This window comes from Triticum aestivum, chromosome 3A (assembly GCF_018294505.1).
Source record: "Triticum aestivum cultivar Chinese Spring chromosome 3A, IWGSC CS RefSeq v2.1, whole genome shotgun sequence".
Taxonomy (NCBI): Eukaryota; Viridiplantae; Streptophyta; class Magnoliopsida; order Poales; family Poaceae; genus Triticum; species Triticum aestivum.
This window is the reverse complement of record NC_057800.1, coordinates 410,187,169-410,259,257: the sequence shown is the minus strand read 5'-3', so window position 1 is coordinate 410,259,257 and position 72,089 is coordinate 410,187,169.

Below are 72,089 nucleotides of genomic sequence, written 5' to 3'. Positions count from 1 at the left end.
CTTCTTGACGATCTTTTTATCGATCTTGATCGTGTTTTTTCATCTAACACGCAGTACTAGTACTAGTAGTACAACTTTCTGGGTGATCTTGCATGTGATTTTTGTGTGCCAAATGACGGTTCTAAATTCCTCTTTTGACCAAAACATGCGAGAGGTTGACACTGATTTCTTATATATTACTTTCAACTACTCCCTTTGTCCCAAATTTCTTGTCTTAGATTTGTCTAGATACGGATGTATCTAATACTAAAATTTGACTTGATACATCTGTATCTAGACAAACTAAGACAAGAATTTTGGGACGGAGGGAGTACTTTATCAACATCAATGCTACCTTTTAAGAGGGTATATTTGCCTCAGTAACTTGTGTTATGGATATTGCATGTAATCCCTCTGCTCTCATGCCTTTGAAGACATGTTTTAGTGTCTTTGTTCACTCATTTCTGTGTGTATATATAGTCATATATGGAGTATAATATCGAAAATCATCTTATATTTCTGAATGGAGGTAGTAATAAAATATGGTTTCAGTTTGAATTAGAACCAGGTCCACGGTGGAGATGAAGTTCTCAAGGTCATGCCGTGTGAACAGGAAGACCTGATGATGAGTTCTACTGCTGAACTATCTAGCTGTTGTGTCCTTGTCACCACGTGTCCTGAACTAGTGTTTTCCTATAGCATTGTTGTCAGGCGTATTCTCGAGGCTGTACTTGACCACAACAATTGAAGGAAATATGCCCTAGAGGCAATAATAAAGTTATTATTTATTTCCTTATATCATGATAAATGTTTATTATTCATGCTAGAATTGTATTAATCGGAAACATAATACATGTGTGAATACATAGACAAACAGAGTGTCACTAGTATGCCTCTACTTGACTAGCTCGTTAATCAAAGATGGTTATGTTTCCTAACCATGGACAAAGAGTTGTTATTTGATTAACGGGATCACATCATTACATGAATGATCTGATTGACATGACCCATTCCATTAGCTTAGCACCTGATCGTTTAGTATGTTGCTATTGCTTTCTTCATGACTTATACATGTTCCTATGACTATGAGATTATGCAACTCCCGTTTGCCAGAGGAACACTTTGTGTGCTACCAAATGTCACAACGTAAATGGGTGATTATAAAGGTGCTCTACAGGTGTCTCCAAAGGTACATGTTGGGTTGGCGTATTTCAAGATTAGGATTTGTCACTCCGAATGTCGGAGAGGTATCTCTGGGCCGTCTCGGTAATGCACATCACATAAGCCTTGCAAGCATTACAACTAATGAGTTAGTTGCAAGATAATGTATTACAAAACGAGTAAAGAGACTTGCCGGTAACGAGATTGAACTAGGTATTGAGATACCGATGATCGAATCTCGGGCAAATAATATACCTATGACAAAGGGAACAACGTATGTTGTTATGCGGTCTGACCGATAAAGATCTTCGTAGAATATGTGGGAGCCAATATGAGCATCCAGGTTCCGCTATTGGTTATTGACCGGAGACGTGTCTCGGTCATGTCTACATTGTTCTCGAACCCGTAGTGTCCGCACGCTTAAGGTTTTGATGACAGTTATATTATGAGTTTATGCATTTTGATGTACCGAAGTTTGTTCGGAGTCCTGGATGTGATCACAGACATGACGAGGAGTCTCGAAATGGTTGAGACATAAAGATTGATATATTGGAAGCCTATATTTGGATATCGGAAGTGTTCCGGGTGAAATCGGGATTTTACCGGAGTACCGGGAGGTTACCGGAACCCCCCGGGAGGTATATGGGCCTTAGTGGGCCTTAGTGGAAGAGAGGAGAGGTGGCCAGGGCTGGGCCGCGCGCCCCTCCCCCCTAGTCCGAATAGGACAAGGAGAGGGGGGCGGCGCCCCCCTTCCTTCTCTCTCTCCTCTTTCCCCCTTCCCGAATCCTATTCCAACTAGGAAAGGGGGGAATCCTACTCCCGGTGGGAGTAGGACTCCTCCTGGCGCGCCCTCCTCCTGGCTGGCAGCACCCCCCCTTGATCCATTATATACGGAGGCAGGGGGACCCCATAGACACAAGTTGATCCACGTGATCATATTCTTAGCCGTGTGCGGTGCCCCCTTCCACCATAATCCTCGATAATATTGTAGCGGTGCTTAGACGAAGCCCTGCGACGGTAGAACATCAAGATCGTCACCACGCCGTCGTGCTGACGGAACTCTTCCCCGACACTTTGCTGGATCGGAGTCCGGGGATCGTCATCGAGCTGAACATTTGCTAAAACTCGGAGGTGCCATAGTTTCGGTGCTTGATCGGTCGGGCCGTGAAGATGTACGACTACATCAACCGCGTTGTGCTAATGCCTCCGCTGTCGTTCTACAAGGGTACGTAGATCACACTCTCCCCTCTCATTGCTATGCATCACCATGATCTTGCATGTGCGTAGGAAATTTTTTGAAATTACTACATTCCCCAACAGTGGCATCCGAGCCTAGGTTTTATGTGTTGATGTTATATGCACGAGTAGAACACAAGTGAGTTGTGGGCGATATAAGTCATACTGCCTACCAGCATGTCATACTTTGGTTCGGCGGTATTGTTGAACGAAGCGACCCGGACCGACATTACGCGTACGCTTACGCGAGACCGGTTCTCCCGACGTGCTTTGCACATAGGTAGCTTGCGGGTGATAGTTTCTCCAACTTTAGTTGAACCGAGTGTGGCTACGCCCGGTCCTTGCGAAGGTTAAAACAACACCAACTTGACAAACTATCGTTGTGGTTTTGATGCGTAGGTAAGATTGGTCCTTGCTTAAGCCCGTAGCAGCCACGTAAAACTTGCAACAACAAAGTAGAGGACGTCTAACTTGTTTTTGCAGGGCATGTTGTGATGTGATATGGTCAAGACATGATGCTAAATTTTATTGTATGAGATGATCATGTTTTGTAACCGAGTTATCGGCAACTGGCAGGAGCCATATGGTTGTCGTTTTATTGTATGCAATGCAATCGCGCTGTAATGCTTTACTTTATCACTAAGCGGTAGCGATAGTCGTGGAAGCATAAGATTGGCGAGACGACAACGATGCTACGATGGAGATCAAGGTGTCGCGCCGGTGACGATGGTGATCACGACGGTGCTTCGAAGATGGAGTCACAAGCACAAGATGATGATGGCCATATCATATCACTTATATTGATTGCATGTGATGTTTATCTTTTATGCATCTTATCTTGCTTTGATTGACGGTAGCATTATAAGATGATCTCTCACTAATTATCAAGAAGTGTTCTCCCTGAGTATGCACCGTTGCGAAAGTTCTTCGTGCTGAGACACCACGTGATGATCGGGTGTGATAGGCTCTATGTTCAAATACAACGGGTGCAAAACAGTTGCGCACGCGGAATACTCAGGTTATACTTGACGAGCCAAGCATATACAGATATGGCCTCGGAACATGGAGACCGAAAGGTCGAGCATGAATCATATAGTAGATATGATCAACATAGTGATGTTCACCAATGAAACTACTCCATCTCACGTGATGATCGGACATGGTTTAGTTGATTTGGATCATGTAATCACTTAGAGGATTAGAGGGATGTCTATCTAAGTGGGAGTCCTTTAAGTAATATGATTAATTGAACCTAAATTTATCATGAAACTTAGTACCTGATAGTATCTTGCTTGTTTATGCTTGATTGTAGATAGATGGCCCGTGTTGTTGTTCCGTTGAATTTTAATGCGTTCCTTGAGAAAGAAAAGTTGAAAGATGATGGTAGCAATTACACGGACTGGGTCCGTAACTTGAGGATTATCCTCATTGCTGCACAGAAGAATTACGTCCTGGAAGCACTGCTGGGTGCCAGGCCTGCTGCTGGAGCAACACCAGATGTTATGAACGTCTGGCAGAGCAAAGCTGATGACTACTCGATAGTTCAGTGTGCCATGCTTTATGGCTTAGAATCGGGACTTCAACGACGTTTTGAACGTCATGGAGCATATGAGATGTTCCAGGAGTTGAAGTTAATGTTTCAAGCAAATGCCCGGATTGAGAGATATGAAGTCTCCAATAAGTCCTATAGCTGCAAGATGGAGGAGAACAGTTCTGTTAGTGAGCATATACTCAAAATGTCTGGGTATAATAATCACTTGATTCAATTGGGAGTTAATCTTCCAGATGATTGCATCATTGACAGAATTCTCCAATCACTGCCACCAAGCTACAAGAGCTTCATGATGAACTATAATATGCAAGGGATGAATAAGACTATTCCCGAGCTCTTCGCAATGCTAAAAGCTGCGGAGGTAGAAATCAAGAAGGAGCATCAAGTGTTGATGGTCAACAACACCACTAGTTTCAAGAAAAAGGGCAAAGGGAAGAAGAAGGGGAACTTCAAAAAGAACAGCAAGCAAGTTGCTACTCAAGAGAAGAAACCCAAACCTGGACCTAAGCCTGAAACTGAGTGCTTCTACTGCAAGCAGACTGGTCACTGGAAGCGGAACTGCCCCAAGTATTTGGCGGATAAGAAGGATGGCAAGGTGAACAAAGGTATATGTGATATACATGTTATTGATGTGTACCTTACTAATGCTCGCAGTAGCACCTGGGTATTTGATACTGGTTCTGTTGCTAATATTTGCAACTCGAAACAGGGACTACGGATTAAGCGAAGATTGGCTAAGGACGAGGTGACGATGCGCGAGGGAAATGGTTCCAAAGTCGATGTGATCGCAGTCGGCACGCTACCTCTACATCTACCTTCGGGATTAATATTAGACCTAAATAATTTTTATTTGGTGCCAGCGTTAAGCATGAACATTATATTTGGATCTTGTTTGATGCGAGACGGTTATTCATTTAAATCTGAGAATAATGGTTGTTCTATTTATATGAGTAATATCTTTTATGGTCATGCACCCTTAAAGAGTGGTCTATTCTTATTAAATCTCGATAGTAGTGACACACATATTCATAGTGTTGAAGCCAAAAGATGCAGAGTTGATAATGATAGTGCAACTTATTTGTGGCACTGCCGTTTAGGTCATATCGGTATAAAGCGCATGAAGAAACTCCATACTGATGGGCTTTTGGAACCACTTGATTATGAATCACTTGGTACTTGCGAACCGTGCCTTATGGGTAAGATGACAAAAACACCGTTCTCCGGTACTATGGAGAGAGCAACATATTTATTGGAAATCATACATACAGATGTATGTGGTCCGATGAATGTTGAGGCTCGTGGCGGATATCGTTATTTTCTCACCTTCACAGATGACTTAAGCAGATATGGGTATATCTACTTAATGAAACATAAGTCTGAAACGTTTGAAAAGTTCAAAGAATTTTAGAGTGAAGTTGAAAATCATCGTAACAAGAAAATAAAATTCCTATGATCTGATCGTGGAGGAGAATATTTGAGTTACGAGTTTGGTGTACATTTGAAACAATGTGGAATAGTTTCACAACTCACGCCACCCGGAACACCACAGCGTAATGGTGTGTGCGAACGTCGTAATCGTATCTTACTAGATATGGTGCGATCTATGATGTCTCTTACTGATTTACCGCTATCGTTTTGGGGATATGCTCTAGAGACGGCCGCATTCACGTTAAATAGGGCACCATCAAAATCCGTTGAGACGACGCCTTATGAACTATGGTTTGGCAAGAAACCAAAGTTGTCGTTTCTAAAAGTTTGGGGCTGTGATGCTTATGTGAAAAAGCTTCAACCTGATAAGCTCGAACCCAAATCAGAGAAATGTGTCTTCATAGGATATCCAAAGGAAACTATTGGATACACCTTCTATCACAGATCCGAAGGCAAGACTTTTGTTGCTAAATTCGGAAACTTTCTGGAGAAGGAGTTTCTCTCGAAAGAAGTGAGTGGGAGGAAAGTAGAACTTGACGAGGTAACTGTACCTACTCCCTTATTGGAAAGTAGTACATCACAGAAACCTGTTTCTGTGACACCTACACCAATTAGTGAGGAAGCTAATGATGATGATCATGAAACTTCAGAACAAGATACTACTGAACCTCGTAGATCAACCAGAGTGAGATCCGTGCCAGAGTGGTACAGTAATCCTGTTCTGGAAGTCATGCTACTAGATCATGATGAACCTACGAACTATGAAGAAGCGATGGTGAGCCTAGATTTTGCAAAATGGCTTGAAGCCATGAAATCTGAGATGGGATCCATGTATGAGAACAAAGTATGGACTTTGGTTGACTTGCCCAATGATCGGCAAGAAATTGAGAATAAATGGATCTTCAAGAAGAAGACTGACGCTGACGGTAATATTACTGTCTACAAAGCTCGACTTGTCGCAAAAGGTTTTCGGCAAGTTCAAGGGATTGACTACGATGAGACCTTCTCACCCGTAGCGATGCTTAAGTCTATCCGAATCATGTTAGCAATTGCCACATTTTATGATTATGAAATTTGGCAGATGGATGTCAAAACTGCATTCCTGAATGGATTTCTGGAAGAAGAGTTGTATATGATGCAACCAAAAGGTTTTGTCGATCCGAAGGGAGCTAACAAAGTGTGCAAGCTCCAGCGATCCATTTATGGACTGGTGCAAGCCTCTTGGAGTTGGAATAAACACTTTGATAGTGTGATAAAAGCATTTGGTTTTATACAGACTTTTGGAGAAGCCTATATTTACAAGAAAGTGAGTGGGAGCTCTGTAGCATTTATGATATTATATGTGGATGACATATTACTAATTGGAAATGATATAGAATTTCTGGATAGCATAAAGGGATACTTGAATAAGAGTTTTTCAATGAAAGACCTCGGGGAAGCTGCTTACATATTAGGCATTAAGATCTATAGAGATAGATCAAGACGCTTAATTGGACTTTCACAAAGCACATACCTTGACAAAGTTTTGAAAAAGTTCAAAATGGATCAAGCAAAGAAAGGATTCTTGCCTGTGTTACAAGGTGTGAAATTGAGTAAGACTCAATCCCCGACCAATGCAGAAGATAGAGAGAAAATGAAAGATGTTCCCTATGCTTCAGCCATAGGCTCTATCATGTATGCAATGCTGTGTACCAGACCTGATGTGTGTCTTGCTATAAGTCTAGCAGGGAGGTACCAAAGTAATCCAGGAGTGGATCACTGGACAGCGGTCAAGAACATCCTGAAATACCTGAAAAGGACTAAGGATATGTTTCTCATATATGGAGGTGACAAAGAGCTCATCGTAAAAGGTTACGTTGATGCAAGCTTTGACACTGATCCGGACGATTCTAAATCGCAAACCGGATACGTGTTTACATTAAACGGTGGAGCTGTCAGTTGGTGCAGTTCTAAACAAAGCGTTGTGGCGGGATCTACATGTGAAGCGGAGTACATAGCTGCTTCGGAAGCAGCAAATGAAGGAGTCTGGATGAAGGAGTTCATATCCGATCTAGGTGTCATACCTAGTGCATCGGGTCCAATGAAAATCTTTTGTGACAATACTGGTGCAATTGCCTTGGCAAAGGAATCCAGATTTCACAAGAGAACCAAGCACATCAAGAGACGCTTCAATTCCATCCGGGATCTAGTCCAGGTGGGAGACATAGAGATTTGCAAGATACATACGGATCTGAATGTAGCAGACCCGTTGACTAAGCCTCTTCCATGAGCAAAACATGATCAGCACAAAGGCTCCATGGGTGTTAGAATCATTACTGTGTAATCTAGATTATTGACTCTAGTGCAAGTGGGAGACTGAAGGAAATATGCCCTAGAGGCAATAATAAAGTTATTATTTATTTCCTTATATCATGATAAATGTTTATTATTCATGCTAGAATTGTATTAACCGGAAACATAATACATGTGTGAATACATAGACAAACAGAGTGTCACTAGTATGCCTCTACTTGACTAGCTCGTTAATCAAAGATGGTTATGTTTCCTAACCATGGACAAATATTTGTTATTTGATTAACGGGATCACATCATTAGGTGAATGATCTGATTGACATGACCCATTCCATTAGCTTAGCACCCGATCGTTTAGTATGTTGCTATTGCTTTCTTCATGACTTATACATGTTCCTATGACTATGAGATTATGCAACTCCCGTTTGCCGGAGGAACACTTTGTGTGCTACCAAACGTCACAACGTAACTGGGTGATTATAAAGGTGCTCTACAGGTGTCTCCAAAGGTACATGTTGGGTTGGCGTATTTCGAGATTAGGATTTGTCACTCCGATTGTCGGAGAGGTATCTCTGGGCCCTCTCGGTAATGCACATCACATAAGCCTTGCAAGCATTACAACTAATGAGTTAGTTGCAAGATGATGTATTATGAAACGAGTAAAGAGACTTGTCGGTAACGAGATTGAACTAGGTATTGAGATACCGACGATCGAATCTCGGGCAAGTAACATACCGATGACAAAGGGAACAACATATGTTGTTATGCGGTCTGACCGATAAAGATCTTCGTAGAATATGTGGGAGCCAATATGAGCATCCAGGTTCCGCTATTGGTTATTGACCGGAGACGTGTCTCGGTCATGTCTACATTGTTCTCGAACCCGTAGGGTCCGCACGCTTAAGGTTTTGATGACAGTTATATTATGAGTTTATGCATTTTGATGTACCGAAGTTTGTTCGGAGTCCTGGATGTGATCACGGACATGACGAGGAGTCTCGAAATGGTCAAGACATAAAGATTGATATATTGGAAGCCTATATTTGGATATCGGAAGTGTTCCGAGTGAAATCGGGATTTTACCGGAGTACCGGGAGGTTACCGGAACCCCCCGGGAGGTATATGGGCCTTAGTGGGCCTTAGTGGAAGAGAGGAGAGGTGGCCAGGGCTGGGCCGCGCGCCCCTCCCCCCTAGTCCGAATAGGACAAGGAGAGGGGGGTGGCGCCCCCCATTCCTTCTCTCTCTCCTCTTTCCCCATTCCCGAATCCTATTCCAACTAGGAAAGGGGGGGAATCCTACTCTTGGTGGGAGTAGGACTCCTCCTGGCGCGCCCTCCTCCTAGCCGACCGCACCCTCCCCTTGATCCTTTATATACGGAGGCAGGGGGACCCCATAGACACAAGTTGATCCACATGATCATATTCTTAGCCGTGTGCGATGCCCCCTTCCACCATAATCCTCGATAATATTGTAGCGGTGCTTAGGCGAAGCCCTGCGACGGTAGAACATCAAGATCGTCACCACACCGTCGTGCTGATGGAACTCTTCCCCGACACTTTTCTGGATCGGAGTCCGGGGATCGTCATCGAGCTGAACGTGTGCTAAAACTCGGAGGTGCCGTAGTTTCGGTGCTTGATCGGTCGGGCCGTGAAGACGTACGACTACATCAACCGCGTTGTGCTAATGCTTCCGCTGTCGGTCTACAAGGGTACATAGATCACACTCTCCCCTCTCGTTGCTATGCATCACCATGATCTTGCATGTGCGTAGGAATTTTTTTGAAATTACTACGTTCCCCAACAACAATTTCCTGGCTGTGGCTTCGATTACGAAGGGTGTGGTTCTTGTAAAGCTTCCCAACAAATCTGATGCGGCCTGTCTTCATCATCATGTTTATGAGTGGAAAGACCACTGTTAGGTTCTCCAAGGTTGACAAGATGGTGATGGTGCATGTAGACATCTCACACGAAGTACATGGCCTAGTCAGTTATGCGGGGTTCATCCCGTAGGTCGGTGGCAAAAAATAGTCTGCAGAGTTTAGTTAGTGCAACTTTGCTTGTCTGTAGTAAGTACTATTGTTCAATACTTGATTTGTGTTTGTGGACCCTGTATTGTTTATTAGTACTGCCACTTTTGGTGTGTGGTCAGTCCTGAGAACGGTCTATGTTAATGTCTGTCCACTCAATTCAGTCTATATATTTTGAAGTATCCATATCATATTTTTTGTGAGGACGGTCTATCAATTATGGTTACACTCCAATATCTGTATGCATTGCAGGTTTTATCGCACCCACCAGGATTTCCAGCCCCATGGATGTTCGGTCCATACGATTTGTCACGACCTTTGGACTATCCTGCTTGTGGGAGTAGGCGGGGCCCCTGCATGCCACGCGTAGTTGAACGATCAATCTTCTATTTAGTACTTCAACATAGTGATTTCCTGGTAAGGATTCATCGTGTCACATAAAGTAAATCTTATTGATTTACTGTCTAAATCTTATTGATTTAATGTCATGTTTTCTTTCTTTTCCTGCAATTTTACGATGCAGGTTTTGCCATGTGACATTCATCACAGAATAAACCGTTTGGTTTGCTCTACGATGGCTATTTTTGCAGGTTTCACTTCTTATGTCGTGTCAGTAATGAAGGCACTGTCCATCACTTATACTACTGGAAAAAATTGGATCAGTCTGTTGTCTGAGTACAAGCTGAATCCCTATGATGAACTGCAGTTTGGTTTAACAAAAACGCCACAATTAGTCCTTCTCGCTTTTAAAAGAAATGAAGAAAAATACTGGATCACGGTCACGGATCCTAGTCAAGTTGGAAAGCTGATCATAGCAGACTAGACACGATCGCCGCTATGTCGCACAGATCGAGCACCGACAGTTGCTCTAGCACTGACAGCGGCAGCAGCTCAGTCTGATCCAGCTGAGGATTGGGCACCGACGGCGTTAGCGGATCAGTCTGATCTATCGGAGGATCGGGCATCGACACCGGCAACTGCTCCGACACCGGCACCAGCTCTACAAGGAGCACCATCTCCGGCAGCAGCAGCGGCTTCGGCACCTGCACCAACACTTGCACTTGCATCTGCTCCGGCTCGTGCAGTTGCACCGGCAACAGACTGGGCTGCAGTTCGCACTTCATATACCAAAGTCCTTACAAAAACCGACATGTCCACCTTCTTGGTAAGCATTGGCCGCCCAAGTGCTTCGTTCTTTTTTCTTTCCATGTTGTTTCACATGATTCACTGTGTTCATCTAACTGTTTGGGTATGTCTTCTTGTTTGCAAACAGAGAATTCCTAGAGCAACGAGGGAGTCGTTCAACAATCCGGGCGACCGCGGCCAAGTTTCTCTTACCATGCGCAGCCTTGGTGTGAATGAACCTGCTCAATATATTGTAAGTACAAAGGATGGTCGCATGATGATTGATGCTAAAGGATGGTCAACGTTTAAATCTAAATCATATCTTGCGGTAGGGGATGATGTCAAAATCGAACTTTCTCGGCAAGGAGAGCTGGTCCAAATCAACTTTGAAATTCTTCAGTAGCAGCACGCAACTGCCTAACTGATCTACCCTCCAAGAGATTTTGATGTCATAATCTAGCATGGTGAAACAAGTGTCCTGTGTGTATAAGTAGTACGATAGTATTATTTATCACATGGTATATCGTTGATAGAATTGCAACTCTGATTGCTGGTTAGGAACTGTCGTTCGATTTCATTCCAACAGCTGTCGTGCTTTATTCAATTTTGTGTATTCGTCTTGCGACAGCATCTAAAACCAGTGTCGTACCGATCGCTTGCAATATGAAAAGTGCTGAGGTAGAACACATGGGCCCCCAAACATGCAGGGTCGGCCTGCGACCCAAAGTCCATAACCTGGTTTCGAGAAGCACTAGCTTAGTGCAGAAGTGGCGTCCTCCGCCCGCTGTTGGTTGGGCGAAGATGAATGTTGATGATGCGTTATCTCTCAATGGTGAAAGGGGAGCCCTGGCAGTTGTGAGCCGGGATCATACAGGCTTCTTCCTTGGAGCATCGGCACTGGTGTGCGAAAGTGTTACTGATCCAGAGATCCTAGAGGCAATGGCATGTTGCGAGGGGCTATCTCTGGCTCTTGACTTAAACCTGCAACAAGTTCAGATTAGCACCGATTGGTCAGCAACAGTCAAGCATATTGGAGAGGCATACTTGGGGTCCAGCAAAGTTATAATGGACGAGATCAAGATGAAGAAGAATATGTTCCAAACCATGCAGATCATACATGAAAAATGCGAGTGTAATGTTGAAGCGCATGTGCTCGCAAAAGCTGCTACTTCTTTGCCCTGTGGACGTCATCTTTGGCTCACGGGAACCCCCGAAATTATTTGTATACCTATGACTATTAATCTTCAATAAAGAAGCTTTTATCCCTCAAAAAAAACATCTGAGTATTATATTCTCAGCTGAACCCCCATAATGCCCGTGCGTTGCAGAGGGAGTATTTTTCTCGGCAAGGTGAGCCTATGATATAAAAGATTTGTATATTTCTTTACAGAGGGAGTATCTCTCTGTCAAAATATATTTATGTGTAACTAGTTACTCCTGTCTTTCTACTTCCTTTCGCTGATATGTGGGGCAACCGGCAACGGGGTCCACATGCCATATGCACAAATTAGAGTGCACAACTTCACGGTAGACACACCCCAGTCGTAGCGCCACAGTAATGCCCAATGAGCCATCAAATCACAACCCCCCCTTTCCAGCTTTAGCAGTAAGTTGGACGGACGAAGCGGCAATATTTCACTGGGCCTGAATCCCTTTCTCCCTCGTCTGATTGTTCAGAGAAAACCCCCTCTCGGCGATTGCATAGGGTTTTCTCATGGAGAACCATGTACAAATTCTTCATCCATCCCCGATAAACCCAAGTCCCTTGGTCGCAGGTAATCCTAGGATGGCAGCCACCGCCGTTGATGCATTTTTCTTCCTATTGAATCTAGTGTGTTTCATTTGCAGTGCCCAAAGTGCGAGTACCCAACAGGTTTCTGCACCCTCGGCGAGACGCCACACTTGTTCCTTCTCATCCTAACACAACATTTTGAAACGCGCACAGTATGTTCCTAGAATCCTCTTTTCTATCTGGGAGGGTGGGGTTTCTTTGAACATGCTGTGTTCTCATATTATTTTTCCTGCAGTGTATTATTTGCTCTGCCAGAACACATGTACTCAAGATGCTCGGCCTTGCCATAACTGAATACACTAGTTTAATGGTCACAGTGAAGACAAGCCGTGGATATAAGTTCCAAGTTGGGTTCATGAACCAAGAAGATCGCTTCTTTTTTTATGGCCGAACTTGCATAAACTTTCTCAAGTGTTACGGACTGAAAGTTGGCACACGAATGTTGATGGAAATAGCAGAACCTGGTCTCATCTTCACTGCGATCTTCCACCCCAACGTCATTCCAATTGTTCATCCATGTTAGTTTTGTATCTGGTTCTTGCTTGTTGCCTCGATTACTTCTTAATCCACCTATTCCGTCTAACTAATCACAATTTAACTTTAGAAGTAGCAACGAATCTCTCAAGAAGATGGTACTTCTAACTAATATTTTCTTATAATTGGTGGCACATGTAGGTTTTTTCAGAGTAAAGCAGTCTGCTCATTTGTTACTCTGTAATAACTCGGCTGTTACTAATGGCACTGAAGTTGACTGGATCGACATCCACAAGTTCCTACACTTTATTGATCGTCTTGAGGTCCTTGTGGGGTGTTTCAATGGTGGAAGGCCATGTGGGATATGTGTGCCACTGCTGCACTCGTTGAACAGGTCCAACTGTGTCGAGAAACTTATGGTACGAGTTGTTTTCTGTTATATATGTTGTTCATAAACTATTTCTTATACACAGTTTTACAGCTGTGATCTTCTTGAAATAGGAACTGCCGAGTTCTATTGTTCCTATACAGATGCCTGACCATGGTCGGGTCAGACTTGCGCTTGGTCACAACATGATGTTTATGTCGACCTACTCAATTCCCCTTGGAGGTGAAAAGATACTTATTCATGGGTGGTCTCAAATAATGAAGGCCCGTCCATCTTGGAGAATAGGACAGAAGATTATGTTCATGCTTCTCCATGCCTCTAAAGCGAATATCCTGTTTATTGACCACGTTGCGAGATGAAGCCGCTTTCAGAAGGTTGTGGATGCGCGGGGTGGCGCCTGGGCCTTGTCCTGGGGCTTGGCGGCCTCACCCTTGGTTAACTGTAGGCGAAGTAGCACTATTCGAGGCGTGCTTTGTACGGTTGAACCTGTATAAGTACTCATACTGCTTTCAGCTTTGGTTGTTAAGTGCCCCTGCTGGTTTCAGTTAAGGTTGTTAAGTACTACAGTCTGTCGTGTTTCTTCAGTCCTGTCTTCATCCAACCGCCAAAACCAAACCAGCGCCAGCGGGGCCGCCTGCTTCCGCCTCCCATGGCTGGTTGTGCCTCAGCACACGCATCGCCGCCCCACCGTCTCCTAAATCGTTAACGCCGACGTCCTCCGCGCGCTTTGGTGCGCTCGCCGCGGCGCCGCCCTCTCGCATTGTCAACATGGTCAACAAACAACAGGAATCGGCAGAAGTACATGGAGAGGATGACAGTAGGGGCCCACCACGTCAGCGTATGGAAAAATAAAATGCTTCCTCCTAGTGTTTTCCTGACATTTGGCACCCACGACATTGGGAGCGTATATAGTCAATAGACAAGAGAAAAGCATAAGATTGGCTGACACCTGGGACGTAGCTACTCGAGCAGTATTTTTTTGTTTGGTATTGTTGAGGCGGAGCAGGGTTTGAACTAGGCTGTGGCCCGTCTAGCCCAGGCTTATATTTTATGTTCACCATGTGACCAGCCCAGCTATTTTTTCTTTGTGAAAATGAGCACAGTTTATTTTTTCTGAAGAATACCCAATCCAGGCCTACTTATTTTTCTATGCCCTGATGGGCTACAACTCTTTCAAGACGCCTGCAAATCTTTAAAGAAATATGAAATGGGTTGTAAATATAAAAACACATGACAAATTGGCAATTACTTTACAATTTCTGAATTTTATTACATTTTCAGATTCCTATTTCACTGGGCATTAACCTAATTTAAATATATCTTCAAAGTACTTTAAATCTGGCTAGACATTTCGGTATTAAAAATAGTTTGGAACCCACAGAAATATGCAAAATTGGCCCTGTCCAACCAAAAAACGACTGCAATAAATTGCATAAGAAGTTGCCATGAGCTATATATAAATTATTAAAAAAAGAGGGAGTGGTCTGACTTGTGGGCCTGTTTAGTTGACGCGTATGCAAGATTTTTTTAGTTATTATATACGTCAACAAACCATTCTAGCAAACGTAACCCTTGGACGTCAATCCAACGGCCGTCGTGTTTCTTCAATCTCTGATCTTCTTGCTCCAGCCGCCAAAGCAGCGCCGGCGGGACCGCCTACTCCCGCCTCCCGTGGCCGGCTATGCTGCCTCGCAGGCCTCAGCGCCCCCTACTACTCCCACCGCTGGCCAGGGCATCCCTCTACTCACCCACACCCCCTGTTATTCTGCGACGACGGCAGCCTCACACCGTAGCCGAACCGGTGAACGCTCGTACTCCTCTCCGCGTGGGCATCCACTGTCGCGTCTTCCCCGGCTCCGCGGCATCCCCTTCCTATGCCTCGCCGTCGTCCACCGCCATGGTGCTCTCGGCGCGGCGTGGTCAATGTGGTCAACGACCGACTTCCATTAGAACAGTACTGTACGTGGAGAGGCTGACAGCTCGCTCCACGGCAGCCGCAAGGAAGTGACTCCTTATTACGCGCAAAATAATTATTCCTCCACCTGACAGCAGGGAACCACCGGACGGGCCACCAGTATTTTGCGAAAAAATTGTTTCCCCCTGACTGCTGGGACCCAGCGGACGGGCCATCGTATTTTGCAAAAAAACGTTCCCCCCGCTGTCAGCTCGGACCCACCGGAAGTGCCTCCTTACTACACACAAAAAAATGAATGCTCCCCCGCCTAGCTGGGACCCACCATGGTGGGAGGCTAACTTGTGGGCCTACTAAGTTGACGGGGACGAAGGGCTTTGTCAACTTAGTCAATATGAACGATTCTAGCTCCAGTGACCGTACGATGTCCATCCAACGTCCGTAGTGCTTCTTCAACCTCTGGTCTTCTTGCTCCATCCGCCCAAAGCAGCGCCGGTTGTGCCGCATGCTCCTGCCTCCCGTGGCCGGCTGTGCTGCTGTAGAGGCCTCACCGCCCCTACTATTCCCATCGCTGTCCAGGACCTGCGGCAACGGCAGCCTCACACCGCAACCGAACCAGTGAACCCTCGTAGTCCTCTCCGCGTGGCCTTCCACTGCCGCGTCGTCCCCTTCCTAGGCCTCACCGTCGTCCACCGCCGTGGTGCTCTCCGCGTGGCGTGGTCAACGTGGTCAAGGAACGACTTCCATCGGAAGAGTACAGTATGTGGAGAGGTTGACAGCTGGGTCCACGGCCACAGAATAGTTTTTTTGTGATTTGCCAAGTAAGTCGCTTTGTCGGGCCTGTTGGGTTGCAAATCTTTCAAGACGAGGAGAGCTTTCATTCGGCTGGCCGAGAAAATGGCCCATCAGTAATGAGAAATGGGTTGTATATTTTTAAAACACATCAAACCGGCAATTAGTTTCAAATAACTTTTTTTTCAATTCAAGATTTTAAATTACATTAATTTTTATGCGTGGAGAATTTGTTGAATTTTATATTGATATACATTTATTTTAAAATCAGTTTGAATGTGAGTCGAAATTTCGGGATTAAAAACAATTCCGACTGCACCGAAATATGCAAAATTTCGTATAATTTTTTAACCGTTGCCACAGTATGGGCTGTAATGCTAACAAAAAGAATATGGGATCAAAAAAACTTAAGAATTAGCAAATGAGCTGTAAATTATTAGAAATAATGGCAGATGGGATGTATGTTGTTTTCCACAGATATGAGGCTTTCCTAAAAAAAAGGTTGACCCACAAGAACTGACTGTTGGATGTCCATCCAATGGCCGTCGTGCTTCTTCAATCTCTGCTCTTCCTGCTCCAGCCGCTCAAACAAGCACCGGCGGGACTGCCTGCTCCCTCCTCCTCGTGGCCGGCTGTGCTGCCACGTAGGCCTCACCGCCCGACCGTACTCCCATCGCTGGCCTAGCCATCCGTACTCACCCACACCTGCTGTTATTCTCCGGCGACGACAGACGAACCAGTAAACCCTCATACAATCGTACTCCCCTCTGCGTGGGAAACAACTGCCCAGTCTTTCCTGCCTCCGTGTCGTCAACTTCCTAGGCCTCGCCGTCGTCCACCGCCCTGGTGCTCTCGGCGCGGCGTGGTCAACATGGTCAAGGAACGACTTCGATCGGACATGGACTGTACGTGGAGAGGCTGACAGCTGGGTCCACGGCCGCAGCAAGGAAGTGCCTCCTTATTACCCGGAAAATAATGATTCCTCCACCTGACAGCTAGGACCCACCGGATGGGCCGCTGTATTTCGCAAAAAAAACGTTTCCCCCTGACTGCTGGGACCCACCAGCTACATCTTCGCACGCAAGGAAGTGCGTCCGGGCAAAAAAACGATTCGCCCCCTGACTGCTGGGACCCACCAGCTACATCTTCGCAGGCAAGGAAGTGCCTGACAGTCGGGACCCACCTGGTCGAAGCATACGTAGCGTTGTCATTCTGGTCGCGAACATGTACGTACATACTGGTCGATGTAGAGGCGTGCACGTGTCGTAGTAGAGGCGCGCACGTGTCGTAGTAGAGGTGCACACGTAGCATGTACACGTACGTACAGCGGCCAGGGTGCAAGAAAGAAAATACGGCCACATATGTGTACACACGGGCGGGGTCTCGAACGCCTACTCGCACATACGTACGGCGAGGGCTCGTTTACATGGCTGGGTCAGAACGGAGAAATAGTGTCGTCGTCGTGTTCATGGGGAGGCAACGGAATGTGTCGTGTTCATGGGGAGGCAACAGAATGCGTCGTGTTCATCAGGAGGGCTTGGACGGAACATGCGATGGAAACGAGGCCTGGCGTACTGCAGAACGGAAGAAACGGCCTTGTCTTCGACTGGCCATGTTCGAAACGGGATCCTGTTGATCGGGAGGGGTCTGGCTTATCGCAAAACGGAGGAAACAGACCTCCTACGGTCGAAACAGGGGTCCTGTTGATCGGGAGGGGTGTGGCGTACCACAAAACGGACGAAACGGACTTGTGTTGGAGCGCTACGGTCGAAAGGGGGTCTTGTTCATCGGGAGGGGTGTGGCGTACCGCAAAATGGGACTCCACGGGATTTTGTTCATCTCCATCGTCGACCCCCTCTAGCCTCCACGAGCTACTGTTCATCTACCGTCGACCTCCTCCAGCCTCCACCTGCGACTGTTCATCCACGGGCTCCTATTCATCCAGCCTCCACCGCGCGCTACTCCATCGACTACTGTTCAACCAGCCCTCTCCACGGCCTCCTGTTCAACCACCCCTCGACGATCTACTGTCCATCCTGCCCTCCACCATCTATTGTTCATCCTGCCCTCCACGGGGTGGTCCTGTTCATCCAGCCCTCCATGGGGTCCTGTTCATCCAGCCCCAACCGGCTTGATCGATTGGGGTCCTGTTCATCCAGAGGCAACACCACGGACCACGGGGTCCTCTTCATCCACCCCCACCGGGAACTGTTCATCCAACCCCCCCCCCCCCCCCCGCAACGCGCACTGTTCATCCAGAGGCAACATCGATCGGCTTCAGTTAGCAGCAGTAGCGAAGGAATCGCTCGATCGGGTTCAGTTAACAGCCATCGATCGATCGCTCGGGTTCAGTAACGCGTAGCCTGCAGTGCAATCGCTCAGGTTCAGTTAGAGCCCAACGCCTCGCTCGGGTTCAGTTAGAGCCAACGCCTCGCACACACGCGCGTACGTGTACGAGAGAAACGCGCATCGCTCGGCCCCCGACCTCCCACCGTAACCGGGAACTCCCCGAAATTTTCCTCCCTCTCGCTTCTACCACGGTTTTTTCCGTCATGGACGACCCAAAGAATGTCATGCAACTGCGTCTCCGGCCCGCCCAGGATGAAAAGCCCATTTTCTGTCATGATTTTTTGTCATAGAAGTAGGAGCCCACCACATCTATGATGATACCGGGTTTTGTCACAATTATCGTCATAGAAGTGTCATATGTATGACAGAGAAAAATTTCGTTCGGCCCAAAATGTCACGGATGTGTCTTTTTTTGTAGTGTTAGCTTCAAATGAATCGAATCGAGCTGGGTTTTCTGCTCGATAATCTTAACGATCTTAACGAGCCAAGCCTTAATGAGCACGAGCTTAACAAGTACGAGCTTAACGAGCCAAGAAGCTTGTTAAACCAACCCTACTTTCTGGTGCAACAGCAAGCGTTGGAGGATTTGAGAGCCAAACAGAAGAAAGCTAATAAGCTTGCTAAGCTTATTGCCAGCATGGTGGATACCTGGGATAACATTTCTTGAGCTCTTCTGAAGTTCTTTCAGTTATGGACTTGTTTTGCTGCTGTGTTTATTTGCATTGGTGGCCAATTTAGATGACCGGTGTATGTAATATGCTGCTTTGTTCCCTATATTTGCACTAGTGGCGAAATTTGATGCCCAGTGGATGTAATATGTGTAATAGCCGTAATAGTCTGGCGTTTGTTGCTTTCTTATTTATTTCCTTATTGTCTTGTTTACTTGTTTGCTTGTAGTCACTGCAGTTTTTTTCTGCGTTTTTCTAATGGCCACAATAACCTATTTTTATAACTAGGCCACAATAACCATGGCAACACACAAACTATTGTAACCCTGGTCCTGCTACCTGCTATAGTGACCATGGGCCTCCTACGGGCCGTAGGATCCATGGGCCATCTATGGGTCATCTAATGAATGGGCCTTCTATGGGCCGTATAATAATTTCGCCAAACATGGGCCATACTATTCGTGGACCAATAATGGTCCGCAAAATGGACCGTAAATGGGCTACAGTGGATATCGTCTGTTTATGGGCCGACTATAACGGGCTGTTAATAGGCCGTATTTGATGACGCTATGGAAATAGCCCAACGGGTTAACGGTCCACAAACTAGCCGAATGTAACCACGGGATTAATTTGGCCCACAAGTGGAACAGGCCAGTAACGGACCGTAAGTAACCGAATTGTGGAAATGAGCCCAAGAATAAATGGGCCCTTAGAGGCCGAAAGTTAACACGAGCTGAAAACGGCCGACCAAATAATAGGCCGTTAATGGGTATAAAGCAATACACTATTTATGATGGGCCAGTTTCATCTCGGGCCTTTAATGGACCCAGAGTTACAAAGGGTCTCGTATGGGCCGAAAGACGTCATGGGCCATACATGGGACGGAAGTTACAACGGGCTGGAATCATATTTGACGACCCAGATGACGCTATTGTGCCTAATTCGGATAGGCAGGGGTCGTGAGTTAGCGGGCTATAAATGGGATATATGCGAACATGTCATTAATAGGATTTCCGTGAGCCGCCCCGCTACCTTTTGACCAAGTCAAACGGGCCGGCTTTTTCACCAGAATGGGCCTCTGTTGGGCCATGCCACATCTTAATGTACCATAGGCGCCTCCGTCCAATGAGTGGATGGTATCTGTCCCAACGGTGAGCCGACACGTGGTTCCTCTGGCCATTGAGAATTTTACACGTGAAAAATCTCAATTGGTCCGGCTGTTAATGGGTTATCGGATTCAAACCAGAATCCGATAGCTTAACGGTGACCCGTTACGGTGGATGCCACGTGTCGGTTACCCTTGACGAAAGTACTTACATGATGCGTCATTTATCGTTATGGAAGTGGACACTTCCGTGATGATAATTTTGATATTATCATGGAACACTTCTACGACAACACAAGTATGACTATATTGATTCTGTCATAAATTGTCCTGGATATACATGCATGAGAGAAAACGTGACCTATCATGACAAACACGTATAATCAGGGAAGTATATTTTTTTAGTGACGGACGAGGACGTGACTGCCAGTCATCACCGAAACCCAAGTTAAGGGCCCCTTTGTTGGACCCATTTCATCCTCATCATTGTCGGTCGACGAACTTGGAAAAGGGGGACCCCCTTCAAAAAATCCCTTCTGTTGTCTAGCAGCAACGTTGTTCGTGCATCTACCCTAATCTACAGATTGAATGACATGAAGCCGCAATACCCAATCTTAGATCGGGGCATAGCCGTACCGTGAGTCACCACCGTTGTCGTGGATGTCATCTCCATCTTCGATTATTTTTCGGCACTACACATGTCGCCGCAACCACTGTTGCCCCAACATGTTTAGCGTGCAATTAATATAATACCAAATATGAATATCAACGTTAACCATATAATTAATATTCTACAAATATCCATATGTAATGAATTCTACCAAATGTCAACGTGATTGCATAGTACGCATTTACTAGTTCAAAAAACACCACATGCTCCCTAGTGTGTGATGGGCCGGCCACGCTGTCATATACGTACTAGTTTGTAAAACAGCGACGTTATCATATAGTACACCCAAAACTAACATCACATAAATTTTAGACTGTAATGGAAGCACCTCTATAGCGCCTTAAGCACCCAAATTCTAGTAATGCACACGGGGTGCGCGCCCAGTAAGCTTGTTCGCCCGTTCGCCCACGTGTTATGGTCCGTTCGTTCGCCCCTCCCACTCGCTAGTTTCGTCTGGTTTTTTGTTGTTGGTCCGCTCTCAAAAAAATAGTTGCTTTTCTGTTAGTTTTGAAAAAAAATATGAATCCAAAAAAATCGCGAACTGAAAATATATGTTTATGAGTTAGCTTTTTTTTGTTTGGAAAGTTCAAAGAATGTTCGTGGGTTAGAAAAAATGTTCATGAATTTCTTTAAAAGATAATGTGTTTCAAAATTGTTGGCAAATTTGAAAAAGATAATGAATCAAAACTTTTTATGAATTTGAAAATTGTTCATGACTTAAAAAAATACATATTTAAACAAACATATTTATGAATTTAAAAAATTACATATTTTTAGAAACATATTCATGAATTCGAAAAGTCTATATCAATATAAAAATATCTAAAGGGGCAGAACCAACTGATCTCAACCATTAAATCATGTCAATCCACGACTCATATTGCTCCGATGGTGAGCGTTTAATATGTCTAACGTGCAATTAATATTGTACCAAATATGAATATCAACGCTAATTCTATACTTAACATGTAGTATACTCTCTATAAAGAAATATAAGACTTTTAATCACTATAAAAGAGATAAGATTTATTTAGATCACTACAAGAAATATACATTTCTTTCACCCGCAAAAAAAAGAAATATATTTCTTTATAGTGGGCGTAATTTGTATTCTACCTGATATAAACGTGTAATAAATACCTACCAAATATGAATGTGCATTTACTAGTCTATGAAAAACACCACATGCTCCCTAGTATATGACGGATCGACCATGTTGTCATAGACACCCAAAACTAACGTCAAAGAAGTTTTAAATTGTACTCGTGGAGCTCTTCTACGGTGCCTTAAGCACCCAAATGCTAGTAAAGCAAACAGGGTGTGCGCTCATTTCTGGTTTACACTACATCAGGCGGATTAAGCTGTCCCGCCCGTTCACCCACGTGTTGTGGATCATTCATTTGCCGCTCCTGCTCACTAGTTTTTTTTGTTGGCCAGCTCTCTAAAAAATGGTCCTTTTTTGTTATTTTTGGAATTTTTTATGAATAAAAAGACTTCATGAATTCAAAATATACGTTCACCAGTTTTACTTTTTTATAAAATTTAAAAAATCATTGGAATACGAAAAAAGTTCATGATTTTTTTTTAAAATCTTGAATTTGGAAAATGATAGTGAATTCAAAAAAGGTTCATGAATTCAAAAAAATCATAGATTTTAAAAAGTTCATGAATTTAAAGAAACGTCAAGAAGATTTTGGGCTGGCTTGAAGACTTAAACAACGGAGTCCCGAGGACGACAATGCCAGCGCAGCACGCCGCCTCCGCCGCGCCGCAATTATTTTTTTGGGTTTAATATTGTATCTCGATCGTATGAATGTAAAGTCACAGCATGACTGAATGAAACCTATAGTATGAACAAACTTGTATTTTTCTCTCTGAATGTACAGACTTATCAAAATATTTATTAAAACATCAATGTTTTTCAAATTTAAAACACTCACCGCAAACATTTTAGATAGAAAATTCGCATGCAAAGCGGGGGCTATGGTCCTTCCCGAGAAAGCCAAGGGAAAATCCGCATCGCAGGATTTGTGCATCTCTTCATCGTAAACGTTTTAGATAGAACGCTCATATGCAAAGCGAGAGCTATGGTCCTTCCCTAGTAAGCCAAGGGAAAACTTGTCGCGCGGGATTTGTGCATCTCTTCATCACAAATAGTTCAGATTGAACACCTTATGCAAAGCAAGAGCTATGGTTCCTTCGCCACTAAGCCAAGAGAAAATCTGGCGTGCATTATTTGTGCATCCCTTCATCGCAAAGGAGTTTTTACGATAACCCATGTGCAACCACGTACAAACAATTTGGCAAGATTTGCATCTATCATATTGGGTATATTTGTCATTTGTCAAACTGGAAACATTGACATTTGTCAATCTAGTAACATTGCCATTTGTCAACCTTTTAACATTGTCATTAGTTAAAATTTGCAGCTAAAAATTACTAGCACTGTCTAATTTTGCAACTGAAATTCAATAATCATAAATTTTATTCATATATTAAGTAATCGTTCTTTATACAAACAGTTCAACTTGACAGGTGAACCGAACAAACTTTTCCCCAATTGTTGCCAACCAAGTACTGAAAATAGCTGACTCAACTATATATACTAACTACTTTTAAATGCGTAGTTAGATGAACTGAATAAAATAGCCCCTAAATACTACTACTACGAAGGGGCTTTGTACTACTTCCAGCAGCCTCTTCTCTGTCGAGCGCGCTCAGTCAGAGGCAGAGGAGGAGGAGCCTACCGACGAGCTGAAGAACTGGAATCTTATGCCTCCTGTTGCAACACCTTTAGCAACTCACGCCACGAACGCCCTCTACCGCTCTAGACGACCCCTCTCGAAGCGGCAGGACTCCTCGTAGATCTCCGCATTCCGCCCCTTCGTGGTAGTGTGTGCTGCGGCCATGATGGCGGTAAGACTCTTTGCATGCTCGACTAGGCGCTCCACCTCCTCCCACAAGAACTCGATGTAGCGCGCAAGGTCGCTGGCGCACATGTGGGGCTCCATCTCCACCTTCCGGCATCGGTGGCGGAGAGGGTAATGACCCCGGCGGTCGATGGTGGGGTGGCAGCCACGGTGGCAGGCGGTGGGGTGGCGACCACAACAGCCACCTCCCGCCTTCGGGCCGCGGTGATGGTGCGGTTGATGGCCATGACGGCCACTTCCCGCCTTAGGGCCTAGCTGACGGAGCGGGCGATGGCCCTAGCTTTCGACGGTGGTGTGGCGGCCACGACGACAGACGACGGAGTGGCGGCAACATCTGCCGACGGGAAGCGACGGCGGAACGTGTGGTGGGTGTCGTGAGCACACCCAACAAGCACGCCAAATGCAGTACACGACGCTGGGGACTGCACCTCTGCTGCGGTGTAGCCTAATACGTCTCGAATGTATCTATAATTTTTTATTGTTCCGTGCTGTTACATTATCATTGTTGGATGTTTTACATTCATTTTATAGCAACTTTATATCATTATTTGGGACAAAACTATTGACATAGTGCCCAGTGCCAGTTGCTGTTTTTTGCATGTTTTTTACTTCACAGAATATCAGTACCAAATGAAGTTCCAATTCCACGAAACTTTTTGGAGATTTTTTCTGCCCAAAAGCAAGCTTGGGAGCCAAGGAAGTGCGATGGGGAAGGCCCATGGGGCCCACAACCTACCAGGACGCGCCAGGGGCCTTTGGGGCCGCAAGTTCTTGAATGTAAATCTGGCGCGCCCAGGTGGGTGGTGGGGTGCATGGTAGTCCTTTCCACCGCCTCTCAGCTCTATAAATAACTAAATATTCTAGAAACCCTAGGGAAGTCGAAAAAACACAATTCCAGCCACCGCAAGTTACAAAACCACGAGATCCAATCTAGAGCCCCATTCCGGCACCCTGCCGGAAGGGAACACAATCACAGAGGGGTTCATCATCCTCATTGGTGCTCCTTCTATGATGCGTGAGTAGTTCACCATAGACCTACTGATAGAGGCGAGGGTGTCCGATCTTTCGATGAGATGATAACTATCGATTTGGTGGAGTCGACGTTGACGATCCGACTACAAATGTGCACGACGTTGCGCCATAGCAATCGCTAAATCAATATCCCGAGGTTACTGATGATGCTGGAAGCACGATCAGCCTGACCACGAAGGTCTATTCCTGCACGCAATCGAAGAACAAGCAAGAATATGATAATGCAATCTGAATATTGCGAATATAGATGAAGTATTTATAAAGGTGGGGATTCGAAAGCGAACTTGGTTTGGTCGTTGGACACAAATGAAGTACACAAAGTTGCAATGGCTAACTTTTAACTAAACAAATCACAAGCCAAAAAGCTACTAGATGGATCTACTTATATAGGAGCAAGGGATGGCGGCCGAGGAGGTGGGAGGACGTCCCAAGGCATCCTAAAACCAACCCTAGGTCGTACAAGTCTCGTGGGCCCAAGTGGAGGTGATGCAACACCTTTGGACTTGTAATTTGACTCGGATTCTGCTGCAACGTCAGATTGTTTCGTCCATAACTCAACACTCTAGACGAATTTGAAGGTGAATCCAATTGTGTTGGAAAGTGCACGAAATCTACTTTCCAACAAAAAAAGAATCACCCAATTCAGAGTCTGTATGAAAGAGTTATTGGAGTTTTGAGTCAGGTATGTCTGTGCAATCCGAATCTGAATCTAGAACGTGAGAGACTTGGACTCTATCTTCTCTTGGTCCAAAAGTGACGTGAGAGGAATTTTTGAACAACACATAAACTTCTACTTTTCCCTTATCTTCATATGTGGATTGCACAAATGTCTCATACACCTGCAATTAGACATGGTACAAAAGTCTGTGAAGTATTTTTGTCCTGAATGACATAAATAAATTATTGCATAGTTTGCATTAGAAATCATCTCACAAATATACATGTATGCAATATTTTTGGTCGTATCTACGGTAGTCATGTCCTCATCATCCTCCCCTTTTTGAGAACAAAGTTGTCCTCGGCGTTGCTTAATCTGAAATGTGCCTAACAAAAGAGACAAGGTGTGCATGTTGTATATGTATATGTCATCCATTTTTACTTCCCTTGATTTTTGCACATATGACACATGTATACATGAGTAACTTCCATAGTTCATAAAATCTAAAGCCAAAAAATTATCACAAGAAGTAGAAGGCATGGAAATATTGGAACTCAGTTTGCGCATATAAGTGAAGCTCTTATTCATTTCAAAAGATTGACAATGTTCATCATTAAACCATCCCAACATTGGCGAATAAACCTTACTTGCATCAAATTTACATGCTATAACATGCTTAAATAAGAAAACATGCAATAAGTCATTGGACACAGAAGGATCACCAAGATTAGAGGTCATATCAAAATGGTTAAACATTGGTTCTTTTGCATCAACAGTTAATTCAATGGTGCACTCAAAATTGTTGGTATTTTAGTTGTTTGATCACATGATGCATTCATGGCAGTAACAAGATTCTCTAAAATAGGTGGTGTGCTCAAATCAACAGGTAACTCAACACATAATGTATTCAAGTTAACTAGGCATGCATCATTCTCATGTGGAAGTGGAAAATCTGTACCTTTGTCATTACCTGTTATGATCAACTCAGATGATGTAGGCACTCTCGATGATGATGTGTCACATGGTGGAGATGATGTAGTCCTCGCAACAACGGGTGTGGTTGTCATAGTATTCCTGGTAGTTGAAGAAACATTTGTATCAACACTTGGAATGTGCACTGTGCGCTTGTTCTCCTTGTGGGCAACACGTCGTTTTATTTCCTATTCAGCTTTGCAAGCAAGACGAAACAAATGGTCCATATGATAACACTCTTCATGAATTAGTATCTCTTGAATATCATGGTTTAATCCTCCTCAAAATCTATCCATAAAATCTTCTTCACTTTCTTCTAAAAATGAGTGCAACAATGTAGTTTGTAAATCATCATAATATTTTGTTACCGTGTCAGTGCCTTGTTTTAAATGTTGTAATTTTTTAATCATGCCACGAGTCTAATAAACATCAACGAACCTATCTCTCATGACAAGTCTTAAATCATCCCAAGTAGTAGGTATAAAATCAGGGTTTAACCCACAATATTCATTCCACCAAACTAAAGCAAAGCTACTAAAAGTACTAACCGCAGCTTGAAAATTCTACGCTCATCAAAATTATGGGAAGAAAATATAGCATTTATTTCGTACTCCCATTTAATATATAAATCAGGCCTAAAACGACCCGTAAATGGTGGCATAGAAACATTAACATGATTATGTGCTTTCTGATGTTGTTGCTCCTCTTGTGTCGGTTGTTGTATTTTCTTAGGCGATGGCAAATCTCCCACGATTGATGAAGCCCAAGAACTAACAACTCCTGAACCTGCCATAGTTAGGAGAAAACAAGAAAAAAATCCGAGAATAATGTTCCTATGAACTACTAGGATGTGGTGGTAAAACACTCACAGTATAACAAATATCAATATCTTACAAATTCTTACCATGCAGCAGGTGGTGACAGGCAACCAGCGGTGTCAAATAACTCCGAAGATTGAGTAAAGCGATTGCCAGGGGAAAGTGCTTATACACGGTGTAGAAATATGTGGAGCTTGGAAGGCTTAAGTATATGGTAGCAAAATATTAGCAATAATCAATTCAGAGATGCAATGTTGAATAAACGCTGAACGACGATACTATGCAGGTCCTAGGCTAGACCCGACTAGTGACACGAGCCTAGAACACTAATGAGATCACGATGTAGAAAAAGTAGCATCAATAAAGGATATGAATAGCTCTGGATAGCAAGATATAAGTGAAGATCACAATGGCAGTAAAGATAATGATGTGAAACAACTGTCAAGCAGGATATACCAACAACTTTCTCTCCAACTTTCCTCTAGAAAAGTTTGTGTCAATTTTCTGATAATATTTGTCAAGAATGGGGCTGACTAAAGCTTTCAAACGTAAAAAGAATCACTCAATTCCCAGTTGATATGAGGAGTCAAAAAATTCTAAAACTAGCCTAAAAACTGGAATAAGCTATGTTCGTGAACTTCGGAGGGCAAAAAGAGCTATTTAGAAGCCCATTTTGAGGTGCAAAATATTGAACTAGCTTCTGCAACTATTTAGATACGGCTCGTCGCTAGTTTTCATTCGAGTACTCGCGGAGTCAAAACGGACTTCGTATGAGGAAGTTATGTCTGTTTTACTGAACAATGTACAAAACAGATTCCAATCCGAATTCCACTACGAGATTGAGTCTAGATAGATCCGAATTTTGTTTTTTTCTTCTCTCTTTTTTCCTCACACTTTTTTTATTTTTCTTTCTCCCTTTTTTCCAACTTTTTTTTACTTTTTTCTGTCCTTTTTTCTCTCTCTCTTTCCAAGACAACTAGATAAAATGTACATTGGATCAAGCGAAGATGTGAACGACCTCAACTATGATTATGACAATGAACGATGGGTAGCACGTGGTGGAAATTGATGGATGGGATGGTGGATAGTGGAAGGGATAACGATGCAGCGACGATGTGACTAATGTGAACAGAACTCGGAGCTCTAAACGAACTAGCCACTAAGACCAGCAACTCGACACGATGAGGCAATCGATAATTCAACTATGCAAGCAATGAAAAGAAAATTGCAAAGGCTCAGACTGGCTTGGACAAAGGATGAATAGATGTAACTTTTTTGTGGCTTTTTCTTGGACAATAGGCAAGAAAATAAATCTATTCTAGGGAAAACTAGAAATTCTCACCGAGCTACCTGAAAACTAATACCACTTGATAAGGGCGAGGGTGTCCCGATCTTTCGATGAGATGATAACTATCGATTTGGTGGAGTCGACTTTGACGATCTGACTACAAACGTGCATGACGTTGCGCCTTAGCAATCACTAAATCAATCTCCCGAGGTTACTGACGATGCTGGAAGCACGATCAACTTGAGCACGAAGGTCTATTCCTGCACGCAATAGAAGAACAAGCAAGAATATGATAATGCAATCTGAGTATTGCGAATATAGATGAAGTATTGATAAAGGTGGGGATTCGAAAGCGATCTTGGTCTGGTCGTTGGACACAAACAAAGTACACGATGTTGCAATGGCTAACTTTTAACTAAACAAATCCCAAGCCAAAAAGCTACTAGATGGATCTACTTATATAGGAGCAAGGGGTGGTGGCCAAGGAGGTGGGAAGACGTCCCAAGGCATCCTAAAACCAACCCTAGGTCGTACAAGGCTCATGGGCCCAAGTGGAGGTGATGCAACACCTTTGGACTTGTAATTTGACTCGGATTCTGCTGCAACGTCAGATTGTTTCGTCCATAACTCAACACTCTGGACGAATTTGAAGGTGAATCCAATTGTGTTGGAAAGTGCTCGAAATCTACTTTCCAACAAAAAAGAATCACCCAATTCAGAGTCCGTATGAAAGAGTTATTGACGTTTTGAGTCAGGTATGTGTGCAGTCCAAATCTGAATCCAGAACATGAGAGACTTGGACTCTATCTTCGCTTGACCCAAAAGTGACGTGAGATGACTTTTTGAACAACACATAAACTTCTCTTTTTTCCTTATCTTCATATGTGGATTGCACAAATGTTCCATACACCTGCAATTAGACATGGTACAAAAGTCTATGAAGTATTTTTGTCCTGAATGACATAAATAAATTATTGCATAGTTTGCATTAGAAATCACCTCACAAAGCTACATGTATGCAATATTTTTGGTCGTATCCAAGGTATTCATGTCCTCATCACCTATGGTCCGTAGGCAGTAGCTAGATGGTTTCTTCTCTCTTTTTGATTCTCAATACAGTGCTCTCCTCGATGTTCTTGGAGATCTATTTGATGTAATGATTTTTTTGTGGTGTCTTTGTTAGGATTCGATGAATTGTGAGTTTATGATCAGATCTATCTATAAATATTATGTGATTCTTCTTTGACCACTTATATGCATGATTTTTATAGCCTCGCATTTCTTCTTCAAAATTTGGTTTGGTTTGGCCAACTAGATTGATTGTTCTTGCAATGGGAAGAGATGCTTTGTGATGCGTTCGATCTTGCGATGTCCTCACCCAGTAACAAAAGGGGTAGTGAGGCACGCATGTATTGTTGCTATTAAGGATAAAAAGATGGGGTCTATTCCTGCATGAAAAGATCTTGTCTACATCATGTCATCGTTCTTATTGCATTACTCCATTTCTCCATGAACTTAATACACTAGATGCATGCTGGATAGCAGTCGACGTGTGAAGTAATAGTAATAGATGAATGCAGGAGTCGGTCTACTAATCTTGGACGTGATGCCTATATACATGATTATTGCCTTGTATATCATCATAATTATTTGCTCTTCTCTCAATTGCCCAACAGTAATTTGTTCACCTGCCGTATACTATTTTCTTGAGAGAAGCCACTAGTCAAATTTATGACCCCCGGGTCTATCTTTTATCATATTGTTTTTAGATTATTATTACAAAAACCCAAAAATACCTTCATGCAATTTTTGCATTATTTATTTTATTTTATGTTTTTGCAAGATCAATTTATCCAATTTACTATAATTTTATCTATCTCAATATCGAGGAGGGATTGACAACTGCTCTTACGCGTTGGGTTGCAAGTATTTGTTCTTTGTGTGCATGTACCATTTACATAGTGTTGCTTGGTTATCCTACTAGATTGATAACCTTGGTTTCATAACTGAGGAAAATACTTACCGTTGTTGTGTTGCATCATCCTCTCCTCTTCGGGGAAATACCAACACAGATACAAGCAATCATAGCCTCCCAGTTGGAGCTGCTCTCTGATGACGGTGGAGTGGCTGAGCGATGACGATGGGCCGGTGTCATTGGCGATTGTGGGAGAAGTAGACTAGATAAGCTATGGGGAGGGAGGGGAAAATGCGACGCAGGGCTCCCCGGCCATGAGGGTTTATATAGAAGGCCAGTACGCATTGGGGTTTCGAGGGATTTCGTCGAGTCAGGCAGGAAGCTTGCGCGGCTGTGCGCGGGAATATGTGTGGTTGCGTGGGAACGGGCTCATTGATGATTCATTGGCGCCTCTTCAAGCCACCGTTTGGCCAAAAGAACACATGTGTGGTGCTCAAGCTTGCGCTCGAAGCCTTCTGTGGCAGTGAGGTGGCAAGATGTGCCAGAGGAGGACGAAATGACATGTACACATATGGTTAATAAAAAATATTTGCGATTTAATTACCTAGCACACGCCTGCTTTGTATGCAACACCACGAACGATTGTTCGCCCACCGTGTGATGTGGAACGCGACATAGTTTCCAATCATGCCGCTGGCTCGCAACTGCCGGCCGGCTTGTACACGACCATTCCCTGCGTGTTCAACTACTCTATGTGTGTGGTTGCTCACGGTTGAGGTAGCCGCGGCGTGCTCTTCTCGCCTCCCGCCGCGCACACTCTGGTCGCGTCCCTCCACTCGCGCTGCCAGCATTTGGGGCCGACGCATGATCACATATGTTCGTGCTGCCATTATGCATGCAGTTGCCTTGGGCGTGGTGCCACGATGCAGTAATCCGCTGCAAAAAAATGTCATGCGGACGTAACGAGAATCCAGGCCGCCCCGCCCCCATTTATTCTCGCAGCCCTTTACCTTAATCTCTCATGTCCCACATCACAATAAGCACATCCATGATGACACATACAGAGAGGATATCCAGCGGCTTCAATGGCGCTCCACGCGGCTCCAATGGCACTCCCAGCGGCTGACAACGACAAACGAACTGCAGTTTACCACGCCTCACGTAGTTTTTTTGACCATGAATAGTAAGAAAGGCTCCTACTGTGTTAATATATTAATAAGATAGTAACACTGTACAATGGAGTATTTACATGGAGGGGTGTCTTGACCACTTTGTGGCAAGAGAGGGGGGCTAGATAAGTAAGGGTACTACTGTAAAGAGTGTACAAAATTGAGAACAAAGGGCCTATGTGCTTTTAACCCTATGCTGAAGCAGCTCGAAGTCCCTCTTGAACCTGTCAAGCCAAGAGTGGATTGAGGGGGCTATAGCTCTAAAATGTTTATTATTCCTCTCCTTCCAGATGCTCTAGGCCGCAACAATGAATTTTTCTAAGAACATTGGTGATGTGTGGCCATTCTTTTGGTCTTCAATAGCTTGTAAGCGGCTGGGGAAAGGCTCCCAGTTAATATCAAGTTTATCCCAGCATTGTTTGTTGAAGGAGCAGGTGAATATCATATGCTCGACCGTTTCCTTGATGTTCAGCCCGCAGAGGAGGTAGTTGTTATCACCTCCTATGTTGTAGTGCCTTATTTTGAGCATATTCCGCGTGTTGAGTCTATCATGAAATAGCAACCAAGCAAAAACTTTAATTTCATCATGCACATTAATTTCCAGATCCAACCGAAAGCTTGGTGAGATTGAATTTCCCTAAAGAAGAAATGGTAGTAATCCGTTGATTTGTAAACCGTTTTGCCCCAAACGTAATGCCACACGTCCGACGTAGCCTTAGTTGGTTGTATCTCTACAGCAATCGTCTGCATGTGTCTGACTTCTGCATGAGCTTGAGGGGTCAGAGGAAGATGGAACCTTTCTCCCAGAGATGTGATCCCCAAGAAATCCTTGATAGAGACATCTTCGTTCAAAGAGTGGGAGAATGCATGTGGATGTGAGTCTTGGAGGAGTTGATCAGACCAAAGATCTTTCCAGAACAGGGCCGTCGTGCCACACACAATATTGACGTGGGAGATCCCCCAAACTTGGAATAAAGCTTGAGTATATTCCGCCACCAGAAGGATCCAACCGGATCGGAAGCATGTAGTATTTTCTGAGCATAGTATGAGTCCCAAGTAAGTTGCACCCATGGAATATCCATCTTATTGTAGAATTTGTGCAGAAATTTCAACAGCAAGGCTTCATTTTGAATTTGGAGGTTGAGGACGCTGAGCCCTCCCTTATTTTTGGGTTTGCACACCATATACCAAGCAGCCAATGAGTTGCATTTGTCACCTTGCTTAGTTTTCTTGATCCACAAGCACATGCGTCTGATCCTATCCAACATCTCTATATGCTTTGGTGGGAAATGAAGCGTACACATCACATATATGAGGAGGGAGGTGACTGTAGAATTGAGTAGGGTCAGTTTCCCTGCATGTGACATACGGGAGAGTGTGGATGATAAACTCCTCTCAGTAGCACTTACAAGTGGCATGAAGTCTTGTATGGTGGGCCGTGATGTGCCCAAGGGAAGACCTAGATAGGTAAATGGCATGGCACCAATTGGGAACTCGAAAATAGTTGCAATTTGCGTAGCAAGTTCAGCCTCCAAGTTAATAGGAATGAGCGTTGATTAATGGAAGTTGATCTTGAGGCCAATGGATTGTGCATAGCTTGTGAGGATATTTTTAATAATCAAAGCTTGGCGAGGGCAGGCAGGCATGAGAAAGATCATGTCATCAGTGTATTCTACAATAGGGTAGTCCATTTAGGCGTTGCAAGGAAAGGGGGGTGAATCAGGCCCTTCCTGTAAGCATCACTGATAGCTGATTGGAGGAGGTCAGCCGCAAGAACAAATATGAGGGGTGAAAGAGGATCACCCTGTCTCACTCCTCGACGGCAATGGAACTGTCTGCCAGGTACACCATTAAGAAAAATGGATGATCTTCCTGAAGAGAAAATTGATTTAATCCAAGAACCATTTGTCATTGAAACCCATTTGTTTCATGATGTTGATCATGGGATCATGTTCAATAGTGTCAAAAACTTTGGCGAAGTCTAGTTTAAGCAGCACGATTGGAAGCTTTGAAGCTTGACATTGATGGATGTATTGGAATGTTCAAGAAAGGCAATCCTGGATAGATCTCCCACGTATGAAGCCATATTGGTTACGGTGAATAATTTCCAGGATGACTTTCTGTAGTCAGTTGGCAACGAGCTTTGTAATTAGCTTGAGGCAACAATTGAGTAGTGTGATTGTCGGTAATCATTGACTATGGATGGGGACACATTTTTTGGGATAAGTGTAATCAGTCCATCATTAATGCTTTGGACATTAAGTGTTCCTGTATGGAATTTATTACACAACGTGTAAAAGTCGTCCTTAATGATTGGCCAACAAGCTTTAAGGAAGAGGCCGCTGAATCCGTCTGGGCCAGGTGCCCAATCGCCCGGCATATCATTAACCACCGAGTTGATTTCGGCCTGGGTGAAAGGCGAAGTGAGATGATCTATATTTTGAGTTGGCCGAATCAAAGTTGGAAGATCAAACTGCATTTGCATATGGTTAGAATTGCCTAGTCTGTCAGTGTAGGATTGAAAAAGAAGTGCCCCTTTGCTAGTATGGTCTTCCACCATGAGTCCATCAGGTGTTTGTAGGTTTGCAATGTTGTTGTTTTTATATCTTTCCGCGGCCACCGCCTGGAAGAACTTCGTATTTTCATCACCAAATTTGACCTAGCATATTGTGCAACATTTCTTCCAATATTGCTTCTGATAATCCAGCAATCAGAGGAGATGGTTCTTGATGATCTTGCGGAAGTTACTATCAGGGAGTGTGAGCAGCCATAGGTTCTCAAGAGCATCCAAGTCAGCTAGGGTTTTGTTGGTGTTTTCAATAGCCACGGAGAGATAGGAGTTATTCTTACTCTAAGCTTTTAATTCATGTCTCAGGGTATTGAACTTGCGACAGAGCATTGTGGTTGTATTAGTGGAATTGACAGGCCGGTCCCAAACTTTCTTTACCACGTCCATAAAGCCATGGTGTAGTAGCCAATAAGACTCAAATATGAAAAGCTTAGCACATGGAATTTTTGTCTCTGTGTTTACTACACATGGCAGGTGATCTGAGGTAGGTTTGCAGAGGGGTTTTACCAAAGTATTGGGGTACACGTGCGTCCAGTGGAGAGAGGTGAAGAACCAATTGAGTTGCTCGTGTAGGGGGTCTTGTTGCATGTTGCTCCATGTATATAGCCTGCCCTTAATAGGTAACTCAATGAGATTGTGTTTGCGGATAATATCATTGAAAGTTGACATGGCATTAACATCACCCTCTTGCTTATTGCGGTTCTCTGGACCACGGATATAATTAAAATCCCCAAGGAACAAGCAATCCTCGCCTGCAAGAATATCCCTGTCATATAGCCATTGGGTGAAAGTATCACGTGCAGGACCAGTACATGGGCCATAGATATTGTAGAGTGTCCATGCTTGTGCAGAGAGAGTGCTGGTGAATTGAATGCCCAAAGGAAATTCCTCCTGAATAATAACAGTGCAATAAAAAATGGAACTATTCCAGATAGTAAGTAGGCCACCCGAGGCACCACATGACAGAACATAAGCGAATTTATCAAAGCACCTAGGGCAACATGTTTTAATAAAATCTAGATCGATAATGGGTTTTTTGGTTTCCTGCAAACACACGATAGCACAGCCACTAACAGAGATTGCATTAGACAGTGTGAGAAGTTTTTTGTCTCAATTTAACCCACAAACGTTCCAATAGAGGACATTCCAGTTACGCAAAAGTGGCATCAGAGGTAGCTAAATTATGCTGAAGAAGAGGAGTCCTCCTCTAGGCTTGTGTGGTTGATGGCCGGGGCATCCGAGGCCAGCAGAGCAGCTTCCGCGAGCTCCTGGGGAGGAACTGTGCAGCAGATAATGCCAATGTCCTGCATGGAGCAAAGAGGGGTAGGTGGCGGTGGTTGATCCAGCGTCAGAGCATAAGAGGCTGAAGCGGCATAAGGAATCACCCTTGATTTGACTTTGGAAGAAGTGGCGCGCACGTCAATGATCTGTGGCACCCTGAAACCATCGAATCTGGTGGAACTGGTGCTGCGACGCACCTCTGTTGCCACCAAAGGGGCTTTGCACTTGGAGCGGCAAGGACGAGCAGACGATGGACCAGCAGCATCAGAGAGCACCCGGGCTAGGCCCAAATCAGAACCATCTTCCACCTACTCAGGCAGAGAAACTTGCGGCCCATAGTTCAAACTTGAACCTGGCGCCAGTAAGGAGATTTCTTCAATATATGTAGAGCTGTCAGATGGATTTAACATACTTTTATTGATATCAGTTACTTGGGTGAGGGAAGGTGTTCCATTGTGCTCTAGTGGTAACAGAGCATTAGCAGAATCCTCTTGGAGAATTTCAGTTATCTGGACTGAAGTTGATGTAGGTATTGGGTTCAGAATACGAGCAGAGAAGCACACCAGGTGTAATGCATCAATGTCAGGTACTTGGAGAGTAGACCTGGGAGTTGCCACCTACAACTCCAAAGGTGGTAACCCATAACCTGCACTCCATGGACCATAAGCTGTAACCACATTCATAGTGGTCCTCGAGAGATGTTCAATGAAGATATTGCTTGGAATTAGGTAAGAAGCAAGCATAGTGGTGAGTTCATTCCCTTCAACTGATATACTCACATGCATATTCACTACTTCTAAGTCATAGGAGGAGCCACAAAGAGAGTGTTGACCTGCAGGTTATGCACTAGAGAGGAACCTAGCGTGCATGCAGTGGAACTAGTGTCATTCCAAGAAGAATTCATACTATCAGTCACATTATCTTCAGGCAGAATTCCATCTTGCACATAGAGGCCTTGAGTTGCTAGCCAAGCCTGGAAGTTTACCAAAGCAGTAGGTGTTTGAGGCGCTGGGGGTTGTGGCCAAGCATCCCATTGAGCATTCTGAGGACCATCATGTTGAGGAGCATTATGTGGTGCCTGATCATTTCCCACACCATTCTGGAGGAGCCAATTTTGAAGTTGTTGTTGGTATAGCTGTTCAGTTGTGAGGCCATCGCCAAACATTGGGTGGGGGACACCATTGGCCGGTGGTGGCTCCTCATCAGCCGTTGGGACCTCTGGATCGTGAGAATTCCAATAAGCACCTCTAAGGATGTAAAGAGAAGCTGTCCAGCAAGCCCTGTCCCCTCCTAACTGACGGACAACAATGCTCTTGGGGTCAGATGCATATGAATGACGCGGACCTTAATGAGCAGCACACTACGATCCACATTTGGGCTATTCCAAGTCACCAATATACCATAGTCATCAATTGAACGCTAGAGATAAAAATCAGTCTGATAGTCATCCGGAAACCCAATATACATAAGCCACACTTCAGACCCGTAAGTTGTGTTACGCATGTTCAGAGCAGCATTGTGGCAGACAAAACAAACTACCAAATCCTCAATATCTAGCTGGAAGGTGGTGTTGACTGCTGTGTCATGGATGAATGAGTTGGCGAAAGCAAACATACCAATACCCAACGGGTGATCAGATGACTCGGTAGTGTGAAGACCGGATTCACACAGCATTCCTTCAATGGTGTGGTACACGAACGAGCCGGAGGACACCCACATGAGGGGAAGGACCTCTTGGTGGTGTACACGAATGATCCGGACTCGATGGAGAGCTCCATCCACACTATGGAGCAGTTGCTTGCCGAGGACAAGTACCAAGTAGTCGACTTTGACCTCGAGTTCACCGGCGGTCGTGTCGGGTAAGGTCAGAAGGTTGTTGTCGCCCAGTTGTGCGTGCACTGATAATCCCCAAGTGCAAGGAATCATCGTAGCAATTTCCAAAGGTGGAAGTGATAAGTATGGAGTGTCAAACATAAGGATCTAAAGGTAAGATCAATATTTTCTCAAGTCTTATCTACCACTGATACGACTCTACGTACACCAAACGTTTGCTTCCATCTAGAAACGAGAAATAAAACTACGTTGTGGGTATAAAGAGGATAACATTGCATGAAATCGGAGAGCTAAAATATAAAAATAGGTATTGTTAACATAAAGTTAGAATATATTATAATATATTACAAATAGCGAGTGTGGAATAATGATGGAACGGTGTGCAGAATTGTCCTAGGCAATCGTTAACAAGATCGGTAATCATTATTGCAATTTTATATGAGGGAAAGGCATAAGCTAACATACTTTCTCTACTTGGATCATATGCACTTATGACTGCAACTCTAGCAAGCATCCGCAACTACTAAAGATCATTAAGGTAAAACCCAACCATAGCATTAAAGTATCAAGTCCTCTTTACTTCCATACGCGAACAACCCCCTTACTCGGGTTTAAGCTTCTATAACTTTAGAAACCCACCATAAGCGAATCATGAACATATTGCAAACCCTACAGCGGGAATCCCTCATGTGTGCACGGCACGGAGGGCACCATAGGAAAACACCAAAATAAAACATACAACTCAAACCAATCTAGATCATCAATCAACCCAAAAGACAAAAGAAATCTACTCAAAAGATCATAGGATGGCAACATATCATTGGATCATAATATGTGGCATAAAACACCATGTTCACGTAGGGGATTACAGCGGGGTGCGGGAGAGTGGACTGCTTAAAAGATATGAGGAAGGTGATGAAGATGGTGATGTTGATGAAGACGATCACCACCATGATGGTTCCCCCGACGGCACTCTAGTGCCATCGAGAGAGAGGGGGGGAGAGTATCCCCCTTATGCTTCCTCCTCCATGGCCTCCCCCCTAGATGGGGAGAGGTTCTCCCTCTGGTCCTTGGCCTTCATGGTGATGATTCCCCCTTCCGGCTTCCTCCGCCATGGCATCCGGTGATGATGGCACCCTCCAGCAGGGTGTTGGAGAGGGTCTAGATTTATTTTTCATGGCTAGAGAGGCTTGCGGCGGTGGAACTTTTGAGCTAGGGTTATTTTCGAAGGTTTGGGTATTTATAAGAATTTTTGGCGTCGGTCTCACATCAAGGGGGTGCCCTAGGCGTCCACAAGCCTGGAGCACCCTCCTTGGGGGGGGGAGGGGGTAGGGCGCACCTAGAGGGTTTGTGGCCTCCTCGTCCACTTCCTGGCTCAGCTCTTGTCCTTTGGGGGTCTCTTTTGGTCCATAAAAAATAACCGTAAATTTTCAGCCCATTCCAAGAACTTTTATTTCTACACAAAAAACGAGACCACAGTAGTTCTGCTAAAAACAACGTCAGTCCGGGTTAGTTCTAATCAAATCATACCAAAACCATATAAAATTGTCGTAACATGGCATGAATACTTTATAAATTATAGATACGTTGGAGACGTATCATGCACCATGATGTCCTTGTCTACCACTACCACCTGGCCACAAGGCCTTGCGAGCGTTTTGTCCGGTTTATCAACAACCTCGACTATAGTTTCGCTACGGTGGACACCAACAATGATCTAAAAGCGCTCAAGGTTTCGGGCTTGTCTTGTCAGAATCTTGTCGACATCCGCGACCACAACATGGTCTAGGGCAGCACAAAGAACAATCAGGACTCCCTGGTTAACCTCGCCTCAGCCATCATCGACCCCTAGTACATGAATATGATGGATGAGAGCAAGAAGGACAAGATTGCCTGGCACAGTGCCAGGGAGCAGAGACTGGATAAAGAACACATCAAGTACGCGGCCAAGGACGTGTACACAAGTTACGAGATGTACAAGCGGATCGTTCACATGAGGAAGTGCCTTCGTCCTTCCCTAGACGAAGGGTCGAGCCACAGAGTAGTGGCGGCAGCGTCCCAAGAAGTAGATGGTCATTTCTCGTAGTTTAGAATGCATGTAATTTTTAATTGATATGTGCGCGAATGATTTTGCATAGCCACTTATGTAATTGGATATTTATTTTGGTTATATATGTTGTTCTTCTATAGACAGAGCAAATCACATCGCACATGGAGTAAACTAGGAAACCTGTTGGTGATGATTTCATCAATCGCTGACAATTGTATACCAGCAAACGTTTACCCACAACACACATGGCTTATTAGCAGCAATCGTGTGTGTTATTATCTTTCTACGCACACATTTCTGATTATGAACCTATTTGCCGCGTATCACACACATCTTGTTAAGTTGAATCGTTTTTGTCGTCTTGACTCATCGCAAATAGTTCATCCGAGTGAATTCCATGCCCTATATCGCATACACCTTGATCTGGCTGACCATTTTTGTTGTGTTTCCTAATCACAAACAAATCATCCAAGTGAAGTGTGTGCCGTATATCGCACACACCTTCATCCGACTGACCGTTTTTGTTGTTATGCTCGTCGCAAATAATTCATTAGAGTGAACTGTATGCCATGTATCGCACACGCAACTCTAATCTAAATCGTGTTTGATTTTTCCATCATCGCAAGCAATTCATATCATTTTTGACGGTATTCTTATACCACCGTTTATGATTAATGCATCACACACAATTTTGTCGAAGGGTCTCTGATTGTAGTGTCACGTTAGGATCATCCTACAGTAGTGTGATACTACCTCTGTAATGCATAGTATCATAGATTAGTATATTAGATTACCTTATTTATTTTCATGTATGACACATAGTAGCATAACATTTATATGATATGGTATCATAATATGATAACCATCCCTCTCTATCTCCATTTAATTTATGTCACATCATCAAACTTTTCTAGTTGGCATACATGATACTAGCTACGATACTCCCATTACGGACAACCTAAATACAAGGGCGGAGCTAGGCTAATGCAAGGATATGCAATGCATACCCAATTATTTTTGCCAATTTTTTTCAGTATATAAACTCCTATATGCCTTTGTATACCATATGGCAGTTTAATTGTACATACATATGAGAGAAACGAAGAAGAGAACGATTCCAGTGCCACTTGGGCCAATATTGGGCTGCTACATTGCTAGTTAGTGCTAGTGGGCCTTATCCTTTGAGGCTTAACGCTGGCGGCTGGCCGATTGACAAAGCCGAGGAGACAGCTGGACTAGGAATGCCTCCAGCCTTCAATTCAACCGCCACTGTGCTGCGCCTGCGCTGCATCTGAGCCAATTGATTTTTCCGAGAAGAAGTGCAAGAAAAACAAGGTGAATATCATGCATCTAAATTTCTGAATTATGAACATTTGAATTTGTAAGATTGCCACAATTTCTTCATTTCTTTCTTCCAAAAGGGTGATCATAGAGTTAACTTCTGATTTCCTTGTTGAAATGCAACTAAGTTATTCAAGATACTGTTGCGACAAAGAATAATTTATAGTTTTGTTTTTATTATTATGAACCTTTTTATTTTTTACATTGTTGTGAAGCAAAAACAAATCTTTACCGCGCATACCCTTGTCGGAAATTCTGGCTCCGCTAGTGCATAAATACCTAGTACGCGCTCATTACCGCCGTGGGAACGCATGGACCCTGTTTCTAGGATGGGAGAATGTTCGTAGCATCTACAGTCGAGTCCCCCGTATCCATCCCAAATGCCTAAACGGGCTACTCGATTACTATCCAGACCAAAAAAACTAACAAGCCTCCCCATATGTAGCCAAAATATTAGGGTTGTCCAATAACTCTCATAATAAGCCCATATGTGGGCTGGGTATGGGAGGCCCGGACGCGTCCACCATGTCAGGCTGGCCCAGTATGTCCCACGCTGCCCCACCCGTATCCCAAGAAACCCAAGCCGACGACCATCTCCGAACCCTGGTCAAAGTCATTCTCTCGACTCCTCTAGACCTCTCCGCCCCACTCCCATCTGCTTGTTGGAAATATGCCCTAGAGGCAATAATAATGTTGTTATTATCATATTTCCTTGTTCTTCATAATATTTATTCTCCATGCTATAATTTATTAACCAGAAACTCAAATAAATGTGTGGATACATAAATAAATGGTATGTCCCTAGTAAGCCTCTACTAGACTAGCTCGTTGATTAAAGATGGTTAGGATTTTATAACCATGGACACAAGTTGTCATTTAATAATGATGACATGTCATTAGGAGAATTATGTGATGGACAGACCCAATCATAAGCTTCGCATCTGATCGTGCCACTAAGTTTAAATTGCTACAATTTTCTTAATGTCAAGTATATGTTTCTTAGACCATGAGATCATGCCACTCCCTAGTACCATAAGAATGCTCTGTGGGCATCAATCGTCACTTCATAACTGAGTGATCATAAAGATGCTCTTCAAGTATCTGGAAGGTACTGGTTGGGTTGCATGGTTCAAGACTGAGATTTGTCACTCCATGTGACGGAGAGATATCTCTGGGCCCTCTTGGTACAACATCCTAAGTAGCTTACAAGCATGTGACTAATGTGTTTGGTCACCTGGGTATTATATTAATGAGTAAAGATAACTTGCCGGTAACGAGATTGAACTAGGTATGGTAATACCGACGATCGAATCTCGAGCAAGTGACATATCGCCAGACAAAGGAATTGAATACGGGATGATTTGAATCCTTAATATCGTGGTTCAACTGATGAAATATCTTCATGGAATATGTGGGAACCATTATGGGCATCCATGGTCCCGCTATTGGTTATTGATCGGAGAGGAGTCTTGACCATGTCCACATATTCTCAAACCCGTAGGTTCACACACTTAGCGTTCGGTATCACTAGGGTTTGATGAGATAATAAGATGGTTTTATAAAAAAAAACTCGGAGTCTTGGATGGGTTCCCGGACATCACGAGGAGTTTCGGAATGTTCCGTTGACAAACAAAACATATATGAAAAGTAATTTTAGGGTTACTGGAACAGTTTAGGATTTTTCCATATTGTAAAAGGAAGGTTCTAGAAGTTTCTGGAGTGGGACCCACCTGCGTGGAGGAACCCACATGGACATGGGTGGTTGCCAAGGTGCCACACCTCTTGTCCATGTGCACCCCCCTAAAATCCCGAAGGGATAAGACCAAGATCCCTAAAAGGGAGGGATCACGATCGATGGGGAGGGAAGGAGGAGATTTCCTCCCCCCCCCCTTTGGTGCGCAACCCCTAGAGAGTTGGAGCGGCCAAGCCTCCTCCCCCATGACTATAAATAGAGGAGGGAGGGGCTTGCGGCAGGACCTTACATCCTGATTGTTGGCCGCCTCCCTCTCATTCCATATGTCCCTCATCCGTGCAGTTCATAGCAAAGCTCTGCCGGATTTCCACCATACTTCCGCCACCACGCCGTCGTGCTATCGAGATCGATCTCGTCCACCTCTCCCCCTCGCTTATTGGACCAAGAAGAAGGAGACGACATCAAGCCGCACGTGTGTTCAATTCAAAGGCATCGTTAATGCGATGATGCATCGGATTGATCCGACAAAAGTACGATTACATCACCCACGACCTTTAGCTCGTTAAATGCGCGTGTTCTACAAGGGTATGCAGACCTTTTTCCACTCATTGCTAGCATCTGGTATATTGGATCTTGGATTTATTCGTTCTCTCATAGGAAAACAAATTGTTTTCCTTGCAACGAATCCCATCACTCCTGCCCTTTCTCTCTGTAATCTCTTCATCCCCTCTGCCATGGCTGGGAGGGGGTCTGACAGTGGCTTCGATGAGATCGACCGGGCTAAGCTCATCGCTGACTAATCAAGCTCGCCGCGCGAACGAGGAGGAGTGCGCGCTCTGCATTTGTAACGCCCCGGACAAACCCGCCGGTGGTCGTTACTCCTGGCGGGATCTAGACTGGCCCCATAGAACAATACTAGTCTTTTCTGCGCTCCCGGAAAAGAAGGAATTCCTTATTGATATGAGTAGTCTATCATCCCTAATAAGCCAGGCCATCACATACACCCCCACTCAGAGGAACCGACGTCCTCGTCGGGCCACAGGAACGTTCCCTCTTGGCACATACGTCTGTGCATTTCGTCCGGTACATGTACCATGTCGTGTGCCACGACGGCTCACAAACGTCATGAACAACATGACCGCGCACCTATCCGCAAACATCCGTGTAACCGCAAGGGTCGGCTCTGATACCAACTTGTAACGCCCCGGACAAACCCGCCGATGGTCGTTACTCCTGGCGGGATCTAGACTGGCCCCCCAGATGAATACTAGTCTTTTCTGCGCACTTTGTCCTCACTCGTGCGCATCCGGGAGCAACTTCCCGGTCGGTCACCCATCCTGTCACTACTCCAAGCTGAGCATGCTTAACTTTGGAGTTCTGTCCGAATGGGCTCCCAGAAAAGAAGAAATTCCTTATTGATACGAGGAGGAGTTCACACTCCGCATTGCTGTTCCCCGCTCGCGAATGGACCGGGACGGGAGCTTCTCCTCCGCAGTGTCACCGATGGCCAAGGTCGGTAGCTACAGCTCTGTAGTGCCTCGTGGATCACTAAGTGGTATGTGCCTTCCCCAGTCAGGTGACAAGGCGAGCAGTGGCACTCGGCACAGCCAGCACCGGCTCCTCCCGGGCGGCGATGGGTGCTAGTGCCCACACCTGCGAGCCCGCGGCTGCAGTAGCGCCAACGAGAGACCGAGCAGCGAGTGTATCTGTACGCAGTGAAGAGGGCAATGCAGGGCGCGTCGAGCCGCTCAGGCTTCGGTCTCTGCGCTGGAGTTGCTGCCGCCCGCCTAGGACAATGAGGAGATGCTCTATGACGCAATCCGCCGCTCGTACACCTTGGTAGAGAAGGACGCCCGCCATCGGAGTCACAAAAATGCAGATGTGCTTCACATCGGGCTTGAGGAAACTACGAGGTTGGCGCCTTGGCGGGGAAAAGGGCGATGGTGGTGAAGAGAGCCACACTGCTTACGAAGGAGCAGAACAGCGCCACTCGGCGCGTGGCGAGGATCATCATCATCTCCTCCTCCTCCTTGGACAACGACATGACGAACGTCAAGGTGCCCCCACACCAACGTCAACGCCAACCGCCACTCCCGTGATTCCAAGGGAAAGCGGCCAACAAGGAAGCGGTGAACTCCAACTGCATCCCTATGTCTAATTATTTTTTAATCTAACACTTTAGTTAAGCATGAACAGCAATGGCCTTTTCGGATCGAGCTGTATGAACTTATCTACGCCGGATTGCCCCATCTATGTCCGATTGGTGTGTTTATAAGTTGTATTGATAATCTCTGTAGCGTGCATGCTTTTATATGGATACAGGGTTGCTTGATAGAGTTTTCATATGTCCTAGGTGGGACTCCCTCTTTCCTAGGGCCTCCCTTGGTGCCAAATGCATTGTTGGCTCTGACCATACCCCTCTCATTGTTGACGACGGTTCTGTTAACCTTAGACCTCTGGCCAAATTTCAATTTGATGCTTCCTGGTTGCTCGTTGATGGTTTTTGTGATATGCTTGCTGTGAAGATATCTCATCTGCTCTCCTCTAATTCGCGTTCTTTCGGTCCTATGGATGACTGGCATTCTTGCTCCTACAATCTGCATAAGTTTCTCAGAGGCTGGTCCCGCAACCGTGTGGCGGAGGAACGTCGCCCCAAAGATTTCCTCGAGACCCAAATCTTGGCACTAGACTTGAATGCTGACTCTGTTGGGCTTTCCGAGGATGGGTGGTCTGTGAGGTATAACCTCGAGGCTGCCTTACTGCAGATGCACCATCAGGCTGAGGTGTATTGGCGACAGCGGGGCACGCTTAACTGGACGCTAAAGGGCGATTCCCCCACTGCATATTTTTTTGCCATTGCGAACGGTCGGAGGAGGCGTTGTGGTATCAACAATCTGATCATCAATGGGGTGCGGTCTTCGGACCAATCTGTTATTATGAATCACGTGCGGGACTTCTTCTCTACTTTGCTTGAGGCGAAACCTCCTTAAGGCCTCTCGATCTCCCCTTCTCTCTGGAACATGGGTTTAAAAGTTTCGGCCGAGGACAACGCCGCGTTGATGATCCCCCTTTCTGATCAGGAAATCTGGGACATAGTTAACTCCGCTAACCCTAATGCGGCCTCTGAGCCCGATGGCTTTTCTATTCCTTTTTTTCGTAAACTCTGGCCTCAGTTAAAGCAGCTGGTTTGCAATGTCATACAGGGTTTTTGCCTTGGCTATATCAATATTTCCCGCTTGAACTATGCTGTCATTTCTCTGATTCCCAAGGTCAAGGGGGCTGAACTAATCTCTCAATTTCGTCCTATTGCTCTGATTAATAATTTTGCCAAATTCCCGGCTAAGGGCTTCGCGAACCACCTTTCTCCAGCTGCTCATAGAGTTATTAGTCCCTTCCAATCTGCTTTCATTAAGGGTCGGTTTATTTTAGATGGTATCCTCTCTTTGCACGAAATTGTGCATGACCTGCATTCTCGGGGCTCTAAAGCGGTTATTCTTAAGTTAGACTTTGAGAAAGCATACGACTCGGTCAGTTGGTCTTTTCTTAAGCAGGTCTTGCTCGCGAAAGGTTTTGATGGAGCTTACGTGCATCGTATCATGCAGTTGGTCACTGGGGGCCACACTGCCGTTTCCGTGAATGGGCATATTAGTAATTTTTTTGCCAATGGCAGGGGGCTTCGTCAAGGGGATCCTGCTTCCCCTGTCCTTTTCAATTTTGTGGCCGATGCCTTTTCCTGTATCCTCACGAGGGCGACTCAATGTGGTCACATTAGTCCGGTGGTCTCTCATCTCCTTCCGGAAGGGGTTTCTCACCTTCAGTATGTCGATGATACGATCATTATGGTTGAATTGGATGATGCGTGTATTGCCAATTTGAAATTCATCCTTCTTTGCTTCGAAGCGGTCTCTGGATTGAAGATTAACTTCTCCAGGAGTGAGGTTTTAGTTACTGGTGTGAATGATGCGGAAGCCCTGCGTGTGGCCAGGCTTCTTAACTGCTCTTTAGGTTCCTTTCCATTCAAATATCCGGGCCTCCCAATTTCTCCTTTTAAACTTCTTGCTAAGGATTTTGCCCCGGCTATAGCTAAAGTGGGAAACAGGGTCCTTCCATTGCGCGGCACGCAATCATCATTGATCCTTATAAATTACCTTTCCGGCTGAGCTTCCATTCTTTTAACTGGAATTGGTTCTCGACCAATCCAATTGTCGTTGATTGTACCCTAAGGCTATTCAACTTATCCATCCTTAATCAGAGCATTGCTTCTGATCCCTTGATTTGGAAATCAAAATTCCTTTGCATTTGAAAATTGAGTTAGTCAGTTGTTTCTATAATCTGATCTCCTTGCATTCTTCTTCCTCTAGTTGAGTACCGATACTCGTATCAGATCCTTTGTGGACCATCAAGTCCTTTGTTGGATTGTTATCCGACAGTGTCCTTCACATTTGATCACCTTGTGAGTTCTTCCCCTGATACATAATGCCCTTGTTAAGTTGTATCCTCTGCTTGGCCAACCATGCTCTGCTTTCGGGCTTGTGTTATTTACTCTTGAAACTTGTGGTATATGTTTCTAAGAAGCCCCTATGGGTTGAACATATGCCTTCTCTAAACTGTGTGAACCCGAAAGTGTTCACGAGTCATACTCTTCTGGTGCTTCACCAGATAAAATTTCAACACTGCAACTTCATCGAACGTGAGAAGTGAATGAAAGGTTATGCATTGGAGAAGTGGGAGTCGACCTTGAACTTGTGTTCATGCCCATGGACGCGATATATATCCTATCATTAAAGCTTCTTGTAAACAATAACTATTTCCTTGATAACTAACCTATGGTATCTGTGAATTGATCCCTTGCAACCGTGGTTCCGACCATGATTGTTCTTCTTTGATCTCATTTCTCGGACAAGTTAAAACAATTGTCTTCTATGGATCAATACACCAGTCCAACCTTTACTTTGATCTTGTGTCGAGTATTACCCCCCTGGTATCTCGAGATTATCATGGAACTGCATAACTTTTTATGAGTTCTTCATCAAGTGCTACCTTCCCACTGATTCCAATTTTTCACGGGCTCTGAGATAATAAACACTCAAAGACACCGATAATGGAACCGAGTCCACACTACGATTCAACAACTCTTCAGTAAGCTTCTATAAGTACGAGTTTGTACCCGATCACGCCATTCCTAGCCTGTTTGGCTATATCATTATCGTGATGATTTTAATTGTGCTACCCGGTCCTTCTTCTCGGAGCACAATTTCGACGATGAACTAACCTTACGTCGATCCTCATCGTCATACCATTTCGCCTTGAACAACAATCTTGATTTCAGGTTTGTGTCGTACCAATGGTTCCAATAACCTCTTGCTTCATCATTCTTTTGACTTGATGTGATCGCGGATCGATTACATCTTCGTGGAATCTCTCGACAAATGTGTCATGATCACCATCTACATTCTGATGCTCTTACAGGATATCAATTGGATTCATGATGAGAAATACCATCCTTGCCTCGATGAATTGTATTATCATCGACCACTTTATTGCCTTCCCACCAACACAAGCTTGTTCATGTTTGGTGTTATACCTTGAGTTCCTTGCTGTCCAGCAATTGATCTTCCTTACCTCGGAAGTATTACCATCTCTTTTTGTCAAGAATGTGGTGAGAATTTCACCACCTCTTAATAATTCTTGATATCATAATACTTCTTGCCATCTTCGTTCATTCCTTGGTCCTCGTATTGTTTTCAACTGGAATACCGACATTGGAGCTATGACGTGTGAATTCTAAACTCCTAGCAACCCTATTGCTTTGAAGTGAATGGGCGATAGTTCATTCTAAGTCCTTCGTTAATTGAATCACCATTCTGACATTGGTCGTGCAACCCAACCCATATTTCGGGCGCACATTTCAACCAATGTTTATTTGTGTATGTTTTCCTCGAGCATACTTCCTTATATCATTTGATTTGGCAAATGTTATCTCCTTGTTCACTTAATGGTGGAAATCCATCTTTTGGGGAATCTCGGCGAATTGCCGTTGGGTTCACCAGACACCTCCTTGTCCTCTCCTTGGGTTAATGATGGACTCTTGTTAACGGAAATCACTTCATAGTTCATTTCCCCGAGAATCTTACAATGTCATCTCGTCAATTTGCGTTGCACCTTTTCTTCTCAGGTATCCTAAGTCTGATGTATCCTGACACCAATCGGATCTGAATCTCGGTCAGATATGATGGTTGGGACAACTTTCCAGGAGTTATGTTGTTTGTCCTTTGATGACCCGGTAACATGATGTCATGCCTAGCACCCCCCTGGCTGGAGGACCTATCAATAGATTCCTTTTCAGCAAGGTCATCCATTCATCCATGAGGAAATTGTAAGACTTATTCTATAAGTTATTCCTGATGAATCCTTTGTGTATCCGAAGTATGACCTTTACATGAAGACCATGTCAATGCTATCTCGAAGCATGTCAATGGTACTCCGATTTTCAACAGGAACATTTGAAGCACGATGCTAAATTTTATTTATCATTTATCCTAACACCGTTGTATGGGTAATATCATGAGATTCCTCCCCCCTTACCAAAATGGTTTTCTACCTACTATCCTGTCATGGATATCATCTGCTTGTCCTTGGGAAGGATATACCCCTGGAAAATGTGTTTAAACACATTTTTCCTTTCCATTGATTTGGTTAAATCCGATAATCATATCTTCCTTTCCATTGTTTGGTTTAACCTTTCTTGTGATCTATGAGATCTAAGCAGTAATATTCTCCTACTTTTGTAAACACCTCGGTGTACAATTCTGTCAGAAAGACCCTGTTGTTTTGGTGAGGACATTCCGGTAACCACCGATGGACGAGAACTTTGCCTATTAGTCCGCCTCGTTCAACGAGCAGGAAGATGGTTCTCTTCGTCCCTCGCCCTTGGTACCGACATTGTTGCCGACATAACTGTCAGGCTATCCCCTAACATGCCTTGCTTACATGATTGTGCAAGACGTCACTGCCTTTCCTACTTTTAACCCACATGGTGGGCCCATAACCCACAGTTCCACAGGATCGAAACCTGACTCTCCTGTACACCCCCTGTTCCCAAAGTTATTCCTCCCGCGTGGACTCGTATGTAATTCATGAGCCACCTTCCGATGAGATCATCAATTCTGGCATCGGAAACAATAATTATTCTGTTGCTTGAAACCCCTTTCACCTTCTGACTAGGCATTGAACGATCGCCTGGCTGCCAAAAACTTCTTGTTGGACCTTCCAACTTTACTCTCGATGTGTTCTATTTATTCAACTCGAGAGGTACTCATATGCTCATTCATGGGTTAATCCCAGGTTATTACCCTTATAGCATTCTGTCGTTTCCGATCTACCCCGCGACCTATTCGTAAGTACGATGGAGTTTCCGAAGATAGGATGCCGACTTCATCTTAATGACCTGAAGCAGAAAAATGAAGACATCAATGTATTGGATCAACCACTTCGAGAAGAGCAACTATGACCGAGAAGAATCGTTAGAATTTCGTAACCAGATCCCTTCCCCCCTTATAACCGCTCCTAAATCTCGGGACGAGATTTCTTGTAGTGGAGGAGAATTGTGACGCCCGGATAATTAGGCTACAATAATCCCGCGTTAACGATGCCACGTCACCTTGGTTACTGTTGATAAACTCGAGTTAGTTCAAAAACGATTCAAATTAAAATTTAAAATATAGGCAAACAATAAAGTTTTCAAAAATTAAAACTAAAATGTTCGGTGGTTGTCAAATATTACAAAGTTAATTATGGTGCAACAAACCCATTTTTATAAAATACCTAAATGTTCTAAATTAAATAAAACAGAATAGGAAAAGAGATAAAAGAAAAAAAATACAAAAGCAAAAGACAAAACAAAACTAAAAAGAAAAAAAAGGCCCCCTGGCCAACTGGGCCAGACGGCCCAGCTCACCGGCCAGGCCGGCCCACCTGGCCCAGCCGGCCTCCCCTTAACCCCCACCCCGATCGGAACCCTAGCCGGTCCGCCACTCCACCCCCCCCCCCCACTCGCTCTCCCCCCTCCTCCCCGATCCAGATCGGATCGGGGGAACGAACCCCATCGCCCCCCCTGCGCCCCATGCCGCCCGTAGCCGCCCCGTCGCCGGACCGACCTCGTCCTCCTCCCGCCGGCGCCGCCCCCCTCTCTGTCGTCCTCCCCGACGCGCTCCATCGACCCCGACGCCGAACCGATCCGCCGCCGCCCGGAGCTCCACGCGCCTCCTCCCCGTCGCCCGGTCATCCCCGACTCCTCCTCGACCCCCCACTGCCCCGTGCCCTACTCCCCGCCGTGAGCAAGCCCCTCCCTCTCCTCTCTTCCTCCCGTGTCGACCGCGCCACCATGCCCCGCGCGCCCCGCTCCGCTCCACTCCGGCGGCCCGCGCTCACCGTGGCCTCGCGCGCGCCCCGGCCCCTGCTGCTGCACTGCTGCTGCTCCGCGCGGCACCCGCCCGTGCAGCGCCCAGCCGTCGCCCTTGCTCCCCGTGGCAAACCCCGTCGCCGCACGGCCCCCTCCGTCTCCGCGCCGTTCCGGCCGCCTGCCGGTGCCGTGGCCGCCGGCGCCCCGTGGCGCTGGGCTGCACCCGTTACGGCTGCGTCCAGGTGACCCGACGCCCTGTGGCCGCTAGCCCCCCCCCCCCCCGGGCCACTGACTAGGGGGCCCCGCCCCAGAACGTTAAAAAAAAGGAAAGGGGATAAAAAAATAATAAATAATAAATAATAAAATAAATAAATAATAATTAATTAATTAATTAATTAAGGAATTAATTAAGTTAATTAATCATAATTAGATTAACCTAATTAACTAATTAGTTTAATTAAACAGTAGTTAGATTAGTTAAACAGTGATTAGCCTAAACAGTCTATGACCAGTGGGTCCCACACGTCAGATTGACCAGTCAACACCCCTGTTGACTGCTGACGCCATGCTGACGTCATGCTGACGTCAGCATACACTATTCTGGATAATGTTAGAGTTAAATAATTAAATAAATTCCAGAAAATTCATAAAATCTTTAGAAAATCATATCTTTTAATCCGTAACTCGGATTAAAATATTTTCAACACGAAAGTTGCTCAGAATGACGTGACGAATCCGGATACGCGGTCCGTTCGTTCGCCACACACCCCTAACCTATCGAACCCGCAACTTTCCCCCTCCGGCTCCTCTACCCGAAAACACGAAACACCGGGAATACTTTCCCGGGGGTTTTCCCCCCTTCACCGGTGTCACCTACTACCGCGTTAGGGCACACCGAACACCGCGTATTGCCTTGTTATATTTTGTGATGCTTGGTTTGCTCTGTATTCATTATTCTTCCCCCTCTTCTCTCCGGTAGACTACGAGACCGACGCTGATGCCACCGAGTACGACTACGTCACCGACGACCCCTCCTTGTCTGAGCAACCAGGCAAGCCCCCCCTTTGATCACCAGATATCGCCTATTCTATTCTATACTGCTTGCATTAGAGTAGTGTAGCATGTTACTGCTTTTCGTTAATCCTATTCTGATGCATAGCCTGTCTTTGCTGCTACAGTCATTGATACCTTACCCGCAATCCTAAATGCTTAGTATAGGATGCTAGTGTTCCATCAGTGGCCCTACACTCTTGTCCGTATGCCATGCTATACTACTGGGCCGTGATCACTTCGGGAGGTGATCACGGGCATATACGATATACTTTACACAGTTACATTACCTGTGATACTGTTCGGAGTTGGGGGCTGCAAGGACAGGTGGCTCCATCCCGGTAGAGGTGGGCCTGGGTTCCCGACGGCCCTTGACTGTTACTTTGTGGCGGAGCGACAGGGCAGGTTGAGACCACCTAGGAGACAGGTGGGCCTGGCCCTGTTCGGCTTTCGCGGATACTTAACACGCTTAACGAGATCTTGGTATTTGATCTGAGTCTGGCTACGAGCCTATACGCACTAACCATCTACGTGGGAGTAGTTATGGGTATCCCGACGTCGTGGTATCAGCCGAAGCACTTCAGACGTCAGCGACGGAGCGGCGCGCGCCGGATTGGAACGTAAGCCTGCTCTTGTATTAAGGGGGCTAGTTCTGCTTTCGGCCGCGTACGCAACGTGCAGGTGTGCTATGGGCGATGGGCCCAGACCCCTGTGCGCTTAGGTTTAGACCGGCGTGCTGGCCTCTCTGTTTTGCCTAGGTGGGGCTGCAACGTGTTGATCTTCCGAGGCCGGGCATGACCCAGGAAAGTGTGTCCGGCCAAATGGGATCGAGCGTGTTGGGTTATGTGGTGCACCCCTGCAGGGAAGTTAATCTATTCGAATAGCCGTGATCTTCGGTAACAGGACGACTTGGAGTTGTACCTTGACCTTATGACAACTAGAACCGGATACTTAATAAAACACACCCTTCCAAGTTCCACAGACAACCCGGTGATCGCTTTTCCGCAGGGCGACGAGGAGGGGATCGCCGGGTAGGATTATGCTATGAGATGCTATTTGGAGATGTTACTTGGAGATGCTACTTGGAGGACTTCAATCTACTTTATTCTACATGCTGCAAGACGAAGGTGACCAGAAGCGTAGTCTTCGACAGGATTAGCTATCCCCCTCTTATTCTGGCATTCTGCAGTTCAGTCCACTGATATGGCCCTTTACACATAAACCCATCCATATGTAGTGTAGATCCTTGCTTGCGAGTACTTTGGATGAGTACTCACGGTTGCTTTCTTCCCCCCTTTTCCCCCTTTCCTTTCTTTCTGGTTGTCGCAACCAGATGCTGGAGTCCAGGAGCCAGACGTCACCGTCGACGACGACCCCTACTACACTGGAGGTGCCTACTACTACTTGCTGCCCGCTGTTGACGACCGGGAGTAGTTTAGGAGGATCCCAGGCAGGAGGCCTGCGCCTCTTTCGATCTGTATCCCAGTTTGTGCTAGCCATCTTATGGCAACTTGTTTAACTTATGTCTGTACTCAGATATTGTTGCTTCCGCTGACTCGTCTATGATCGAGCACTTGTATTCGAGCCCTCGAGGCCCCTGGCTTGTATTATGATGCTTGTATGACTTATTTTATTTGTAGGGTTGTGTTGTGATATCTTCCCGTGAGTCCCTGATCTTGATCGTACACATTTGCGTGCATGATTAGTGTACGATTAAATCGGGGGCGTCACAATACAATACTAATGCTGGCAAGGTGGCCTTAATCAACTCCTGTCTCTCATCCCTTCCTATGTTCCTTATGGGTTTCTATCTCCTTTCGGTTGGTATTCACGCTGGCTTTGACAAACACAGGGGTGCCTTCTATTGGAATGCGGCGGATAATAAGCGGAAATATAGATTAGTCAAGTGGCAACTTATGTGTTGGCCTAAGAACCTTGGGGGTTTAGGCATTATTAATACGTTGGTGATGAACAAATGCTTATTAATTAAATGGTGGTGGAAAATTATGACTACTGGGGCCGACTCTCTTTGGTATTCTATCCTCAAGGCCAAGTATTTCCCTCAATCTAGCCCCCTGTTTGCTTCGGCTAGACGAGGGTCTCAATTCTGGAAGAACCTTGTCAAAGTCAGACCAATTTTTTTGGAGCACGTTAAGTTTATCGTGGGCAATGATAGTTCTGTTCGTTTTTGGTGGGATTGGTGGTGTGGAGATGCTCCTCTGGCTACTCAATTCCTGGTTTTGTTTTCCTACTGTCCTAAACCAGACATCTCCATCGCGGAGGTGGCGGATAATAACTGGGACCTGGCTTTTCGTCGCTCCCTGTCTCCTGAAGAGTTGGAGGATTGGCAAAATCTTTCTGCCCTCTTCCCTGTGCTCTCGAAGGCACCGGATTCTGTAGTTTGGCCTCATTCATCTTCTGGCAGGTTTTCGGTCAAGTATCTTTACTCTAGGCTTATCGAAGGTACCCCCTCGAATAGATTTTCTAACACATGGAAGTCTAAAGTGCCTCCTTAAGATATTTCTTTGGCAAGCCTTCAGAGGCCGCCTTCCTGCGGCTGATCAGATTCGCAAGCGCAATGGCCCGGGATCAGAGTTCTGTCACCTTTGTGGTGCTTTGGAAAACTCGGACCACATCTTTTTCCATTGTGTCTTGGCTAAGTTCGTTTGGAGTTGCGTCAGATCTTGGCTTCAGGTCTCTTGGAATCCCTCGTCCTTCTCTAAGCTTAGAACCCTAGCCAAGGTTTTGGTTGGGGTCACCAAGAGGGTGTTCTGGGTCGGCTTGGGTGCCTTATGTTGGTCCCTTTGGACTACTAGGAACAAATTTACTATCGAGCATATCTTTCCATCTAAACCTGCTGACGTTCTTTTCAAATCTTGTATCATATTGCAGCGGTGGAGATTATTGACTAAAGAAGACGATCGAGATGCCCTGGACGTGCTCATCGCCAAAATTCGGGCTTCGGCATCCTTCTTCTCCGGGCTGGGTCCTAACGTCTGATCTCTGTTGCAGTGGTATTATCGGTTTGGTCGTACTCGTCTTTCCCCTCCGGCCTGCGCGCCGTGTATGGCAGGGTGCCATGTATCGCTCTGGAACTTCTTTCGCCTGCTCTAGGCTTTTGGTCGATGGATTCGCGGTTCTTGTTATCTGTTTGGGTGTTCGGGTATGTGACGCTGCCGTCTAGCTTTTTTTTTAAAGTCGGGCCAAGGCCTTTTATCTAAAAAAAAGGTTGCCGTTGTGGAAAGGGACAAAAAGAATGTGTCCGGTCACTGACCCCGTACGACGCCCGGTCGCGTCCACCCGGCCGATGTATAGGGCCCCAAATTAGTCAACCGGGGTCTGTAGATGTTCTCATGACTTCGGATAATTTCTCCAATCAATGCAAATGTGCAGTGCCGGCGAAGGGTGTGGTCGCTGAAAAATGATGAGATGATTTGGTGTTGCACTTTGCGAGTTGGCATGACACGGAGGAGACCGATCCAAGGTGATAGACCAGGGCAGCTACAACCTACTCAGCTAGAGCCATCTTCTCAACAAACAAAAAAACCTACTCAGCTAGAGTACACATAGCCCTGGACATTGGTTGGTGGCAGGCGGTCCGAGTTGTAGTAGGAGAGTAGGACCGGGGTGTATATTATATACGTATTTTCAATATTTAGGCGTGCAAATTTGCATCTATCATTACACGCAAATGTTAACTCAGTGGCGATTTTGCACGACGGTCACGCAGGTCTGGTTAATTGCCCATCGAATGTATGCTGGCAGTAGGTAGAGATGCGTTGGCTAGCTAATTAGCAGGTCTTCGGGTACATGCTTAATGTAGAAGCTTTACACAGTGAAATTACCCATCTAACGATCGCACTTTGTAGAGTATAGTATTAGTTTGTATGGTCGTACGGAACCATCCGAAATCTAGGTTGGGTCTTTTTTTTTCAAGAGTACGCCAAAGACGTACATTAGCTTTATAGAAAATAGAAAAGTATTTACAAAAGATTACAAAGCGGCGTCCACTTCACATAAGCGTCCGCCCTCCCGAACTCCGGTAGGGAAACCTAAGGAACTACTCACAAAAATGTAACACTTCACTCCTACTGGCTAATTCCCACAGCTTACGCTCTCTAAAGATGCACTCCACATTGCCTAGCTCATTTGTGATGCCATCCCTACCAAAAACTCTGTCGTTCCTCTGTTTCCATAAACACCAGGAAATGAGCATCACAAATGAATCAAAGTCCTTCTGCATGGTATTTTGCACTGTCTTCTTGGCTCTCATCCACCAAACTTGCAAGGGAGCATTGCCATCCGGTAGGAGTGTAAGATCAATACCCGTCCTAGCGAAGCAAAGGAACCACACCTGCCTAGCGAACACGCACTGAGACAGAATGTGGTCCACAGTGTCTTCCTCTTGATCGCAAAGAAAGCATGGCGATGTTGTTTCTTGAAGACCATGTCGAGCACTCCTTTTCGAAGTCCATAGCCTGTACTGAAGTGCCAGCCACATAAAGATTTGGCAAGCGAGGGGTGCCTTGCTTTTCCAGATGGCTGCCGCCGGCTGAAACTTGATACCTCCTTCACACATCATCTTGTAAGCGGAAGAGGCTGTGTAGATGCCTGACTCGTTCCAAGCCCAGTACGGCACGTCCTCCGAACCCTGGTGGATTTGGATGTTCACCAACGCCTCGCATAGCCTTATCAACTGCGCCAAGTTCTCGGTGTTCATGTCCCCTACAATATCATTCATCCAAGCATGGAGAGACAGCCCGTCCTTCGCCGTTCGCCTGTTGATCGTCCGAGTTTTGACCTTGGGCAGTAAGCTGGGCGCCAGCTCCTTCACTGTCGCCCCTCCAATCCATCTATCCTTCCAAAAGAGTATCTTCGCGCCATCTCCCATGCGCCATTGTACCAAGCTCTGGAACGCCGTCGAAGCCTACTTGTATACAATCTCATGCAAACCCTGCCATGGTTTATCGTTATCCGTTCGCTTCAACCATTCCCAACGAAGTCGGAGGACAGTCCCTTGTTTATGTAGGTTAATGACTCCCAATCCACCAAGGTTTTTTGGCCTGCAAACTCGCTGCCATGCTACCACGCACTTCCCTCCTACTACCTCATCCGTGCCTACCTAGAAAAAAGCTCTGCATCCTTTATCGATCCTGTCCAGTGCCCATTTTGGGGCATCCGCTATGATCAAATGATGCGTGGGTCTCGCCCTCATTACTTGATTCACCAAGATGAGCCTACCCGGTCTGGTCACCAGCCCTCTCTGCCAGCCTGGGATGATTTTTAGCGTTGTGTCAATAATGGGTTGCCAATCTGAACAGGTCAGCTATCTAATGGCAAGCTACAGCCCGAGGTATTTGCAAGGGAACTTTTCCATCTTCCAGGGCATGGTATTTCGAATAAGCTGTTCATCCCGCTCCTCTCCTCTGATAAGTATGGCAGAGGATTTTGCGTAGTTCACCCACAAGCCAGAAGCCTCGCCAAAGATCTGTAGCACCTCCTGAACAAAAATGCATGTCAACTGCATTCGGTTTTGTGAAGAAGATGTCGTCCGCGTATAATGATAGCCTCTATGTGGTTTCACATCCATTAATCTTGCTAAGCAGTCGGGCTTCATTGGCCTTGATGATGATCGCAGTTAGCACAACCATGGCTATCACGAAGAGCAAAGGCGAGAGAGATTCTCCTTGTCGCAGCCCACATGCGTGCATGAACTTCTCCCCGGCCGAACCATTGACTACCACACGAGAACTGGCAGTGTGGAGCAGCGTCGCGACCCAAGATAGCCAACGCTCAGAGAAACCTTTGGCTCTTAAAACCTCGAACAAGAACGGTCAGGACAGCGAGTCGAAGGCTCTTGATATATCCAGCTTGAGGAGCACCCCTTTGGCCTTCCTTTTGTGCAATCTTTGTGCCATGTGTCTCACCAGGATGAAATATCGTGTATGTTGCGCCCCTTGATGAAAGCCGATTGGTTTACGTTGACGAGCTCCGGCATTCGTTTGCACAGTCTAGTGGCCAACAACTTCGAAGCAATCTTCGGTATGCTGTGGACCAAACGGATTGGCCGAAAGTCTCTCACAGTGCATGCCTCTAGGCACTTGGGGATTAGTGTGATAAGAGCCTGATTGAGTGTCCCAAATCCTCTTCCGTTGTCAATGAACAGTTTGTGGAGTGCTGCCATGACATCCTCTTTGACAATCGGCCACGCTTTTTGGAAGAAGATGCCGATGAATCCATCCGGCTCCAACGCTCTGTCTAAGGGCATCTCTTGGATCACATTCCAAACTTCCTCTTCCTGGAATATCATATCCTGCTCTGAGAGATCGAGACGATTGATGTTCAAGAATTCCAGGTCGAGTGTATGCTCTCGCGCCGATGCCTTCCCCAACAGCTCCTGGAACACCAAGTAGAAGGCCGCCTCCTTTCCCTTTTGGTCTGTCACCACCTGCCCGTCCACATGTAATGCTTGTATGAAGTTCTTGGCCTTCCTCCCATTCGCAATCAGATGAAACAGCTTGGTATTCACATCTCCATCCCGCGGGTACCTGATCCTCGATCGTTGTCTGGCGATCGTTCTTTCAAGAGACGCCAACCCCAGCACCAACTGCTTGAGAGTGGGTCTCAACCATCTCTCTCCGTCTGATAGCCTCCTAAAATCCTGTGCGCAATCGAACCTCAAAATGACCAAGTTGGCGCAAGCAATCTGAAGCTTGATGTTACCCTCTTCCTCTGAGCCCAGGCAGTGAGATGTCTAGTAGTGTTTCGGAGCAGCACATCAAGCCTATGGAATGGATCCATGATCTCCTCGGCACAAACCCATGCTTCCTTTACTTCATCCAAAAATCCCTCCAGCTTGACCCAGAACATCTCAAATCTAAACCTCCTCTTCGCCTGCATGTGCTCTTCTAGGGCCAAGAACAGCGGACAGTGGTCTGAAACTGAGGATGACAAGGCCTGTAGCAAGCAATCCGGATGGTCCAGCTCCCAGTCCACCGAGACAAAGGCTCTGTCAATCTTAGTGAGGTTGGCGCTTCCCTCTCACTGGTCCACGTGTATTTTCTCCCATGCAAAAATAGCTCCTTGAGAGCATTATCATCTATGAACCGTTTGAACTTCCTCATCATTCTACGGTTAATCCTGTTGTTGCTTTTGTCAGAGGAATTGAGGATTGGATTAAAATCTCCTATTGCCAGCCATGCTCCCGGACATAAGAGCCGTCGAGCAGATAGCTCCTCCAAGAACTGAATTTTATGCGCGTTGTCCCGCGGTCCATATACCACTGATAGCCACCAGCTAGGTCCGTCAATAGGAGTGACATACCCCGTGAGGAAGTTGGTGTCACGAACGTAGTTAGAAATTTGTGCCTTCGTGGAATCCCATCCCACAAAGATACCTCCTCTCGTGTCGGACACAGGTAGATACATAAACCCATCGTACGAGGGTCCAAGACATTGCATTATGGGGAATTTATCCACCCTTTCTAGTTTTGTCTCCAGGATACAGATAATGGAAGCTCGCATCGTGGCTACAAACTCCCTAAGTGTTTTTCTCCTCATAGGGCTGTTGAGCCCCCTGATGTTCCAACATACCATCTCCATGGATGTGTACGACATCAGGAACTGAACGACTCCTGGTAACTACTAACTCCCACTAAGCCGACAGCCTCACTGCCTGCTCCATCTCGCAGTTGAGGTTAATGGGCATAATCTTTCCGAAGATAGCCGCTATCGCACGTAGATGCTTCTCTTGCATAGGGGAATCAAAGAGGGCCCGCAGCTGACCTAGCGAGTCATCTGAGACTGCCAAATCATTGCTGGCGATCCCCAGAGCCTTGAGCAGTACATTTTCAGCCGCCGTGGCCTTAGTCTTGGATGCACCCGAGGAGCACACCCATCTTGTAGTTTGTCGTGGCGTGAAAGGGTCTTGGCCTGCACGCGTACTGCGCGCTCCCTCTATCTCCTTTCAGGAGCGGTGGTGCAAGCCTTTTCAGTAGCCCCGCACATAATGACTTGATGTTGCCAAGTGCCTCAACTTCTTTCTCAGACAAATTTCTCTCCGCTTGTAGTACCAAGTGGACGTGTCCATGCAGCACCATCTATGCGCCATGCATTTTTTGCACCTCGCATGCATGAGCCCGCGACGTAGTCCCATCAATCCCCGTGGGGTCTGGAAGTGTTTGGCCCACCTGTTTCTCCACCCTAGTGGTCTCCACTGTTGCCTAGAGTGGCTCCACCTCCTCGACAATCGCTCCAATCAGCTCGCCCACCAGCTCCCAACCTTCTGTTGATGGCCTATGAGAACACGGGAACGCCGGGCCCTCCTGGTCTCCCTGGATCTCCTACGCCCGATCCGTGCTGTTGCCCTCGGCCGTGTGCAGCTATACCGTCTTATGTTCCCCACCGGGTCTACCTGGTGCTACAGCAGATCCAAGCCCTCTAGGGCCGCGCGCAGCTGATTCTCTGGCCTCGGCGACACCGCAGACCCCACCACGATTTCTTTGCCCTTAATAGTCTGGTTGTTGGTCGCCCTCAACGTCCCTCCCGCTATGGCCAGCTGTATGATTCCATCGGGATCCGGTCTGGCATCCTTTTCGACCACCGGCCTCGACATTAGAACCATATCTGTCTCTGAACCCTGCTGGGGATGAGAGCCCCTCCCATCAGTAGTCTCCACCGTAGCCTCTAGAATGACCGGGCCCACGGTCAAATCATTTGAATGCCTTAGAACCAATGTTGTCCTCTCTGCCTCTGGCCCCAGCCGGAGATCAGCTTCCCTCCTATTAGCGGTCACCGTTGTATCCACTGGCCCGACCGGGCCCCAGCCAATTCGTTTGAACGCCTCAGGACCGCTGAAGACAGGTCTCCTTGCGGCCCCACCTGATCCGATGCGTCAGCCTGTCTGACCAACCCAATGCGCGGTAGGCGCCAGCTGGATGGACCCACTCTGCCTTCCAGAACAGCCCGGTATGTTCACCCATCGCCTCCTCCAGCTCCGGCGGCCGGGTTTTGCGAATGCCAGCCATCTCCCCTGTTTTCACGAACCCTGCGTGTCCATGGCTGCACCACCCAATCACCACCCATGGAGGCGCCGCTCGAGCTGTCAGGCAGCCCACTCTGCCTGCTACCACTGCAAGAGCCTGACGCCCTTCTCATCCGCCCGATGTGGACGAAGATCGGATACTCTAGAAGCTGGCAAAACGATGGCCGGTACGCTCCCGCATTCGTCATCGCCGGTGGCTCCGGCACCCAAAGCCTCCTGAACATAGGCACCTCCTCCGGGTCCATGCACCATGCCCTGAGCTTGAAGAGGGACATGTCCTCCCTACTCTCCGTCTCCGGGGCCAGACTGTCAATCAGACAAGCACTGCCCAGGAGCTCCGCCGCCGTGTCCATGGACCATGCGTGTCGTGGCACCCCCTCGATCAAGATATCGACCTGAACCCGCATCAGCATAGATGTAGCATGCGCCTGCCGCAGCCATGGCCTGGTGAGTAGCTTGAAACCACTGTGATCAATAGAAGGAACTGCCAAAGCCCTGTTCTTGAGATCGTGTGAAGCAAAGACCACCAAAAAGTCCTCTGGATGCGACTTGTGAACAGAAAAACAGAACCTTGGGATGTCTAGCTGCACACAGATCGCCGCAGCCGCATCCTCGCAAGAGTCCAGCGGCCTGGTACCACCGATGCACATGACCACCGCGAGTTGAAGCCTGCACTCGAGATCATCCATCCCCTCCGGCCTCTGCATGACACGGATCTCCGTCGGAGCCCTTGGCGGTGGCGCGCTCAACATCATGGGGAAGAGATTGGGCATGAATGGCGAGAGCGGCCCCTGGCGCGCTCTGCCTAGGCTCCGACAATCTCCTCTGCATGGCCGGCGCGTGATGCAGCACCGCCGCCCCCGAGGCCACCTTCGCAATCAATGCACGGCGCAACTCCTCCGCTGAGATGGGACTGCGGGGCTCTCTACGAAGACACATGGCCGGCGCCCCCGCAGCGGATGCACAACGGCTCGTTTATGCAGTCCAGGTGCCTGTGCCCCTCTTCGAAATACCAGAAGCGGAGGCCGTGGAGGTCCAGCGGGATCTGCCTCCTCAACTCCATGGACGACGGGGACGCCGCCCTGCCCGGGGGACCAGCCTCCTACTGGCGCCGAAGCATGCGGCGCCGCTGCCACATGGCTTTGCGTGACGGTCCCGGTCTGCGCCAGCTCACCGCCTGGGCCAGAGCGCCTCCATCCGCCTGCGCGTCACCCGCCGAGGAAGAGTGCGCAAATCCGACAGACGCCGACAAGCCCAGCCCCGACACCACCGGTTGCTCCTACCGAGGTGCCGAGGAGACGGAATGGGGGCTGCAAGAACCAGAGGCCATGGGCGTGATGGGTGGACGCCGGTGCCGCGGTGGCAGTCGGCGGGAAGGGTGGACGACGGCGCCGGAGTGGCAACCGTCGTGGGCGCTCTCGCTCTCGCTCTCGCTCCCGTCTCTATCCACGTTTGTTTTATCTAGGTTGGGTCTTCACTTGAAAGATTTACGCCGCTTCATCATTTCAAATCATGAAACAGGTATGGCTAAAGGCATCTCCTAACCTGTAAACCAGGCACCGCATCCGTCCACAAATCGGGGACCAGTCCACAAACACTAATCCAGAACCGGCCACCCAAAATTATCCACATACATTTTAAGCCGGCTTTCAATAAATCGGATGAATTACACACAAATTGAATGATTCTCATAAAACTGGACCTCATTTATCTATTGGAGGACAACTCCCCTCCCCTCACGTCGCCTCCCCTCGCGCGGCACCAGGGGCCCCCGATCCCGCGTCGCCAGCCCCTCAATGCTCCTCCATCCCCAGCCGCCGCTTCCTCTGGCAAGGGCCATGGTGGCGGCGAGCCCTGCACGATCCAGGGCGGGTGGTCACTGTGGCAGTTCCGGTGAGACAGAGGCGGCGTCTTATGTGGGGAGGCCGGGGAAGGCAGTCCGGGCGGCGCCCCTGCTGCGCGGTGGCGATGGGAACCTACATGGCCGGCAGTGTGGCGGCCGCGGGTACATGGGTGGCCCCAATGGCTGCGGATCTGGCGTCGTGTCCAGATTTGTCTCGGTACGGCCTTGGTTGGCGGTGGCGCGAGGAGGACTGGAGAGGGGCGGGTGGAGGCTTCCCACCAGCGGCCCTCGTCTCCACGATGAGGCTCCGTTCGGTTCCAGCCAGTTGCGATGTTGGAGGACGCGACTTCCGGTGAAAATCGCGCCGACTTCGATCATGGCGGACGATGGCGGCATCTATGACGTCGTTCCCTTCTCGAGGCATCGTTGTTGCAAGTCGTGGCACTCCACTCGTGATGCTCTGGGGGAAACCCTAGATATGGATCTACTGGATCGGACGATGATGGTAATTTGATGTCGTTGTCCCTCCCGAGGGCATCGTTTTGGAGCAAGTGCTAGTTGGATGGGACAAGCCAAAGAGCGGTGTCTCATCCACCGCAAGGCCGATGGCAGATCCCGGTGGCATGGTGCTACGGAGGTTCAGCGACGGACGTGTGTGGACGGATTCGTGCAGGATGGTGGAGTTTACTGGCGTCGTGGTGGCGTCGATGGCAGGCCAGGCAAGGTCGATGGGTTAGTTGCTGCTCTGGAGATGGACTAGTGGAAGATGGCGGCGGCATCCTCTAAGAGTGCGTCGGTCCGGTATGGGGCCCAGTCCCAGTATGTGGCAGGGCTGGGGCATCCGAGTTTAGATGTTAGGGTTTGGTGCGATGTCCGTTTGGTATTACGTCCGGATATTCGGCACACTTTCATCAATGGGATAGGAGTATCAACATGTGTAGCCTAGATGGTGGCTTCAGATTCACATATGTATTACTTTGTATGGTCTCTTTGAATAATTAATAAGATGGTTGCATGCATCGTCCAGATGCAGAGGCTGGGGGTTTATCATCCTTTTCAAAAAAACATATTTTAAATGAACTATATCAGAATTGGCTAAAACTAGTCTAATGCCACCGTGGCGGATCTCCATTACCACGAATGTCTTCCGTATCTCCGGTAGCCCGCTCATCATAATATCGTGAGCCTCGGACGGATACGCTTTAGTGGGAGGTGAAGAGTAGCCTCCTCCGCAGCTACGAAGCACGCATCAGAGTTAGTTTTTGGGGCGAGAAAGACGGCTGCCTTGGCCTACGCCCTCGTGGAGCGGGCAAGTCACTGGTTGTGCAATCCGGCGATTCTATGGCGGTGCCCTTCGTGGGACCCAAGCGGCAGTGGCCTCCCTTATTGATGCGGAGAATCCTAAGGTCATCCCCATGGACCTACCTACGTCTCGCACGATACCACTCGGACCAATGACAATAGCTCGAGCAAAGTCTATCGAAGATAAGGTGAACTCACTCCTCTCCGAACTACCACTTCCTACATGTGAGACATGCTTACTACCTCAAGCGGAAACCCTATGTGTGATCAGGTGTTTGGAGGAAGGCCACGGATCAGCGACACCCAACGGACAAGACGGCGAGGCCACCAAGTACAAGGAACAAGAAGAAGAGCTGTCGGAAGTCTACAACCACCGGACGACCGATCTGGACCGGACGTCCGATGCCTGGAAGCGCTAGCCAGCCAGCCAAGTCCCACCTGCGCACGCTACAGCGGTCGGATAACCGATGCAGATCGGATGTCTGACACACCCCAGCGACCAGACGACTGAGCCCCTCCGGACATCCGGTGTCACCCAACAGAAGGGAAATTATCGCAAGTCTGAAGCCTCCGAACGACCGACTGTCTCCGGAAATCCGACACCACCAGACCCGAGCCAAAATGTCGGGCGTCCGACCTCTTCCAGACGTTCGGACCCTCGCGAGCCACCGGACGCCCGACAACGTCCGAACGACCGACGCCTGTCTGTGCGCAGCGTCTTTGGCCGAGGCCCATGTACCCCTTCGCCCCCTTAGACTATATGTACTCCTCCTCCTCGCGCTTTCTAGGGTTAGAAATGTGATAGCTTATTTGAGAGATAGAGCTTTGCTCATCCACTTGATCCCTTCTCCATCGGAGTTCATGACCTCTACGGAGAAGATCCCCCAAGTGGACTCAAGACCCCTAACGGGAAGACCCTCAAGACCTCCTCACGGAGAACTTGTTACTTGTATCGTCCCTTGTTGATCGTGGATCGTGTATCTATTTGTGTTTCGAGGATCTAGCACATGTGTAATTGAATCTTGTTGGTTTGAGTGATTCCTCTTGTGTTTTTCCCTTGCATTCTTTGTGTTCTTCGTAGGATCACCTCCAAATCATGAAAGATCGGCCCTAAGGTTTCCACCCTACATCATCTTGGTATCATGAGCCTTGGTTGATCACGAATTTGGAGCCCCTACCCTTGTTTTCGAGCCTTGTTTTGTTGTGTTCTTCCCCAAATTCGAAAATCCTCACAAAAATAGCCTCCCAATTTTTCTTGTGATTTGTTGGCATGATGAAGTTTTGTTGGATTTGATCCATGGATTTGCTTTGCCATGAGTGGATCGAGCTTTTCCCCACCATCTCCACCATTTTCATCCACAAATTCGTCCAATTTTGCCCCCACCATGAACCCTAGAAGTTCATCTCGTGCCCGAAATCGCCCAGGTACCGGAGGTCCGACAGTCTCCGGACGTCCGACGACTACCGGTCGTCCAACCACCACCGGACGTCCGACGTTCCCTAGCGACACTGGAATTTTTCGCCTGAAATTTTTCAAACACCGCCCCACATTTCCGCATTGCCACTCCATTCCCACTTCTGCATACACACTCCAATACCACATTCCGTACCAACACTCCGATAACTCCACTTGTCAAACTACCACTGCTTTCCGCAACCACCATTGCTTACCCGCTACACACACCGTCAAATTTTGACACGTTTTGGTCTTTGAGAATTTGAGTTGAGGTTTCCGTGTCCTAACGTGTTTCGAGTACTTAGGGACGGTTGTCATCGACATCACCGACACTCATCTTCATCATCGACATTGTCATACCATCATCCGTTGTTTCTTACACTCGGCATACGACGAACGGTAACTCCCACATCTTCTTGGTATTGAGGTATATCATCATTCTTGCCATTGCATTGATAACCCATAGCCCATTTTGCATACCTTTCCTATCGAGACTAGCCATTGAGTATTGTCGGCAATGTTATTTGTGCACATTAGTGATCACAGTTTCCCATTGCATACATACCATATCATCTTTGTACATATCTTGGTATCATCTCTTGTGTCACAAGGTTGTCATCGCATATACACAATTGCTATCTTGGTTCGTGAAGTTTTGCAAAGGAAGAGATCAAAAGGCAAAGAGCCAAAAAAGCTTTTAAGCAAAAGGAAAATATAAGCAAAGAGATTTTAAGCAAGAACCATAGCATCATACTACCTTAAGATTGTCATACTGGATCATCTTGGATCATATCATAGGAACACCATACATATAGCATTCATTACTTGGGATAGAAGTCATAGCATTTTTGCTTTATAGGTTGTGCACAAGTTTCGTATCCGCCTATTGTGCAATCGTGCTAGCGTCTCTCTAGAGTTGTGCAACAAGAGCACTTTCGTGGATTCCACATTTTGGCTCACTCCTTGGTTGCACGACTCCATTTATCTATCCATGTGTGTGTTTCTATGTACCACTATTTGCTATTGGTCTACTTGTTGCATTCACAAATTTGTGAATCTTTTCCAACATTATTGAGTCTCACTAACAATTGCATAAATTTTGTGCCACCATCTTAACCGAGCTCCGCCATAAGCTTTTACTTGTGTAGGTGTGAGAATCGACAAGAATTGGTACCATTTGTGCTATTCCCTTGTTACGCATTTGAGTAGTCATTGATCCATCTTCAACATTGGTCAAGGTACATTTGGTGTAGTTCTTTTCTTCTTCCACTCCCACGTTTACTTGCAATGATGGATAGGCCAAGTTCTTCTACCAACCCACTCTTCATCGAGCAAGATGACGACTTGACCTCCTACGTAACCAAGAGCCACCTCTTCGGTGCACAACGAGCTTTGCATCAAGAACAACAAGCATTGAGCGACCGCATCGGCAATCTCACCACCGACTTGCGTCTCTTCGAGCAACATACAAGAGAATACTTTGACAACAAGCTCAATGAAAAAAAACAAGAGAACAACACAAGAATGGACGAGATTCGTGCCTTGTTGGTCAACCGCACTTCAACCACTTCGTCCTACTCAAGGCGGAGCCACTCGAGTCAACATTCCTCCGACAACTCAAGTACACCGACATCGAACACTCTTCGTCAAGCAGCATGGTACGTCTCCGTCGTATCTATAATTTTTTATTTTTCCATGCCAATATTAATACAACTTTCATACACTTTTGGCAACTTTTTATACTGTTTTTGGGACTAACATATTGATCCGGTGCCTAGTGCCAGTTCCTGTTTGTTGCATGTTTTTTATTTCACAGAAAATCCATATCAAACAGAGTCCAAACGCGATAAAAACTCATAGAGATTTTTTTGGAATATATGTAATTTTTTGGAAAAAGAATCAATGTGAGACGATACCCGAGGGGGCCACAAGGCAGGGGGCGCACCCTGGGCCCTTGTGGTCACCATGTAAGGCGGTTGGTGCCCTTCTTTCACGAAAGCTACTATCCGCATAAAAACCGTGTTAAAATTTCAGCCAATTGGAGTTACGGATCTCTGAGAATTTAAGAAACGGTGAAAGGACAGAATCTCGGAGCGTAGAAACAGAAGGAAACAGAGAGATAGATCCAATCTCGGAGGGGCTCTGCGCCCTCCGCCACCATGGAGGCCATAGACCAGAGGGGAAACCCTTCTCCCATCTAGGGGAATGTCAAGGAATAAGAAGGGGGGATCTCGGGTAGGTGGTGATGAAGCTATGTACCTAGGGAAGGGTCATGGACCTGTCCTAACTACCCTACCCAAGGACATCTCTAGAAGAAATCACCTTTCAATCGACTTGAAGGTGTTCCACTCGACAGACTCAAAGTCACTCGACCAAGAAGCGATCACTCGACTAAGATCCAACCACTCGACGGCCAGGAGACCTAAAGTCACCCCACACGCTAACAGTCGGTCATTAAATAGCTTTTATGATCATCATAGCACTTTATTACTAGCGTTAACAGTAACGCCCTGCCTTAATGTACATTGAACCCTTCGTAACGTGGGCTGGCTGGGGTCCTGGCGTACTCTATATAAGCCACCCCCTCCTCCGAGACAAGGGTTCACACCTCTGTAACTCATACTCACATAATCCAGTCGACCGCCTCCGGGCTCCGAGACGCAGGATTATTACTTCTTCTGAGAAGGGCCTGAACTCGTAAACCTTGCATCCTTACAACTTCTCCATAGCTAAGATCTCGCCTCTCCATACTTACCCCCCTACATTACTATCAGACAGAGAACCACGACAGTTGGCGCCCACCTTGGGGCCGATGTTTTAGCGTTTTGTTGGAGGAGTTGCGATCTTTTCCGACCCGAATCATCATGGTTTCTGATGGAGTTTGGGTGGAGGGCCGCGAGATTCGTCTCGGCGCGCTCACGTTCATCGCTGACGACTCCGCCTGGCTTCAGGAGGCTCCGCTCGACGTGGACTCACTCCCTGTCCGCGGGGCAACGCACTTTAGCGCGTGCGTCCGCGGTGTTCTCCTGCGGCAACCGTCGACCCCCTACAGGTTGGCTCTTGTGTTGTCCTCCTTCCCCGTTTCCTGCCGGCGCAAGCGCTCCGGTCGGTCGAGACTTCAGCGGTGGGTGAGACACGCGGTGGCCCGTCAGTCGTCCATCCCTCAAGTCGCGGCGATCGAGCCCGGCGAATCCCTCTATGGCATGTTCGACCTGTCGACTGGCTCCGAAGAGACTGCATCCGAGTGCGACAGTAGCGATCCGGCGGCAGAGGTTCTGATGGTCGATGGACCACCCAGTCCCCCCGGTTTTACCCGCACCGACAGAGGCACAGGAGGAGGCGACCCATCGCGTCCCCATGAGGAGTATCTTCCCGAGCCTCTCACGTCGCTGCAAAGAGAAGAACTTCGCTGCCGGAACATGGATGCGCTGCACACTCCTATCGTTGGAGAAACCCCCGAGGCTCGCGCCTTGGAGGACGCGCGCCTGGCAAACTTGGCCGAGCGCACTCGACAAGAGAACCTCCAGCGAGCACTCGACGAGCGGGCGCGACAACGGGTTCCCGAATCCAGTCGACGTCAGCTCTTCCCGCCCCCGCAGGTATATCGGACTCCGATTCAGAATTTAGCAGCTGCGGCCCATATAGCGGAGTCGATTCAGCCTTCCCAGTTGGAGGCCGGCAGAGGCTTGCTGCAGATCAGAGCGTTACTCCGGGCAGCAGGAGATCAGAATTCCGTTGTTTCTCAGACACGGAACAAAATTCACAGCAGATCTGTTGCTGTAGACACAGTCTAGTCGGCTCACAGCCCGAGATCGCCCCCGAGGCGTGAGGGACGTGGAGACCGGCGTGACCAGTATGGGAACCATGAGCAGTATGATCACCGAGTCGATCATGACAGTCGACGTCGAGTGCCCACGCCTTCCCCTAGGAGCGGGTCGTATGTGCCTCGCCAGCAGGATGACAGGCGCCTTCATAGTGGTGAGCGAAGGATTCCAGTCGACCCCAGAGGGCCAGGCTTTGACGCGAGATCCATCCTCGTCCAAGGTCTGGTCGACAGGAACAGGGCTCACCGAGAAGGCCACGACAGGGATGCGCCTGCCAGCAGCAGAGTACATGTTTCGGGGCCAGAGTGCTTTAGTAGAGCCATCAGGGCTGCTGTGATTCCTCCCAATTTCAGGTTGGCGACCGGAGTCAGTAAGTTCACTCGTGAGTCCAAGCCCGATACTTGGCTTTAGGACTACCGAGTGGCCATCCAGATTGGCGGCGGCAATGATGAAGTGGCCATGAAGCACCTGCCTCTCATGTTGGAGGGCTCGGCCAGAGCGTGGCTAAACCAGTTAGCACCTAGCAGCATTTACACTTGGGAAGATCTCTCCCGAGTGTTCGTCACCACATTCGAAGGCACATGCAAGCGACTGGCATGACTGACGGAATTGCGGTCCTGTGTGCAAAAGCCGAATGAAACTTTGAGGGATTACATCCAGAGATGGATCACGTTACATCACTCGGTGGAGAACGTGCCTGACCACCAAGCAGTTTGTGCCTTCAAGGAAGGCGTCAAATACAGAGAACTGAATCTGAAATTCGATCGAACCGGAGATATGTCCCTGAATCGGATGATGGAGATTGCCACCAAGTACGCTAACGGCGAAGATGAGGATCGACTCAGGAGTGGCAAGCTCAAGTCAGTCGCCCAAGAAACCGGAGGTAATTCCAGTCGGAAACAGAAGCGGAAAGCCGAACCAGCGGCTCCCGGGGAAGCCTTAGCTTTGGCCCAAGGAAAGTCTAAAGGGAAACCTAAAGGGCCTTGGAACCCCAAAAAGGTTAAAGACCAGGAGGGAAATGATGTGTTGGACTTACCGTGTCTCGTCCACATGAAGAAAGATGAAGAGGGTAATTTTATTTACCCGAAACATACCACTCGACAGTGTCGACTCTTGATCCAGCAGTTCCAGGGCAAGAAGCCCAAGGGAAAGGAAAAGGAGTTAGACAAGGTCGAGGACAAAGAGGACAGTGATGACGGATACCCTCAAGTCAATTCCACCCTGATGATTTTTGCTGACGTTGAGAGCAAAAGTCGACTGAAAGTTATTAACCGAGAGGTGAATATGGTCGCTCCGGCGACACCTAGTTACCTGAAATGGTCTCAGACTGCCATAACATTCGACCAGTCCGACCACCCAACGCACATCGCCACCCTTGGGAGGCAAGCTTTGGTGGTCGACCCAGTTGTTGAAGGCACTCGACTGACCAAAGTCCTGATGGATGGTGGCAGTGGTTTGAACATATTATACGCTGAAACGTTGAAGGGGATGGGCATTCCGATGTCCAGACTCAGTGCCAGCAACATGAGCTTCCATGGAGTCATTCCTGGGAAGAAGGCTGAATCACTCGGCCAGATTGCTCTTGATGTGGTTTTCGGTGATTCCAAGAATTACCGCAAAGAAAAATTGACATTTGAAGTTGTAGACTTTCAGAGTGCCTATCACGCTATTTTGGGCAGGCCGGCTTATGCACGCTTCATGGCCCGACCATGTTACGTGTATCTCAAATTGAAGATGCCTGGCCCCAAAGGTGTGATCACCATTACGGGCAATCGGAAGAAAGCGGAAGAATGTTTTCAGAAGGGTTCGAAGATTGCCGACGCACAGATGGCAGTGGTGGAGTTACAGGAATTCCAGAAGACTGCAGACCCGAGTGATCTGTTGCGAGCCAAGAAGCCCGCTACAGAGTCAGCTTTCTAGTCGACTGGCGACACAAAGATAGCTCACATCCACCCGACCGACCCCAGCGCCGCCCCCGACTCATATCTCGACAACACTCGACTCCAAATAGGAAGAAGCGCTCATCCAGTTCCTCCATGAGAACTGGGACATCTTTGCATGGAAGGCTTCTAACATGCCAGGTGTTCCTAGGGAGCTGGCTGAGCATCGCCTGAGAGTCGACTCAAAAGGAAAACCTGTCAAGGAACACCTTCAACGGTCCGCCGTCCAAAAGAGAAAAGCTATTGGCGAAGAGGTGGCTCGGCTCTTAGCAGCGGAGTTCATCCGAGAAATCTACCACTCCGAGTGGCTCGCCAACATTGTCATGGTCCCCAAGAAGGAAAAGTCACTTCGCATGTGCATTGACTTTAAACATATCAATCAGCCCTGCCCGAAAGATCATTTTCCTCTCCCCCGCATCGACCAGATAGTCGACTCGACTGCGGGATGTGAGAGACTGTCTTTCTTAGACGCCTATTCCGGGTACCATCAGATCCGTCTGTATGGACCTGACGAGATCAAGATAGCTTTCATCACTCCATTCGGGTGCTTCTGTTATGTTACCATGCCGTTCGCCCTCAAGAATGCCGGAGCCACATTCATGAGGATGATTCAGAAGTGTTTACTCACTCAAATCAGTCGGAACGTGGAAGCATACATGGATGATATTGTGGTCAAGTCACGGAAGGGTTCCGACCTGCTGACTCACCTTGCTGAAACCTTTGCCAACCTCAG